At 48.5% G+C, this 71,215-nt stretch overlaps 2 protein-coding genes across 2 annotated transcripts in view; both read right to left on the reverse strand.

Moving 5' to 3' along the window:
• Window positions 1-47,429: 47,429 nt before the first annotated feature.
• On the reverse strand, window positions 47,430-57,690 carry RHOD (ras homolog family member D). Its single transcript, XM_006860863.1, has 5 exons — window positions 57,556-57,690; window positions 53,359-53,446; window positions 51,928-52,037; window positions 48,399-48,533; window positions 47,430-47,597 (listed from the first exon to the last, which is right to left on the reverse strand). The coding sequence occupies exons 1-5, from the start codon at window positions 57,685-57,687 to the stop codon at window positions 47,430-47,432; spliced, it is 633 nt and encodes a 210-aa protein (XP_006860925.1). The 5' UTR covers window positions 57,688-57,690.
• Window positions 57,691-64,287: 6,597 nt separating this feature from the next.
• Window positions 64,288-71,215, reverse strand: part of SYT12 (synaptotagmin XII) — a 22,719-nt gene continuing 15,791 nt past the window's right edge. The window contains exons 4-7 of the mRNA XM_006860864.1: window positions 68,393-68,608; window positions 67,586-67,706; window positions 66,477-66,610; window positions 64,288-64,679 (exon numbers count right to left, since the gene is read on the reverse strand). Coding sequence (XP_006860926.1) covers window positions 64,506-64,679; window positions 66,477-66,610; window positions 67,586-67,706; window positions 68,393-68,608 — 645 coding nt within the window. The 3' untranslated portion in view covers window positions 64,288-64,505. The remainder of the gene's footprint in view (window positions 64,680-66,476; window positions 66,611-67,585; window positions 67,707-68,392; window positions 68,609-71,215) is intronic.

Consider the following 71,215-nt stretch of genomic DNA (forward strand, 5'->3'; position numbering starts at 1 on the left):
AAGAAGCGCCACTAAAATCTGTCCACTGTGGGTGACCCTGTTGGCATTTGAAATATCAATGGCGTAGCCTATAGTAATACAGCAATACACAAGCCACTATAGTATGACAAACTGAAGGACTGTTGGTGATTGGTCCATAATACTAAAAAACAAGCCAAACTCATAGCGAGCCTATAGCACAAAGTAGAACTACCCCCCGCAGAGTTTCCGAAGCTTTACGGAAGCAGACTGCCTCATCTTTCTCCATTGGAGCAACTGGTGGGTTCAAACCACCGACCTTTGAGTTAGCAGTCGAGTGCTTGACCCGCTGCACCACCCGGACTCTTCCTGGCACATGACAGCCAGTATTTATTTACTGGAGTCCTGGTGCGGCTCTGTAAGTTAATGTGCTGGACTGCAGTCAGTTTGAAGCACAAGGTTGGTGGTTCGAGCTCACTAGCCGCTCCTTGGAAACCCTATACAGGGTCACTTATAGATCGGAACCAACTTGGCAGCACTTAACAACAACTACAAATTTATTTACTACATTTCTGACTTCAAGCTCTAAGGAAAGCTTTGAGTAAAATGCGTCAGTATTTAAGCAAATTGGCATTCTCATATATATAAGGTTTGCAAGAGTTTGTGTCACACTTAAGTTGTGTTTATTGCTGGCTTCTCCTGTTTCCTTCTCTGGGTCCTCACGTCTCTTTCTACCTCAGCCCCAGGATCTCTGCCCTCTAGTTTTCTCTCCTCCCAGCCTCAGTCAGTCTGCCCCTCAGCATCACCTTCTCATGACATGACACTAGGTCTCTGTTTTCCTACCTTCCCCGCAGCACTCTGTTCTCTCCCACTTTGTCTTCATTCATAGAGCTGGTCCACTTCCCTCCCTTTACCATTCATTCGGTGCACTTAATCACGTGCTCTTTGGTTAGATACTGAATCGTCTCCTCTCCCATACCCTGCTAGACTATAAATTCCTTGAAGACAGGGGCCAGACCACGTTTGTATACCTCAAAGGACCTTCCAAAGTCAGTATCACATCCTTGCTGTGTTAACCTTCACGGAGAGAAAAACTACATCCTATTAGGGTGTTGGGTGGAATGACTACAAGTCTTAAAGACTAGAAAGTCTTCAGAAGTGTGGTGGTTTGTATTTGAATCTGGAAGTCAAATGCTGAATTGATGGGGGGTGGGAGGAGGAGAAAGGAAGCCATGAATGCCCTGTCAGTTTTTGGATGGCACATGGATGGCACATGAGATTCTGGGTCATGAGGCTGGCTGACTCTTTTCCTGGGACCATGGGACCACAGCCTGCCCTGGCCCCAATGCCTCCTTGCTGCCGTCTTTTCCAGGTCCACAGTCTTCCTTCTTGCAGACTCTCCCCTCCTGAGTTGTGAGGTTGACTTCTGCTGGGGAGGGAGCAGCCGCAGCATCTGGAATCCACCTGCTCTGTTAGCAGCCTGCGTTAGTCTCAGGCCAGGCCGCCCTCCCTTCCCACTTCTAAAAGGGTGGGACTTCCTGTCTGGCCCCAGAGTGGGGCTCACACAGAACTTCGTTCCTCTGCTACACCTGTGCTTGACAGGGGGAAGTTTCCAGGCCCCCTGGGGGTTTTAGGGTCTGTTTATAATCTTGTCCTGGTTTGTTGGTGACAACTGTGCACTGCTCCAGCCTTATCCTCAAAGGACCAGTTACCTGAACACTGTGCCCTTCCCGGAGATGGGGCTGAGCTCTGTTCATCTTCCTCAGCTAACACTGCTCTTGGGCTGCTTTATGAGGGGATCTCACCAGCTCCCCACAGGTAGTCCAGTCCCTTAACCTTTCAGAAACTCAGTTCTCAAATAAAACAGATCATAATGCCTGCTCTGTTTCTTCCTACGATGGTTGTGGAAACAGATGAACTATCATGTACAGAACATGCACGTTATTTCTTTTTATCTCGGTTTCTTCTGACTTGAAAGATTTGGGTACTTACTGAGTGCTCTTGCATCCAACACTAAATCAAGAGCTTGGAGAATGGAGATTTAAAGGTGAGAAGACTTGGCCATCATGAATACACAGTACCACACACTTAGAGAACAAAAGGAAGCAAGCCAATTTCCGTTGAGTTGATTCTAACTCATGAAGACCCCGCGTGTTTCAGAAAACTATGTGGTAGCGTAGTGGTTATGACTCGGGCTGCTAACCTTAAGGTCAGCGGTTCGAAACTACCAGCCGCTCCGCGGGAGAAACATGAGGCTTTCTACTCCCGTAAAGATTTACACCCTCGGAAACCCTGTACAGGGTCTCTATGGGTCGGAACCGACTCGGCGGCACTTAACAACAACAACATGCTCTATAGAGATAGCCAGGAGTTTCTTCCAGGGCACTTCTGGGTAGATCCAAACGGCCAACTCTTTGATTAGTAGCAAGAACTTAACTAGTTGCACCACCCAAGGAATAATGCTTCAAGAACAATCATCATTAAAATGAGCTACTGAAAGATAAGGCAGACAACCCATTGCAATAGAATTGATTCTGACTCATAGCAAGTAAGTAACTAAGAATGCCACTTAGACACACGCCCCAGGGGAGCCGGGTTTTTGGTCTTTTCATGCACTTCTGCATCCCCAGTGCCCAGAACAGTGTGCCTTGCAGAGTTGGCACCCATTCGTTATTAAATTCATGAAGAAAGAAGTAAGATGATGCTTTGGGGAAAGGAGGCATGTGATGGTTGGAAAGGCTTTGAACCCGAGCAGAGGAGTTTGGCTTTGACAGAATAAGACAACACCTATCTTTTTGAGCGGCGAATTGATACAATAGCAGATATTCCAGGTAAACGGTTTCTGACGCTAGTGTTTCAGCTGGAATGTAGGTGGTAGGTAGAACCCTAAACCCCCACAACTGCAAGCCAAGCTGGGAATCAAGTTCTTCACTCTTACTCTTTATTGCAGCATCTCTCGGAATCTGGCTTTCCCCGCTCTGCTTACCTCTGCTATCTCGGATTTCTGTGTCGTCCTTCGCATCTGAATGGACCACAGCTTTTGATGCAATACCATAAACTTTATGTCCAGTCATTTATTTATTTGTGTTTCAAAATGCCTTTTTAATTCTACTCATTATCTTTGAAGTGCATCATTTAAAACAAACAAGTTTCTTACAAAAAATGCCGGCTAAAAATTTAAACTCTGAAATGCATTCAGTCCTTTTGTTTTCTTTTCTTTTGGGCTAAATTTATTTTCACGCTTCCTGGGAGACTTCAAGAAACTACGGACTGCATTTAAGGTGAGATGATCGTGTTGTATTTTTTGCAGTCATACTTGATTTGCCCCCAGCTTGGAGTGTGTGTTTTGAATTGATCATAATTTCTAGATCTGTTTCTGCTTTTGATCTCATTATCTTCTAATTGGTGAACTGCTTTTCCTTTAGTCACCTTTCGGTTCCTGCACACATTTATTGGTATAAGAGATGTGGGAGTCCCCTACAGCTACCCCTTAAATCCCAAACCAAGCCCACTGCTCTGAAGTCAATCCTGACTCACAGCAGCCCTGTATACAGTTTCCAAGGCTATAAATCTTTACTGGAGCAAAAAACCTCTTCTTTCTCCTGAGGAGCGACTGGTGAGTGCACTTCTCACCTTGCAGTTAACAGTCCAGTTGTTAATTGTTGTTAAGTGTCTTCAAGTCTGTTCTGACTCATGGCAACCCTGTATATGAGTGGGTTTGAACCGCCAACCTTTTGGTTACCAATCTAATACTTACCCTACAACACCACACCAGAACTCCAGTAGTTGAGTGGTGGTGGTGGTTCTTGATTATATGGCGTGGAGTCAGTTCTGACTCATAATAACCCAGTATAGATTTTCCGAGGCTGTAAATCTTTACGGAAGCAGGAAATCTCATCTTTTCTTGGCTAGGTTCGAACTACTGACCTTGTGGTTAGTAGCTCAGTTTGTAATCCACTAGGCTACCAGAGCTTCTAGTAGTTGAATGTTGTTGTTGTTGTTAAGTGCCATCGAGACGGTTCTGACCCATAGCGACCCTGAACAGGGTTTCCGAGGCTATAAATCTTTACGGGAGCAGAAAGCCTCATCTTTCTCCTACGGAGCAGCTGGCAGTTTCGAACTGTTGACCTTGTGGTTCGCAGCCCGATTCGTAACCACTATGCTACCAGAATAGCCCTGTATTATTGAAATTGATTATAAGGTGTATCCAACTGTGTACGTAATGCGTATGTTTATATTGGTGAAGGTTTATGTCTTACATAAAGGTTAAGTCTTTTCCATGAGATATTTGAGCATTTTCTGTTTCCCATAACATATTTCATGCATTTTGATAGCTAGCAAGTACAGAAAAGTAATCAAATTGAATTCTCAATTCCATTATGCTGGACAACACATAATAGAATCTACTGTGGCTTTCTTCTTCTGAAGAATACATTGCGCCTCTTCTTGTTGTGGTTAAGTGTTGTCGAGTTGGTTCCAACTCATGGCAACCCTATTAAGAATTTCCAAAGCTGTAAATCTTTGCAGGAGCAGAAAATCTCATCTTTCTCCTGCAGGGCATCTGATCAACTTAAACCCCCAACCTTGTGATTCACAGCCCAGGGTTTATTCTATAGAGTAGCCGGAGCACAGTTCTTCCTATACACATTTAGATAGTTTCTTAGCACCAAGAAGCCAAAACCAAACCCACTGTCATCGTGTAAATTTCAACTCATAACAAGCCTACAGGACAGAGTCGAACTGCTCCATAGGGTTTCCAAGACTGTATTTTTACAGGAGCAGACAGCAGCTTCTTCTTTCGACCTCAAAGTGGCGAGGGGTTTGAACTGCCCATCTAGAGGTTAGCAGTCCAATGCTTAATTCACTGTGTCAACAGGACTCCTGTTCCTTAGTATTGTTGTTAAGTGTTGTGGAGTCGGTTCTGACTCATAGCAACCCTGTCTGTATAAGGTTTCCAAGGAGCAGCTGGTGGGTTTGAACCTCTGACTTTGTGGTTAGCAGTCTAGTGCTTATCCTACAGTACCATACCAGAATGCCTTAGTTCATTGTGATAGTGGACCAGTGCCCCTAATTTCCACTGCTTTCTCTCCTCTCTCTGGTGGACTTCTGATGAAATCTGTCCCCTCTGTCTCACACTCAGATTTCCATATGACCACGGAATACAGGACACTTACCTGCTCGGTTGAGATTTATATAACAGACTAGAACTTTGTTCTCAAGAAGCCTACAATTTCGTGGTGAGAAAAACCAAAAACTGACTACCAACTTCAAAATGTCAACCTGCATCAGAGCCAAAGGGACACATAAGGACGTGATGGAATGGAGAGGTTCAGACAGTCCGTCAACTAACTGTCTGTCAGTGGCCACAGCAACACTTGTACTTCTCTGTCCTCCAGAAGGCTCAGACAAGTTTACCTGGTTCTGTACTACTGAGTCCATATAGTATCTGCTCGGTCTTGCTCTTTTAAGGAACTGTTGTTAGGTGCCCTTGAGTTGATTTGGACTCATCCGACAGCAATGTAGGGCTTTGTTTGGCTGATATCTTACGATCGCTAGATCTTTCTCCCTCAGAACCTCTGGGTAGGTTCAAACACTTTGGGTTAGTGGGGGACAAAAGGTGGGATGCAGTCGAGCTCTTGACCCACTCTGGCACCCGGGCTGCTTTATGAAGGGGATATTAGTTCTGAATCGGCCTCTTAGAGGCAGAGTGGAGCTCAGAGGTCATTTAATCCAACCAGTTCATTTTAGAAACTGGCAACTGGAGGCTCAAAGATGTAGAACAGCTTGGCCAAGGTCATGCAGCTAGTTAGTAATGAAATTGGAAGCATAAACCATGTCTCCTGATAGCTGCTCCAGTGCCCTTTCTGCTGCTCTTCAAATTGATGGCATTTTTTAACCATCACAGTGTATGTTCATTCATTTGTTCCTTCCTTCCCCAGAAATCGCACCCATCTGTGGGAAGCACTTGGAAATGGGGTTCCGGCATGAATGCACATGAAGCCAAGTTGGGGTGGGGTTGGGGGACACAAATCAAGTTGACCATATTCAGTGGCCTCCGAACTGAGACCCTTTTGAAAATGAAAGGCTGTGATACTATGTGTGCAGCAGGTGTAAGCAGGTGTGTGCCACAAGGGATGTGACACAGGATGCTGTGGGGCCCAGGCTGCTGTGGGGGAGGGGTCTCCAGTCAGAGAAGGCTTCAAGGAGGAGGTGATGTCAGAACTGACTCTTGGAGGTTTCTGGGTTTCTGGTGTTCACCAGGAAGGTGGTAAGGCATGCTCTGGATGTTCCCAGACAGAAGACAAAAGCTGACTTAGAGGCAGGGCTGGTAGGGTCCTAGAGGCCTGTGTCAACATAGCAACTTTGTTTTTCGTAGGGGATTCAGGTAACACTTATTTATTGAACGTCGCGTAAGAACCCACTCAAAGGCACTTAACAATAATAAACTATGGTGGCAAAGGCGCCCTGGTGGCACAATAGTTAGGAACTTGGCTGCAAACCAAAAGGCTGGGGTAGTTCAGACTCACGCAGTCACTCCACAGGAGAAAGACCTGGGGCTCTGCTTCTGTAGATTGGAGCCAAGAAAACCCTGTAGGTTCTAGTTTCCTGGGGTTACTATGAGTCAGAACTAACTCAGCATCTCACAACAACACTAGCAGGCACTGCTGTAGACACCAGGAACATGGCAGGCGACAACAGCCAGATCCCAGCTCTGAGGAGCAGGCACTCTGGGGATATACTGTGTTCCCAGTCTTACTGCACCACATAGTGACCACAGGACCTTGAACAAACCACAGAGCTTTCTGAATTTCAGCTTCCTCACTTATAAAAAGAGTCTCTCCTTCGGAGGATATTGTTAGGAACAAATTGAGTTAATATTTGTTAACTGGAATGCAGTAAGTGTTCTACCAGCAGATTTGACAAAGAAAACTAAACTGAGCCTATACTTTTGTTTGCGGAACCACAGTAAACTATGAGACCAATTCCACGAGGGCACCAGAGAAGGCTTCTCTGAGGAGATGTCATTGGAGTTGACATGTGTGACAAGGAGGAACATTTCAGATAGGACAGCTTGAGCAAAGGCCCTCAGTGGGAGCCAGGCATCGGCATACTCCAGCAGCAGTACATTGGTCCAGAACAAAGTGGCCAAGGTGTGAGATGAAGTCACAGGGTGACCAGGCCGGATCACACCGGGCCTCACAGCAAGCAGAGTATGTATCTCAGGATAGGAAGAGCCAGTGGTGGGTGTGGAAACAGTTTATGTTTCAGAAAGAACTGGTACAAAACCAGAATGTGATGAGAAAACTATGGTTCCTATTGAGAGAAGAGGATGAGGTGGCCTAAGGCAGTGAAATAAAAGGCAAGGGAGAAGGGAGACAAGAAGTTAAGGAGGACTGCACAGGATTTGGTCACAGTTTGAACCTGTAAAAAGTGGTCAGAGGAAAGGACATGGATGATTCCATGTTCTACCTGGATGCCTCTGCTGTGCCCTGAAACAGGTCATGCAGGAGGGTGAGGTCTACTTGTCTGCACACGTTGAGTCTCGGCATTCAGATCTCTCTGCCTTCGGAACTGAATGGGATTGCAATGGAAGGGTGCATTCTACTTGGGAGTCAGAGGTCTGAGACTCAACAACACTGGATGAAGACCATGGGAGGAGCAAGATGACGCCTGCAAAGTGTGTAGAAGGAAGAGGCCTGAATCTTAGCGAGAACGGCACTGAACGGTTGGTAGCCGCTCAGTAACTGAAGAACGAATGGGTAGATGAAGTGGTAAGGAGAGGAGGAGGCTACAAACACAACTGAGAAGGGATGACCAGAGGAAGGAAAGATGAAGAGGTAGAAATGTCAGGGGAAGTGGGGGACAAAAAGTGGGATGCAGCTGGAAGACCTCCCTGGACTAGACCATTGTGACATCACTGGCGGGTGGCCTTTGACTGAAGTCAAAGGGGCTAGGGCGGAAGTTAGAATGCAGTGTGTCAAGCATGAGAGGGAAGTAGGAAAAGACGACAGGGACTTGGCTGTGAAAAGAAAAGTAGATTTGAAGCAAGAACAGAGGGGAGACAGGGTAAGGGTTTGTACTGGCACAGAAGTGAGCTTGTGTGGAGTCTGTAGGGAAATGTAAGCAGAAAGAGAGGCCTGGAACATAGAATATGGAATGTGGAACAAGGGACAAAGCTGGCATCTTGGTGCAGGACTGTCCCTGAGGTCAACTTTCAGCTGAGTGAAGTCTTGTCTTCCTCTCAACCTAGAGAGAGGGGGGACTGTGGGGGCAGTGCACAGAGAGGTAATTTTGAGGTTGTGGGGGCAGGAGGCTGAGGGAGTTTATACTTGCTAATCCCTGGAATATTTTCAAGGAGGGAGAAGGCAAAGCAGTTGAAGTAGATTTTGAACTCCCACCTTTTTCTGATAAAAGCCCACTCCAGCCATGTTCAGTCCTTTTTTCCACTTCCTAATTTCTGGTTATCCCGCAGAGATGGAGGGAAGGTGGGTGGGAAGCGGTGTGTGACTGCAGGAAGCCGACATCCTGTGTGCCCACTGATGCCAGCAGAGGTCAGTGAGGACACCAGGCAGGCCCAGGCACTGCGCACAGCTGCCTTTCACAGGAAAGAGAGCTGGGAGCCCACAACAGCCCTCTGTGGCCCAAGCAGACAGACTCTGTAACTGGAGTCTCTGCCTTCCCTCAGATCAGCCGCTGTCTCTCTCCCCTCAGGCCTTTCTGGAAGGCCTGCTCCTCAGACCTCAGCCCTTCTCATTTACTATCAGAACTTCAAATATCGTCTTGGGGGAAGGACTCCCACAACCCCAGCCCTGACCTCCCCTTACCCTGTGACCAGCATCTTCACTGGGGGGACATTTCCCCCGACTCCTGACGAAAGAGATTCTATGTGCTGCACTAACTGCCCCCATAGGCTTTCACCAACCCTTTCCAAGGAGGCCCCATGAGTCTCTCCCAACATGATAGCAAAGGCTGGCCAGTGTTTTACAACCTGCTGGGAGAATGTCTCCTTCTTCCTCCAGTGGAGTAAGCTTCCTGTAGACTGGGGTCTGGCCACGTACTTGCTTCATAGTTTCCTCTGCAGAGTCTTGAATAAAGCCTTGACAATAGCATATTTCCTCACTCATGGGTGCCCCTGAAGGACTTTTCTACAAGGGAGATGTGGGAGTCATGCAGGCAAACCCGCTTGGCTTGTCTGTCCCTGTGCCTCGGGGCCAGGAAGGAGATGGAATTTGTGAAAGTAACAAATTGAAGACCGGGTCTTGGCACAGGAGATTTTTAGAGCCCTGGTCCCCAGCAAAGAAGAGATGGAGTGAAATGATGACGGAATGGGGTGTGGAATTGTCACTTGGTCAGGAAGGCTCAGTCAGTGGGTGGAGGATTGGAGAAGGAAGAAGAAGCAGGAGGGCTTGAGGAGAAGGTGGTGGGTGTAGAGCACAGGATGGGAAGAGATCGGTCATAGGCAGCTCCCAAAGGCTCTCAAAAGGGCATGTGCTCAAAGCTGGAGATGAAAAGGGCGGCTCTGGCACCAAGCACCTGGCAGGCAGTGAGTGGAGACTGGGTGGCTGGAGGAGAAGGAGGTTAGAGGTTAGAGTGACTGAAGTGATGGGAAGCACAGTCCCAATGGGAAGAGTAAAAACCATGATTGTCAGACAGCATGGCATGAGGAACCAACACCAACTCTACTGCCTATGGGTCGATTCCGACTCCCAACCCCTAGAGGACAGAGTAGAACTGCTCCACAGGGTTTCCAAGGCAGTGAGTCTTAACAGATGCAGAATGCCTCATTTTTCTCCTGTGGAGCTGCTTCAAAACACTGTATCATCAGAGTATGGCATGAGGAAGGAGGTGGTAACTCAAGTAACCTTAGCTTTACCCTGTGATTGGTGGAAGGATATGTGCACGTCCCTCAAGGAGCTGCATCTAACACCTACTCCAACTGGTACACCAGTCTCTCAAAGACACCCTGGGTGGTCATGGGCGGAAGTGGTACCGTTATCCCCCTATGGAAGCAAAAGGACATGCTCCTCTTCTCATCCGATGCTGTGATTGAGGGTAAGGGATGACAGACTTGGCCCTGAAGACCCTCTCTTGCAGGACATTGACTTGCAAGCAGGTGGTCTTAGGATGTGGGAAAAGCAGAAGCCGTTCCTGCCCGGCAAACTTTGCCTATTGCTACCAAGCCACAAAGCAGCAGGACGGCCGAGCTTCCTGGCTTTCCATCTGGATGAGTTTCCTATCGCTGCTGTAACAAATGACCACAGACAGTGGTTCCAGATAACACAACCTGATCCTCTGACATTACTGAAGGTCTCATGTTTAAGATGGCTCCACAGGGCTACTATGTTCCCTCTGGAAGCTCTAGGGGAGAATTTATTTTCTTATCTTTTCTAAATTTTGAAGATGCCTGCATTCCTTACCTCAAGGTTCCTTCATCTTCAAAACCAGCAGTGTAGCATCTTCCCTTCTTTCTGAATTGTTACGTCTCATAAGAAATCCTGTAGTTACACTGGACCCACCTAGATAACCCAGGATAATCTATTGAAAACAGCCTTCACTTAATCATACTGCAAAGTAAGATAACATGTTCATGGGTTTTGGGGGTTAGGACACAGGCATCTTTGTGGGGGACCACACTACCTATCCCAAACTTGGTCCTCCCTCTACAAACCATACCGTCACTCCTGGGAGCCTCTCAGCTCACGCACACAGACACACATGTGCACACACACTTGCTTCTATTAGCTTCCTCTCAGCTTTGTTTAGCCAGAGTCACTTTCGATTGTTTACAAGCAAGAGCTCTGAAATCAGAGTTCATTCCTGTTGATTAAAAATTGAGAATGCCATCAGATGTGGATTCCTTGGAAGAATCCTTGGAAGAACCACCACAGACAGCTTGGTTCTTCTAATTAGAGTCTCCTGTTTTGTCCGAGAAAAAGAGGAAGCCCCTCAATGAGACGGACTGACCCAATGGATTGTCAGCAATGGGCTCAAGCATAAATAACAATTGTGAGAATGGTGCAGGACCAGGCAGGGTTTGGTTCCGTTGTGCATAAGACCATTATGAGTGGAAACAGACTCGCCAGCACTTAGCAACATCAACAACATGTGCCAAATAGGAGCGTCCTGGTAATGCAGTGGGTTAGTTCCATAGGAAAAATAATGGACTGTGAACCATAAGGTTGGTAGTTCAAACCCACCAGTTGCTCCACAGAAGAAAGATGAGACTTTCTCCTCCCGCAAAAGATTTTAAAAGCTTTGGAAACTGTATACTGGGTCCCTATGAGTTGAAACCAATTCAACAGCACTTCACAACAACAATTAACTGCAAGGTTGATGGTTCAAATCCACCATCTACTCCTCAGAAAGATGAAGCGGTCTGCTTCTGTAAAGATTTATAGCCTTGCAAACCCTACGGGACAATTCTACTCTGTCCACCAGGAATGCTATGAGTCAAAATTGACTCCGTGTCAACTGTTGTATGGGGGATATAAGCACAAATATGACAGACCCCTACTTTTACTCAAGCGAGTGTGTTTTTGATTGAGTTCACCTAGAAGCTAACTCTGCGAGGCGGATTCAGTGTGATAGTAGGGAAGAGACAAGGAAGGGAAGGAAAGCCACACGGGTTACGTTACCCAGCAAGCTCTTACAGTAGCTAGTGGGAGCTCAGCCTGACTGGACACCTCCTGAAGACAGTATTGAACAGGTCTCAGCCTTCCCATTTATCCATCAACTTGCACCTGTCATTGGTTGGCAGCTGCTTCTAGGGACAGTCAACTCCTTGAAAATGTCACCTCCACACACAGGTGCAGAGTGGGCTCTCGTGGTCTGAGCAGCCCTGAGACCAAGGCTTAGTAGGGGATGCTGAAAGGCTGGGGCAGGACAGCAGCAGATTCAGTGCTCTGGAGGGCCCTATGGGTACTGCAAGAAGACACGCAGAAAAAGTGGTCAGGTCCAGGAAAAAATTACGCTGTCAGACTTAAGTGACTTTGAAGGGTGATGGGCCTTGAGCTTGAACTTTCAGATATGATAAAGCAGACCATTTGGCAAGAGACCAAAGGGGCAGAGGTTCCCCTCCCAGAGTGAACCTGCCTTGGGGCAAACAGGTCTGCTGAGTTCTAGTGGGAGAGGCAAGGAGGAAGCAGACCAGAGGTCCCTTGGAACCATCACTTTTATTGAGGGCCCAACCCTAACCCAGCCCTTCATATTGATTTCTAGAATCTTTTGTGAGGACCCTCTGTAAAGGTGTAATTACTGCCCCTCTCCTCACCCTGAGACTGAAGTGAAAGTACCATGAGGTTAAGGGGAGTTGCCTCTAGGGTCATGGGCTTGGACAGGACAGAACTAGGCTTGAATGCTTTGTAGCATGGATTCTGGGAGTCCCTGCGTGGTGCGAATGGCCAACACCTGACTATTAACTAAAAGGTCGGAGGTTTGAATTCATCTTGGACAAAAAGCCCAGTGATCTACTTTTGATAAATCAGTCATTGAGAACCCTGTGGCGCACAGTTCTCCTCTGACACACTTGGGATTGACATGAATTAGAATTGTCTTGGTGGTAACTAACTGGGTAGCATAGTTCTTGGTTATGATCTCAACCTCCCCAGAAGGATTCTTTAAAGTAGGTCTTGTCCCGGCTCTGCTCAGAAGTGTCATTGGCTTAGTCCCTTACTGAGGTGCCACCTGGTCTGGCCTTGGCCCCCTGTTCCCACTTCCGTTTCCCCAAGTCATACTGTCCTTCTGCTCTTCCACTCTGTCTTTAGTTTCTAGTATAGAGGTGAAAGAAAGAACACACGTGGATGGCTTTAATAAACACAAATTTATTCTCTAATAATTTGTTGTTGTCAGGTGCCATCGAGTTGGTTCTGACTCATAGTGACCTTATGCACAACAGAACAAAACACTGCCCAATCCTGCACCATTGTCACAGTCATTGTTGCTGCCACTGTGCCAATCCATCTCATTGGAGGTCTTCCTCTTTTTCCCTGACTCTCCACTTTGCCAAGAATGATGTCCTTCTCCAGGGATTGGCCCCTCTTGATAATATCTCTGAAATATGAGAGATGAGGTCTCACCATTATGGCTTCTAAGGAGCATTCTGGCTGTACTTCTTCCAACACAGATTTGTTCTTCTGGAAGTCCATGATACTTTCAATCATTCTCCAACAGCATAAGTCAAATGCATCAATTCTTCTACAGACTTCCTTATTCACTATCCAGCTTTCACATGCATATGAGGTTATTGAAAATACCATGGCTTGACTCAGGCGCACCTTAGTCCTCAAACTGACATCTTTGCTCTTGAGCACTTTAAAGGGTCTTGTGCAGCAGATTTGCCTAAAGCAATACTTCTTTTGATTTCTTGACTGCTGTTTCAATGAGTGTTGATAGTGGATCCAACCAAAGGGAAGTCTTGGACAACTTCAATCTTCTCTTCATTTATCATGATGTTATTTATTGATCCATTGGTGAGGATTTTTGTTTCTTTACATTGAGCTGCAATCCATACTGAATGCTATGGAGACTAAAAGTCTAATTTCAAGATGCTAGTTCTAAGGGAAGCCTCCACCAGCTCTGGGGAAAGGTTCTTGTCTCAACATCTGTGGGCCCTCTGTTTCTTGAAGATCTCCATGTGTCTTGTCATCAATCTTCCCCTGGATCTATGAGGTTATCAGTGTGGGGACCCCAGATCCAAAGCTGCTCCTGGCTCTTCTCCTTTGGTGCTCCCTCCCTCTCTGCTGACGTCTCTTTTAATTTCTCGTTAAGGTGAGCAATTCAAACCCACCAGCCACTCTTGGAAACCCTACATAGTGTCACTATGAGTAGGAACCGACTGGACAACACACAACACTAACTACAACAAGATGCAGACCACACCTTAGGGTAACTCCCTTTTCAGGGGATTAGGGCTGTAACTTAAGGTGACCTTAATCCTTAACATAATAAACACAACAGAATTCTCATTACCATAACCGATTCCTATCCCTTTAACACATGTTGTTTTGGGTTATTGTTAGGTCCATAGAGTTAGTTTGCACTTATAGTGACCCTGTGTGAAGAGAATCAAACAGTGCCTGATCCTGCTTCATCCTTACAACTGTTGCTGTGTTTGAACTCATTCTTGCAGCCATTGGTGTCAATGCATCTTGTTGAGGGTCTTCCTCTTTTTCCCCCCGGAGCATGGCTGGGACTGGTCCCTCCTGATAACATGCCCAAAGTGAGTCCTTGTCTCTAAGGAGCGTTCTGAATGTACTTCCCCCACACTAGATTAGTTCTTTGTTCTGCCAATCCATGCTGTAGTCAACAGTCTGCGCCAATACCACAATTCAAAGGCATAGATTCTTCTTAGATATTTCTTATTCATTGTCCAGCTTTGGCATGCTTTATGAGGCTTGGATCAGGCATATCTTAGTCCTCAAAGTGACATCTTTGCTTTTTAGCATTTTTTTTTTAAATTGTGAATTATGTGATAGTTTACATGGGAGAACCAGCTTTACATTCATCCTATCGTATTTCGTTTCATTGCAATGATTACAATCCCCTCCATGCGTCATCAAACAACCAAAGGGTACACTCCACAAGCCTGCCCCCTGGCCGTTAGCACACAGTCCCTCTCCCTTCCTGAGTCCAGAGTCCCTGGCTGCTCCATCTCTCCACATCATCATCTCTGCCTCCATTTCTGACGTCTCTGCTTCTTTGGGTAGGGTCCCCAACTCTGCTCTTCTCCCTTGATGGTCCCATGAACCTCCACTCCTGGACTGCAAAATTAACCACTTTCCTCTTTTGGTTACAAACATCTACCTTTACATTTTTGACCCTCACAGTCAGTCCTGATAGCAATTATTCACTGTATATCACAAGAGTTCTATCCCCATCTCCTTTTATCAGCCCCATCCCAAGTATCGTCAAGTCTGTTCTGACTCATAGTGACCCTATATTGGGTTTCCGAGGCTGTAAATCTTTGTGGGAGAAGAAAGCCTCATTTTTCTCCAGTGGAGGGGGTGCTGAGCTTGACCACCAATCTTGTGGTTCTCAGTTGAGTGCTTATCCTATAGAGCCATCACACTCGCTAAATGGATACATTACAAATAGAGGTTAATTACAGCATATCACATCCTGGGGACTGATTACATCATTGTATAACTGCCGAACAACATCATTTGATAATTGCAAACCACTTAGAATCATGGTGTGGTCAAGTTGACGCATATTTTTGAGGTCCTGGTGTGGCGCTGAGGGTTAATGTGCTGAACTGCAAGGTCTGTTTGAACCACAAGGTCAGTGGTTCAAGCTCACCAGTAGCTCCTCAGAAACCCTATACAGGGTCGCTGTGAGTCAGAACCTACTCAATGGCACTTATCAACACCAACTACAATTCAATCCTTGACATTCCCGCTGGCCAAGCAATCTCCCATTCCAGGGATTTGAATGTATTGCATTGTAACAGACGAACCACGGTGGCGCAGTGGTTAAAGGGTTTGCCTGTGTACCAGAAGGTTGGTGGTTTGAACCCATCAGCCACTCTTCAGGAGAAAGATGTGGCAGTGTGCTTGTATAAAAGTTGACAGCCTGGGAAACTCTATGGAGCAGTTTTGCTATGTCCCATAGATCTCTATGAGTCAGAATCGATTCAACAGCAGTGGGGTGGTTGTTTGAGAGGTATTATATCATTCAGTCAGGAGCTCTGGTAGCGTAGTGGTTACGAATCAGGCTGCTAACCTGAGGGTCAGCAGTTGGACACTACCAGCTGTTCCACAGGAGAAAGATGAGGCTTTCTGCTCCTGTAAAGATTTATAGCCTCGGAAACCCTGTACAGGGTCACTATGAGTCTGACCCGACTCCATGACACATAACAACAACAACAACAATATATCATTCAGTAGATGATCTATACATTTGGGAAGTGCAAACTGGCATAGGAAGCAGTCCATGCCTTCTAAGAGGTGAGGTGGTGGTGTTAAGTGACTCATAGCAACCCTGTTTGATACAGTAGTTTGATACAGCACCCTATAGGGTTTCCAAGACTTTAATCTTATGGGAGAAGACTGTCACATCTTTCTCACAAGGTGCAGTTGGCAAATTTGAAGTGTGGACCTTGCAGTCTAACACCTAACCACTGCAATACTAGGGTTATCTCTTAGGTACATACCTGAGTGAAATGAAAACATATCTCCACACAAAAACCTGTGCAAAAATATTCATAGTAGCATGCTTCATAATTGCCAAAAAGGTGAGACAACCCAAATGTCCAACTGATATGTGGATGAACAAAATGTGCTGCAAATTACATAATGGAATATTATTCAGTCATATAAAGGAAGGAGGTACTGATTCACGCTACAACACAGATGAATATTGAAAACGTTATGCTAAGTGAAAGAGCTCACAGAAAAGTCATATATTGGATGATTTCATTTGTATGAAATGCCCAGAATAAGCAAAGCCACAGAAAGTAGATTAGTGGTTGCCTAGAGGAGCTCTGGCTCTGGTAGCGTAGTGGTTACGAATTGGGCTGCGAACTACAAGGTCAGCAGTTCGAAACTACCAGCCGCTCCGCGGGAAAAAGATGAGGCTTTCTGTTCCTGTAAAGATTTACAGCCTTGGAAACCCTGTACAGGGTCACTATGAGTCAGTGCCGACTCGACAGTATACAACCACCAACCACCAAAGGAGCTCTGGCAGAGAAGTGGTTACAAGACAGGCTGCTAACCTCAAATTTAGCAGTTCAAAACCACCAGCTGTTCTGTGGGCGAAAGATGAGGCTTTCTGCTCCTGTAAAGATTTACATTCTTGGAAACCCTATGCAGGGTCACTATGAGTAGAGCCGACTCCACGGCCCACCACCACACATCAATAGGTAAGTCTCAGAAACTCAAGCCGAATTCAGAAGAGGATATGGAACTAGAGATAACATTACTGACGTCAGGTGGATCTTAGTTGAAAGCAGAGAATACCAGAAAGATGTTTACGTGTGCTTTATTGACTATGCAAGGGCCTTTGACTGTGTGGATCTTTACAAGGTATGGATAATTTGGGGAAGAACAGGTATTCCAGAACATTTGATTATGCTAATGAGGAACATGCACTTAGACCACAAGAGGTAGTCATTCAAACAAAACAAGTGGATACTGAATGGTTTAAAATCAGGAAAGGTGTGAGCCACAGTTGTATTATTCTACCATACTTATTCAACCTGGATGCTGAGCAAATACGAGAAGCTGGATTATATAAAGAAGAATTGGAGGAAGACTCCTTAACAACTTACAATATGCAGATGTTACAACCTTGCTTGCTGAAAGCAGAGTACTTAAAATACTTACTGATGAAGATAAAAGATTACAGCCTTTGGTATAGATTGCAACTCAATATAAAGAAGACAAAAATCATTATCACTGTACCAATAAACAACTTCATGATAAATGGAGAGAAGATTGAAGTTGTCAAAGACTTCACTTTGGTTAGATCCACTATTAACACTCATGGAAGCAGCAGTCAAGAAATCATAGGAAGTATTGCATTAGGTAAATCTGTTGTACAAGACCTCTTTAAAGTGTTGAAGAACAAAGACGTCAGTTTGAGGACTAAGGTGCACCTGACCCAAATGATGGTATTTTCAACAGCCTCATATGCATGTGAAAGTTGGACAAAGAATAAGGAAGACTGTAGATGAATTGATGCATTTGAATCATGGTATTAAAGAATGATTGAAAGGATCATGGACTGCCAGGAGAACAAACAAATCTGTGTTGGAAGAAGTACAGCCTGAATGCTCCTTGGAAGTCAGGATGACAAGACACATTATCAGGAGGGACCAGCCCCTGGAGAAGACCATCATGTTTGGCAACATAGAGTCAGGGAAAAAGAGGAAGACCCCCAATGAAATAGACTGGCACAGTGGTAGCAGGAATGGGTCAAGTGTAACAAAAATCGTGAGGATGGTACAGAACTGGACAGTGTTTCGTTCTCTTGTGCATTGGGTTGCTGTGAGTCAGAACCGACTCAACTGCACCTAACAACAATAATGGATCGGGTATTGGGGGATGGTGAGTGACTGCTAATAGGTATGGAATTTCTTTGGGGGATGTTGAGAATGTTTTAAATTAAATAGCGATGGTTGCACAACTGAATATAATAGAAATCACTAAACCGTGTACATTTTTTGTTGTTGTTGTGAAGTGCCGTTGAGTCAGTTCTGACCCATAATGACCCTGTATAGGATTTCCAAGGAGCAGCTTGGTGAGCTTGAACTGCCAATCTTGCAGTTCAAACTGTTTTGCAGTCTGGTGCATTAACCCATAGCGCCACACGAGGACTCCATTTAATGGGTGAGTTTTATGGTGTGGAAAATACTTCATAAAGCTGCAACAACAACAAAAAAGGAAATGTAGTGAATCCAAGAGTGAAAGAATCTTTAGAACTTCTGTCCTACTTCCTAGTTCACTGCATAGTGAACTAGTCTTAAAAACTTGCAAGTAGCTAGTTACTCAAGGCACATTTGGTCTTCATTCACCTGGAGCAAAAGAGGAAGGAGAATCGGAAGTAGGAGGAGGAAATGGAATGCGTGGCTAATTGTCTTCAAGTACTCCAGCCTCCTTTGCTCTGAGAGAAGAACTCGTTGGTGCTGGCTAGCATGACTGAACATTTTGATCAAAGATTCTACAGAAAAATCCTGATCCAAAGGAGGAAAATGGAGAACAGGATTCAAATTATCATGGAATCCAGATTTCCTGGAGCGTTGGAGGCTGGATGAACCCCCAAAGCCATGGACCTGCGATCATCTTTAAATCTTGAACCAAAAATAATCCCAATTTTTAAAACCCAACCATAGTTTGATGAGTAGAAAATGTCTCCCTTGAGTATTGTGTTCTCTTAAGAACTAACTTCTTCTTGTTAAGTGACAAGTTAGTTGACTCCGACTCATAGTGAACCTGTATAGGGTTTCCGAGGGGCAGCTGAGGGGTTTGAACTGCCGACCTGGTGGCAGTGCTGATCCTACAGTGCCACTCCAGGAATTTTGTATGGGATCACATTGACAGCAGCAACTTGCAAGATTAGATAGGAACCTTGTTGTTGTTATGAAGTGCCATCGAGTTGATTCTGACCCATAGCAACCCTGTATAGGGTTTCCGAGGAGCAGCTGGTGAGCTTGACCACCAACCTTGCAGTTCAAATGGTTTTGCAGTCTGGCGCTTTAGCTCACAGCGCCACACCAGAAACCTTGTTGTTGTTGTTATGTGCCATGGAGGTGGTTCCAACTCACAGTGATCCTGTACAGGGTTTCTGAGGCTGTAAATCTTTATGGGCGGGAGCAGAAAGCCTCATCTTTCTACTGCGGAACAGTTTCAAACTGCTGACCATGAGATTAGCAGCCCAATTCGTATCCACAACACTACCAGAGACAGTTAATTTGTGTTAATGAGGGAGGAACAGTTAGAGAAGGAGGGTGAGAATGGGTGTACAACTGGAAGAATGTAATCAGTTTCACTGAAATGTACATTTAAGGGTGAAAACATCATATCAACACTTTTGAGCCCAGAATGGAGAGGTTTGGATCCAAGCTCTGGGAAAGAGTGAGGGTCTTGGGTTAATCATCCATTAGTGGAATAGGGATAATAAAACTGCCTGTCTTGAAGGGTTGTTGGAAGGGTCATTGCTCCAACCTGCAGATGAAGAAACTGAGACTCAGAGTCTACAGGAGGCTGGTCATCAACCCCAGGCCATCAGAGTTTCCCCATGAGAACTCCAGGAGGGCAGCTTGGAATCCCTGTGGGGCAGTTCAACTTGGTTCTAAAGGGTCTCTATGAGTTAGAAATGACTTGTCAATGGATTTTTTTTTTTTTTTTTAATCCGGTGGCTGGTGTTCTTATAAGAAGAAGAGAAGACATAGAGAGGCATAAGGGATGACAGTGACCATCTGAGATTGTAGTGATGCAGCCATAGCCAAGGAACATCTGGAGACAGGTCAGAATCCTCCCCTGGAGTCTCTGCTGACACCTTCATTTTGACAGCGCTGACAGCTTCCTGGTGTAGCGCTGCAGTATAATGCACTGGACCCTAAAGTCCAATTGAATTGTGGTTCAAACCCACCAGTAGCTCCTTGAAAACACAATACGGGGTTCCTATGAGTCAGAACCAACTCGAGACAGCACGTAACAATAACATCAACATTCGTATCAGTTCTGCCGATTGTATGATTCAAACCGACAGTGTAAACTCAAGGTGTGTGTTATATTAGGTTTTATGTGCTATTTGATATGATCTGGTAAGTTATTTTGGGGGGTCTGAGAGCGCTAAAACATTCCCCCCCCCCATAGAAGTGAATGACGACCCCTTCTTCGCTTTACATCATTTCGGTTTATGAAAGATTTCATGGAAGGAGAAACTACCCTTTGATCCAGTAGCACTTGGAAACTCACACGATGTATGCTTCATCCGTGTTGATGTTTAAATCTGAATGAAGCTAAGACGCTTTCAAAGTCTCCCGGCATCCCCAGCTGCTTCTACTTGGGGTGGGTACATTCCGACGTTCCTACAGAAGCAAGCTGACTCTCCACAGAAGGCTGTGTGTGTTAAATGACAGGAGACCAAAAAAATAGAGACTAGCAGAGTCCCTGGAGGGCTGCTCACTGCCCACCGATGTCTGAGAGGGCCTCCCTCAGGGGGTGCACTTGAGGGTACGTAGTAGGGAGCGCAGGATGTGGGGAGGAGCCCGAGGGATCTACCGGGAAGGTGGGGCTGAGATGCAGTCATGTGGCCACTTGAAACACCCTCCAGGCTCCTAAGAGGGAACCCCTGCGGTCCGGCGCTCTGGAACCCTAAGTATGGTTTGAGGGAGGGAGCTGGGGAGCCGGAGAGGTGGGTCCTTTTCTCTCTAACAGGACTGCAGTCTAAGGAGATCAAAAAGAGCGCGGCAGAAGGAAATGACAGCTGCGTGCAGAACGTGCCGGCAGCCTGGGAGTCCAAAGAGACTGGGAAGCTGGGAACGGAGGCTCCACCTCCACCTCCTTCTGCCTAGGAGCGCTGGTGGTGCTTTTGGGTTAGCACTGGACTGCTAACAGCAGGGTCGGAAATTCCTCTACCAGTCCCTGTGAGGGAGAAACATAAGGCTGTCTGCTCCCATGAAGATTTACAGTCTCTGAAATGCTATATAGTGTCACACTGTGAGTTAGAATCAAGTCAGTGATAGTGACTCTGGGTGGGTCCCCTCCTTCCACATTCTCACCCTCCCACACCCAGACAGAAACTCACACAGACTCCTGTCTTCTGTCCACTGACTCCCACCTGTCTGTGCTCAGGCCTCGCTCAGAGCCTGTCTGCTGGCCCCTCACTGAAGGCAGCTCCACCCGTCTCCACCCCTCACACCCTCCCTCTAGGCAAGGATCTGAGATGTCAAAGTTAAACAGTGGGTGGTATGCTCCCTGTATCTCCTCATCAGCTGAAAAATGCATCCACTCACCCACACCCCACCCACCTCACCTCAGCCCACCTCACCAGGTGTAGTGTTCATTTGTTCTGATGCTTTGCAGACTAGGCAGTCTAGCTGCAGACCCTCCCAGGCCAAACAACACACCCACTGCTATAGAAACTCACAGGGACCCTATAGGACAGACAGTACTACCCTCTGGGGTTTCCGAGACTGTAAATCTTGACAGGAGGCAGCAGACAGCTTCATTTTTCTCCTGAGACATTTGGTGAGTTTGAATCACCCACCTTGTAGTTAGTAGCTCCATGCTTAATCCATGGTGCCACCAGGGCACCTACTCTTCCAGGCCAGCCCTGAGAAAGTCTGGTGACCAGGAACACTCCTCCCTACCTCAGCATGGAGCCCTTGGGCCCCTCCCAGTGTTAGTTGTGCCTATGGTGATACCTTTTTTAAAAATGTTTTATTGTGAATTATGTGATAGTTTACATGGAAGAACATTAGCTTTACAGTCATCCTATTGTATATTGTTTCATTGCCATGGTTATAATCTCCTCCATGCATCATTAACCAACCAAAGGGTATACCCTGAAAGCCTGCCCCTCAGTCATAAGCACACAGCTCCTCTCCCTCTCTGGGTCTAGAGTCCCCAGCCACTCGTCTCTCCACATTGTTGTCTCTGCCTCCATCTCTGGTGTCACTGTGTCTCTGGGTAGAGTCCTGCACTCTGCTCTTCTCCCTTGATGGTCCCAGGGACCTCTGCTCCTGGACTGTAAAGTCAGCCACTCCCCTCCTTTTGTTACAAAATGTCCACCTTTACATTTCCTACCCTCACAGTCAGTCCTGATAGCAGTTATTCACTATTGTATCACAAGAGTCCTATCCCTATCTCCTTTCATCAGCCCCACCCAGACAGATTGGATACTACTCAGTGGAGATTCTACCTTCCTCTGAGCCCTCTGGATCTAGTCTCTTGTAAGCCAGTCACTTCTTGCCTTTGAAACCCACCCACCCCACCCCCCCATTTTGGGTAGCCAATGTCCAAGTTGCCCATCCTTGTCTACCCTGTGTACATCGAGGGGATGGGAATGATCCTCGCTGTAAAGATTTGTTCCATCTTTTGAGCTACTTCATCCATAGGTGTAGGTCAAGTTCATCAAATTGTATCAGATTATTCTTTTTTTCCTCTTCTATCTTCTTCTGATTAAGTTCTGATCATCCAGCCATTTAAGCCAGGTCAAGTGGGTATTATCTGCAAGTGTGCATATGCCCTCTCTTCTTATAAGCTGGACGCTTCACTCTCCACTCTAGTCCTCTGTGGCTATGTCACTGACTCTGGGTCCAGGAATCCCCAAGTCTTGCCACACTGCTGGCCAACCAGGTCTCCACCCAGGTTCACAGAAGTCTATTGAATGTGGTAGGTCTTAGCTTGCAGCTTCATTGCTGTTTTTCCCTCACTTCCCCTTACCTGTGACCAATATGGTCACCAGTCAGACTGCATGTCTGTTTGTGTATTCCCATTGAGTCTTAGTCTTGGAAGGAAGTTTGCCCTGAGGGGACCCTTGATGTCTCCTGGGCGAGCAACTTGCTTGTTCTTATAGTAGTAAGTCTGATTGCCATTATTGTTTTGTATTTTTCCTGTCAGTCTTTCTTTCAAGAAGTATCTTCTGTTCTTCTAGCTGCTCCAGACTGGTCTGCTTGCCCTTTTAAGTGGAAATTTCCCACCTCAGAAGATTCTGGATGGGAGACATGTTGTTGTTGTTGTTATGTGCCGTGGAGTCAGTTCCGACTCACAGTGACCCTGGACAGGGTTTCTGAGGCTGTAAATCCTTACGGGAGCAGAAAACCTCATCGTTCAGGATTCCACCTATGGTCTTATGTAATGCAGAGGCTCCGCAGGAAACCTCCTTCACTGGGCACATTGTAGCCCCATTTTAGGTATTCCAATCAGTTATAGGCAGAAGATGGACTTACAAGCTTTCCATGGTGATATTTCTGGCTCTTCCTTTCTCTCCCCCTCAGGCGTCTACTTTATAATGGTATGCTAGAGAAACCAAGATTCAAAAGACAGCCAAGCATCTTAACATTGTTCCCCCCTTTTTGCCCATTCCAACAATGCCTCAATCCCTGTATCCCAGAACCCTGTTGTTCCAAGGTTGTACATACATCATTATTTACCTCTGTCCCACTTAGCCCTTGCAAACCTGCCTAATTGTTCTCCCACCCACCTTGTTCTTCCATTCCCCTCCCCCTTCTTGTGTATTGCTGTGGTGATACTCTGACACAGAATAAAGGTGCAGCACTGTAGGATAAGCACTGGACTGGTAGCCCACAGGTTGGTGGCTCAAACCCATCAGTCGCTCCTTGGGAAAACCCTATACAGGATTGCTATGAGTCAGAACCGACTTCATGGCACTTAACCATTGCACAGGGAAGTTGGTCTAGAGTGACTTTGGAACACTGATCCACAAACCTTGCTTCTGCTTCTCATTCTTCACAGTGGGCTTGTGAGGCCAGTTCAAGTAGAGTGCTGATCTCATCAGAGAGAGTCCCAGTGGGCTAAAGGCCTGCTTTTCATTCCTTTGGAGTTCACATCTGGTTGGTCTGGGATTTGCAGACTTGCAGGCAAGAGTGGGCAGACACAGGGTGGCATTGCTATGGGATGCAACTCTCCTCCAAGCTCTAGGACCCCGGCACCCCCAGCTGCTCAGGAAGGAGGATCCCAGCAGCCTACCCTGCAGCCTCCTCCTGGGAAGAGAGAAGGGAGCCAGGCAGGGGAGGTGGGCAATGGGAGCCCCGGGCACAGGGCAGCTCATGTGTCTGGAACTGAGCCCTCTTCTAGACTGCTGCTTAGACGTCTTCACTCTGAGGTGCTGTTCTCAGGCTGAGCAGACATTGAGCATGACCCACCCAGAAAGGTCTGCAGGTGGGTCATCCCTCAGTTGAGCTGCAGAAATTCTCTAGCGTCCTGCAGCCTAGCTCAGCCAGCACTCTCTCCCTCTTCTTCACTGCTACTTTCCTCCATCCCATCTGGGACCCCACCCCATGGTGAGCTCAGAGCATGGCCCTGTGCCCTGTATAGTGAGGCTGAATGAGAGCACCAGGGCTGGAGGATCTTGGAGGCCATGTGAGTGTCAGACTCTGGGCTCCTCTGGCTGCTAGGTTAGCTGTGCCTTATGTCTCCGCTCTGGTAGCGTAGTGGTTATGAATCGGGCTGCGAACTGCAAGGTCAGCAGTTCCGCGGGAGAAAAGTGAGGCTTTCTGCTCCCGTAAAGATTTACAGCCTCAGAAACCCTGTACAGGGTCGCTGTGAATCGGAACCGACTCCATGGCACATAACAACAACAATATGTCTCCGCAGGTACCTAGACTTTCCCCTAGGCGTTGCCACTCCAACTGTTGTGAAGTCCAGTCAGTTCCAATCCATAGTGACCCCATATAAGGTTTCCGAGGAGTAGCTAGTGAGCTTGAACTGCCAACCTTGAAGTTCAAATGGCTTTGCAGTCTGGCTCATTAACCCACAGCACCACACCAGGACTCCCTGACAAGGCAGGATTTAATATAGTTGGCCCAGAACTGGACAGTGTTTCATTCTACCGTGCATAGGGTCGCTATGAGTCAGTACCGACTCAATGGCACCTAGTAACAACAATCTGCTGCCCGATTTAAGAGTGGGAGGAGAGTCCTGGGAGCAGCTAACACTGAGAAGGGGTCTTGGGGTCTCAAAACCAGGGACACTCAATCGGACTGTTGGCCAGAACTTTGAATGGAGCTCCTTGCAGTAAAATGCTGCTTAAGCCTAATTTGAGACTGTTTTTGTTTAGTTGAAGGTTCTCTGGTGGCATAGTAGGTTAAGCATCGGGCTGCTAACCGCGAAGTGGGTGTTTCTTCCATGGAAGAAAGATGAGGCTTTCTGCTCCCGTAAAGATTCACTGTCCCGGAGTTCCTGATAAGCAGTTCTACTCTCTCTGAGTCACAATCAAGTGCATGGAAGTGGCTTTGGTTTTCACTAATGTGTACCAGGAAGGAAAAAGTGTGAACAAACCCATCGTGGGTTGTTTACATTTCTATTGTCAGACGCCAGCATCTGTTTGCTTAAACTTTGGGAGGTCTTCCCTGGTTCACATCAGTCTGGAGCAGGCTGACATACCGTGTTGTACTTGAATTTCACAAGTAGGTCTGAATTGCGGCCCTGTGGGTTCATGTGCTGGACTGCAAGCTCGGTTTGAATCACAAGGTCAGCAGTTTGAACTCACCAGCTCCTCTTTGGAAACTCTACACAGGGTTGCTATGGGTCAGAACCGACTCGATGGACGGCACTTAACAACAAAAACAAAACACTTGAAATTAGGGGAGTGTGTAGGTGGAATCCTGGTGTGGTTTAATGTGCCAGACTGCAAAGCCATTTGAACTGCAAGGTCAGTGGTTCAAACTCACCAGCTGCTCCTTGGAAACCCTATACAGGGTCGCTATGGGTCGGAATCAACTCCACGGCACTCAACAACAACAAGGTCCTCAGAAGCTCGAGTGTGTTAGTTGAATGCTGTTTGGAGCTGTGCCTAGGGTCACGTATCTGGGACCTGCCCTCTGGTGGCCTGCCCCGGGGGTAGGGGGTAGGAGGTGAGGTGGGGCAGGGTGGGGGTGGGGTAAGGAGAGGAGCTCAAACCTGTGGCTCTAGTGCTTAGAGCTGTCAGTGCTAAAGAGAAGCCCCACCCCTAAACAGTTAAGCCCTCACTGCTAAACCAAGAATGTTGGTGGTTTGAATTCACCCTGAGGCTCTCTCTACAAATTGAAGATCTGAGATCTGCTCAGTAAAGATTACTGTTGCTAAAAGCCTGCCAGCTGGTTCTGACTCACAATGACCCAGCATAGGATTTCCGAGGCTGTAAATCTTTTCCGGAGCAGAAAGCCTCATCTTTCTCTCTCGCAGAGGCTTGTGGGCTCAAACCACAGCCATTATTGTTCACAGTCCAGAGCGTATCCTACAGAGCCAGTAAGTCCTATGGGGCAGTTTTTCTCTGTCACCTGGAGTCTCCATGAGTTCGGAATCAACTCCATGGGAAGGAGCAACCACCACCCAGGCCAGATAGCACAACAGGAAAACAGAACTATATAAAAGTGCTGAGACGTCTAGCCAACTCCAAACTTCTTACGGTGTTGATTTGAATTGCCTTTTTAAAAATAACCTTTTATTTTAGAACATTTTGAGATTTAAAGGAGCTCTGGTAGAGTAGTGGTTACTAGTCGGGCTGCTAATCTTAAGGGCAGCAGTTCCAACTACCAGCCCTTCCACGGGAGAAAGATGAGGCTTTCTGCTCCTCCTAAAGATTTATAGTCTTGGAAACCCTATACAGGGTTGTTCTGAGTCAGAACCGATTCCACAGCACACAACCACCGTAGTTGACAGCTTACATTGATGGTGGTAGTGGTGGTTATGTGCCGTGGAGTTGGTTCTGACTCATAGAGACCCTGCATAGGATTTCCGAGGCTACAAGTATTTACGGGAGCAGAAAGCCTCATCTCTCTCCCGCGGAACAGCTGGTAGTTTTGAACTGCTGACCTTGCGGTTCGCAGCCCGATTCATAACCACTACGCTACCAGAGCTCCTTATTTTACAATAATAGGTAGGGGAAATCAATATCCACAAGACAATCAATCTTATCATTATTTCCCCTCGTTTACCTAACTAACTGTGTCTCGATCCCTGTATCCCAGAGCCCTGTTGTTCCAAGGTTGAGTATGCATCACTATTTACCTCTATCCCATTACTCCATGCAAACATGCCTAAATCCTCCCCTATCTTCCTTGTTCCTCCATCCTGTCTCAAGGACTTTTTCAGTGTTATCGGGAAGGACCAGTCCTTGGAGAAGGACATCATTTTGGTATAAAGTAGAGGTTAAAGAAAAAGCGGAAGACCCTTAACAAGATGATTTGGCACAGTGGCCGCAACAATGGATTTAAATAGAGGGACCATTGTGAGGATGGTGTAGGGCTGGATAGTGTTTCATTCTGTTGTGCATAGGGTCGCTCAGAACCAGCAACAAGGAGTCCCTGGGTGGGCAAACTGTTAATGCACTCCACTGCTAATTTAAAAAGTTAGAGGCTTGAGTTCACCCACAGGCTACATTTAGAGAAAGGTCTGGTGATCTATTTCTTAAAAAACAGTCTCTGAAAACTGTACGGAGCACAGTTCTACTTTGACACACATGGAATTACCATGAATCTGAGTTGGCACTATAACTGGCTTATTATTATCTAAAGAGGATTTTTAACTCAGATTCCTGTAGTTTTCTCGAATGTCCTTTTCCTGTCCGGGAACAGCACATTACATTTGATCACGTCTCCTTAGGCTCCTCTGGGCTGCGATACATTTTCAGACTTTCCTTGTTTATGGTGATCGAGACAGTGTTAAGGAGTGATTTTGTAGAATGTCTCTCTGTTGGGATTTGTCTGAGGTTATGGAGTTTTGGGAGGAAGACCACAAGGCAAATTTTTATTGTTTAACTTTTTATTGTAAATTGAGTGAAAGTTTACAGATAAGATCATCAGTTTTACATTCAACAAATAGCCTGCTGGCTTCATCTGAATGATTGTAATCCTCTCCTTGGAAAAAGTCATACTGCTTCCGTCTCGAGGTTCCTACCTCCATTCCGCCTACCTTCCCATCCTTTCTCAACTTTATCCCTAGATACCTGTTGCCCCTGGTTAGCTTTTAATCAAAACAAAACAAACTGTCCAGGTTCTTCTGCCTCAAGCTGCTACTCTCATAGCTTCTTCATTCTAGTTAGGGGCAGCTCCAACCTTCCAGTAGCCAGGATCAGAAACATCTGAATGCCAGTGGCTTTTCTTTCTTTCATCACACCACACGCCATCCACCAGTTAACCTTACCGCTCACCTTTACAATGCATCTCAAATTTGACTACTTCCCTGTACCTCAGGACCACAGCCCTGAGCTAAGCTACCATCCTCATTAATCTGGACCATCCCACGGCCTCCTCACTGATGGCCCAAGTGGTTCACTGTTGCTCTCTCTCCTCTTTTTTCCTTCCACTGTGGTCTAGTGGTTAAGTTCAGGAATACACTGCCTGCCTTCAAATCCTAGGGAGACTTGCAGCCTGTCTGTGCTACACTTTCTGCACCTCTGATAAGAGTGTCCACTGTGAGGGTTGCTGGGAGCATTAAGTGAGCTGATAGAGTGAGCTCTGCCAGAAGGGGTGCTTGAGCCTAGTCCTAAACAGTCCTGTGTAACTGAGGTGGCAGGAGACCGGGATGGCTCCCATCTGTACAAGAAAGCTGAAATCTGAGTAATTCTTAGCTAATAATAATGTATCGGTATTGATTCATCCACTGAAACCATTGTATCACAGTAGTGTAACATGTCAACTATGGCGGTGGTGTGCCATGGAGTCGGTTCCAACCCAAAGAGCCCCTGTATAGGGTTTCTGAGGCTGTAAATCTTTATGGGAGCAGAAAGCCTCATCTTTTCCCCTCAGAACCATTGGTACTTTCGAAGTACTGACCTTGAGGTTCGCAGCCTGACTCATAAACTCTGCACTAGAGCTCCTTCACTAACATTAAATTAGTGTATTTAAAACCAAGAGTGTTAAAGAAAAGTTTTTCTTTCCATTGCAAAAGACCTCTTTAAAGTGTTAAAAAGCAAAGATGTCACTTTGAGGACTAAGGTGTGCTTGATTCAAGTTGTGGTATTTTCAGTTGCCTCATATGCATGTGAAAGCTGGACAAAGAAGGAAGATCAGAGAAGAATTGATGCCTTTGAATTTTGATGTTGCCAAGAATATCAAATATACTATGGACTGTCAGAAGAACAAAAAAATCTATCTCAGGAGAAATACAGCTAGAATGTTCCTTAGAAGCCAGGGTGGTACAACTTTGTCTCATATACTTTGGACATGTTATCAGTAGGGACCAGTCCTTGAAGAAGTATATCATGCTTGGTAAAGTAGAGGGACTTCTGGTGTGGCGGTGTGGATCAGTACTGGACTGTGAACCACAGGGTCGGCAGGTCAAACCCATCAGCTGCTCCTTGGAAACCCTATATAGGGTTGCTATGAGTCGGCACCGACCCATTGGCATTTAACAACAACACAGCAAAGCAGAGGGTCAGCAGAAAAGAGGAAGACCCTCAGTGAGATGAACCGGTACAGTGGCTGCAACAATGAGGGTAAAACAGCAATGATTATAAAGAAGTACAGGACTGGGAAATGGCAGTGTTTTGTTCTATTGTACATGGGATTACGATGAATCAGAACTGACTCGAGGCACCTATTGTGGATTTTTGAACTTTAACTATTCTGAATAAAAATGGCAGGAGGTCTGGTGACTCTAACATCAGCACTGGCCTGCTAACTGCAAGGTCAGCTGTGTAAAGCCACCAGCCGCTCTGTGAGAGAAAGAGGAAGCTTTCTGCTCCCATTAAGATTTACAGCCTCAGAAACCCTAGGCAGAGTTACTGTGAGAATTGAGTCAATAACAGTGCATTTGGGTTTTCTGGGGAGAATGAACGTGGCAAGAGGACTTTGATGGGACGGAGTTTTATTGAAAGGGCAGCTGGGTCCTCTGAACTCTCCATGTAACCTTGGGCTGGCCTCCTAGCTTCTGTTTCCTTATCTCTGTGTGTGTAAGGAGGGGACGTATGATGATAAGCAGCCTGAAAGACTATTGAATAGTTGATGGATAGTACTGAGGGACAGAGTCCAGGCATGGCGCTGTGGGTTAGTGTGTTGGACTGCAGAGTCGGTTTGAACCACGAGGTTGGCGGCTCAAGTTCCTTGGAAACCCTATACTGAATCACTATGGGTCAGAATCAACTCAACGGCACATAACAATTACTGAAGGACAGGACTATGCTTTAAATAACAGTAATAGTTACAGCGTAGCTTTCTTAATGCACAACTGGAAACAAAATAAACAAATGTACCAGAGCCAAAATATTTTTTTAGAACTAGGATATTTACTAGGTGGAGTAATATACCACCATTATGAATGATCCCCAAGGAGATGACCTGGCATTCTGGCAGCAACAATGGACTCAAATGTAACAATTTTGAGGATGTTGCAGGACTAGGCAGTGTTTCATTCTGTTGTGTGTAGGGTCACTGTGAATTGGAAATGACTTGACAGCACCTAACAAGGAGCTCTGGTAGCGTAGTGGCTACGAATCGGGCTGTGAACCTTAAGGTCAGCAGTTCGAAACTACCAGCCGCTCCACGGGAGAAAGATGAGGCTTTCTACTCCCGGAAAGATTTACACCCTCGGAAACCCTGTACAGGGTCGCTATGGGTCAGAACCGACTCGACGGCACTTAACAACAACAACAGTAACAACATTGGACTCCTGGTGTGGTGCTGCGGATCCGCACCGGACTGCGAACCACCAGGTCGACAGTTCAAACCCAGCAGCTGCTCCTCGGAACCTTATACATGGTCCCTATGAGTAGGAACTGACTCAATTGCGCTTAACAACAATAACAGTGACATTAGGAGTTATAGGCTAGGAATCCCCAAAAGCAACAAGGAAACTAACACCCCTTGTGCAAAGGGTCATTTAGAGAATTAGATAGGAGAACATCATCAATGTCATTAAATTTGTTCATGCAGAAACTGTTACATTGGTGTGTTTTCTGTTATGTATATTCTCAACAGCAGCAACAAAACAACAAAAAAAGGAATTATAGGAGTCTCTGGTGGTGCAAATTGTAAAGTGCTCATCTATTAGCTGAACCCAGCCAGTTTGAATCCACTCAGGAGTACCTAGGAAGAAAGGCATGGCAATCTGATTCTGAAAGATAAGTCATGAAAACCTTATGGAGCACAGTTATACCATGATGCACATGGGGTCACCATGAATTGAAATTGACTAGATAGCATTTTTTAAAAACTTAAAAATGATACATAAATGCAATCTGGAATTGACTCTAAGTCAACTGCTTGTTTTTATAATTAAGAATAATATTCACCTAAATGGAATCTGGGAGTCTTGGTGTGGCACTGTAGGATAAGCATGGGACTGCTAACTGAAGGGTCAGTGGTTTAAACTCACCAGACACTCCTTGGAAACTCTATACAGGGTGGCCATGAGTCGAAAAAACTCGACACCCTGAGCAACAACAGCAGCAAATGCAATCTGGAGTCTGGTGTGATGCTGTAGTATAAGCACTGAACTACTAACTTTAAGGTTGGAGATTCAAATCCACCAGCCCTTCCTTGGAAACCGTATATAGGATCACTGAGTCTGAACTTACTTGATGGCACCTAAGGAGCTCTGGTAGCGTAGTGGTTATGAATCGGGCTGTGAACCACAAGGTCAGCAGTTTGAAACTACCAGTTGTTCCGCGGGAGAAAGATGAGGCGTTCTGCTCCCATAAAGATTTACAGCCTCGGAAACCCTGTACAAGGTCGCTGAGTCCGAACCGACTCCATGGCACATAACAACAACAACAACAGCAATAACTAATGCAATCTGGTATCCTGGGTTGGGTCATGAAATAGAAGGACATCAATGAAAAAAATTAGTAAAGTCTGAATAACTCTTGGAGTTAAAGTAATGATATTAATGTCAATTTCCTTATTTTGATAAGTCGATGCCAACGTGAGGGGAAGCTGGATGAAAGGTATTTGGAGAGTCTGTTTACTATTTCCTGTTTACTATTGTCTAAATCTGAAATTATTCCAAAATCATGTTTATAAAAATAATAACCACAAATTCTACAGAATATGGGAATATTTAGGCTAACATATTAAGGGAATAAAGCTGATTCAAAATTGCATGACAGTGTGATTATAATTATGCAAAAAATATTTTTCATAAGAAAATATGCAAATTCTCAACAGTTGTTGCCTGGGGCCATGAAACGGAAAGTAATTTAAATCCTATTTTTTTAATGTTTTCCAATTTTTTCTTTAATATGGGATCTGAACCAGTCAGAGCTCTTAAGAGGCTGTGAACATCAGAAGAGGCTAGTTAACTTCAAGAGAGAAGAATTTTAGGGAAACGTCCTGAAGGTTAAGGAATTAGGCCCCCCCAAAATGAGCCAGACAAAGGGAGACATACAGCAAGTCTGTCACCTCCATCTACTACTACGTGGATGATGACTGGGGTTAGCCAGCCCACAGTAAAATCTTAGATCTGTTGCTCGCTAGCTAGTGACCTGGATCAAGTTTCTTAAGCTCTCTGTGCCCTCAGTTTCTTCATCTGTACAATGGGGCTGTTATAATTGAACCTGCCTTATAGGGTGGCATAAGGATTGTTGTTGATTTTGTTTTTGATTTGCAGCTTAGGAGATCATGTATGCTACAGAGTACAATGTCTCCACAGCGTTTTCTTAATTCTATGGGGCAGTTCTATGCTGTCACATAGAGCTGCTTTGAGTTGAAATTGACTCCAAGGCACCTAACAACATCAGTAACAATCTTTATGGAAGCGGATTGCCAAGCTGCTGCTTCTGTGCTGCTTTCTGGGTAGGTTCAAACCTCCAACCTTTTGGTTCCCAGTCCAGCTCAAACCATCTGCACCACTGAGTGAATACTAAATTGTTGACACGCCCTGTAAATCCATTCTGTTGAGTCAATTATGACTCATAGTAATTCTGTAGATCAAGGGCAGAACTGCCCACTAGGGTTTCAAAGGCTATAATCTTGATGGAAACAGACTGCCATGTTTTTCTCCCATGGAGCAGCTGGTGGGTTTGAACCATCTACCTTTCATTTACTAGCCAAGACCTCTGCCACTGTGCCATCAAGGCTCCTGTATGACAAATGTTGTTAAGTTCTGTAGAGTTGGTTCCCACTCACAGAGACCCTATATAGGGTTTCCAAGGAGTGGCTGGTGGGTTTGAACTGCTACCTTTAAGTTCACTGATCATATAGAACCATACCAGGACTTAAGTCAGCTCTACATACGTATCTTAAGAAAAATGCTGCCGCCATCATTAGAATGAATTTAAACATCAATTTGGCACTCTCAAAGTCCTCACTGGGAGTGGGGTAGGGTTGACACTGGTGACCTAGTAATGTAGCGGCCAGGTTAGAAGAGGAGGGCCAGACTCTTTACTGAGGACCAGGGAAGGCCAGGTGCCAGGAGGTGGGGCTCTTGTAGTAAGTGTTCCATGAACGAGTGGCAACCCAAACACAGCAACAGCTATGACAAACAGCCTGGATTATTTGGGATTGGAAGCAAAACCAGGAAGAGGAGAATTGAGGTAAAGGTCGCCACAGCTGCCTGCAGAACGGTGCTGGCTGTCTGCAAAGGCTGGGCTGTTGTGAGGGGTAGACAACCTTGTACTCCCAGGCTGTGTACCTGGAGGCTGTAGGTGGCCCCCCCAGGGATGTGATGAGCAGCAACAATGTAAAATGCTCGTCACAGGAGGGTAGGGGGTAGATTGTTGTTGTTAAGTGCTGTCGAGTAGGTTCAGACCCATAGAGACCCGATATCGATATCGGAGCAGCTGGTGAGCTTGAACCAAGTTCAAAAGACTTTGCAGTCTGACACATTAGCCCACAGTGCCACACCAGGACTCCAAGGGTGGGCGGAGCTGTCGAGGAGAGTTAGAGGGTGTGCCCAGTTTAAAGTGGCTGGGCTGGACCAGACATGCCCCCAGGAGGTAGCTTGGGGGAAGAGGGAGCGTGGGAGAGGAGAGTTCACAGCTCATTCCTCCCCTGGCTCCCCCATCACAGGGCCAGGGAGCAGTAGGAAGGAGTTACCAACAGGCTACCCTTGCTCCTGGGCTGTGGTGGTCCCCACCGGGCCACACAGGGGTGCACAGATCCAGCAAGCAGAGCAGCCTGCCCCTAAACGTCCTCCCTTAGTCAGCTCCCCTAAATGTCTCTTGGCGTCCATCCACACGGATTCATTTTCTAACAGTACTCTTTTGGGGTCCCCCAGTGCTCAAGTATTTTGATCATCTCTCAGAATTGTGACAGAAATTTTGGGGTGGGGTCAGTGCTCATTGTACACCTGGACAGGGTGGGGGTGAGCCATTTCTCCTATGATCTCACCAATGCCCCAACTTGTATCACTTGGTTATAATCACGAGAGTCGGTAGTGATTCAAACCCGGCTCTCTCTGACCCTAGAAGCAAAATGGACTCCTAAAACCACTGGCTGTAGAGTCAATTCCAATTTATGGAGATCCCGTATGTGTGTCAGAGGAGATGCTTCGTGGAGTTTTCAATGACTGATTTTTTTTTCAGACATACATCGCCAGGTCTTTATTCTGAGGCACTCTGGGTGGACTCAAACCTTCAAGCTTCTGGTAACAGTCAAGAATGTAAATTGCTTGTACCATCCAAGGACTCTGAAACAGATTCAGGACAGCGTGATTCTCTTGTTGGGTCTGCTCACACCGGCCACTCGCAGCCTCAGTTTGTCTTCAGTAAAATGTTCGTGTAGACTTGGTTCAGTAGGTGGAGGCTGGTGAGAGGTGTAACACAAAAAAATTGTCCCAGGCAGGAAGATGAGACCCAAGTCAGCCCAGTGGGATCTAGGGAAAGGATGTGCTCCTTGCGCCCTGCTGCCCTCTGCTGGTCAAGGCCTGCCACTTGGCTAGCGCCCAGAGGAGTTACAAGATGGGCTTGTTGTATCCAAGTGAGCATCAGCTCGGTCACTCACCTTTGATCCAGGTCTTTATCTTTCCGAGCCTCAGTTTCTTCTGTAAAATGAAGGCATTGGAAGGACTGAATGAGGCTGGGTGTACACATGTCTCTTTGGCAGAACCACTGCCATGTTTGAGGTTTACCATGCTTGAGGGTGGGTGGGCAACCTCCTGCATCATCCGGAGGCCCTCCTCCCGCATCCCGGCTCCCAGATGGTGGACACTCCCATGTGGAGCTGACATGCGAATGTTACCGCCCCCTCCCCTGCTGGAATTGTCTGTTAGAACTCCAGGGAGGATGAAGGCCTTTTGGGCACGAACCACACATTCCTCGCTTCTGCACTCCTACCTAACCATCCCTAGCTTGGTGTTCAGATGAATCAGAGCCTAGAACAGGGTTGGCATATGGTAGTGGTTGTTGGCCCAACTCGTGGTGACCCCATGCGCGGCAGAATAAAACACTGCCCAGTCTTCAGACATCTCCATGATGGGTTGCAGATTGGACTATTAGGATCCATAGGATTTTCATTGGCTGATTTTCCGTAGAATGCCAGGCTTTTCTTCCTAGTTAGTCTCTTCAGCATCATAGCCTCCACTGAACATGAAGCACATTGACCTGGAATCAAACCCAGCTCTTCCTCATGTTGTTGGTGCTATTAAATGAAATGCTGTCAAGTTGGTTCCTACTCATAGCAAACCTGGATAGGATTTCTGAGGCTCTAACTCTTTGTGGGAGCAGAAAGCCTCATTTTTCTCCCACAGATTTGCTGGTGGGCTCAAATCACTGACCCTGTGGTTGGCAGTCCAGTGCTTATCCTACAGAGCCACAGAGCTCCTACTCTTCCAAATGGAAGATGGGAATTGTACCACTGCCTTCCTGTCTGCAGTTGTTGGTTTCCATGGAGTCCATTCGAATTCATGACGACCCCATGTGTGCAGAGCAGAACTGCTCCACAGGGTTTTCTAGACTGTGATCTTTGCCTGACTTGTTTTCTGAGGAGCTTCCGTGTGGGCTCGAACCGCCAACCTTTCAGCTAGGAGTTGAGCGCTTTACCATTTGTGCCATTCAGGGACTCTTCTTGCATTTGATTGTTGTTGTTAAATACCATCATTGTTGTTGTTGTGTGCCGTGGAGTCGGTTCCGACTCATAGCGACCCTGAACAGGGTTTCCGAGGCTGTAAATCTTTATGGGAGCAGAAAGCCTCATCTTTCTCCTGTGGAACAGCTGGTAGTTTCGAACTGCTGACCCTGAGGTTCACAGCCTAATTCGTAACCACTATGCTACCAGAGCCCCTTATAGCAACCCTGTATAGAGTTTCTGAGGAGCGACTGATGAGACCTTGCAGTTCAAACCAACTTTGCAGCCGGTCCAGTGCTTACCCCATATAGCACCACACCAGGATTCCTTACATATGATAAGCAACCAATGAAATCTGACCTGATCAAATGTACTGAAGGCCACTCTGGGCTTAGGATACAAGGGCTGAGCTCCAGCTCTTTTCCACCCAGTGCTCGATGCCCTACATTCAGGGAAGGGAGCCAGCTCTGGCTGACACATGCTTGCTGTGATTTCACAGTCTTAGCAATAAGCTCGAAGCTATTATCTTATTGGTGTCGCTCATAACTCTCAGAGTTAACATTTATGGTGTGAGTCATACTGGCTGTACGAACTCATGCCATCCTCCCAACTATTTCAGGAAGCAGGTCCTAATCTGACCCTCATTTTACAGATGAGAAAATGGATAGAGACAGAGAGAGTGTTAGTGACTTGTCAAGGTCACAGGGCTGGGAAATTGCACAGCCAGGATCTGAGTCCAGAAGATCTGTTTCCACCCCCAACGTGACATTGTCAATCCAATGTCACTCTTAGCTCACTCCTGGTGACCGTATACACAATAGAATGAAACCTTTCCTGGTCCTTTGTCATCCTCATGACCACAGCATGGACTTTCTTATGCCAGCCTAGCTCACTGAGGGTCTCCCTTATCCTTGCTGGCCCTCAACGTCACCCAACACGATGGCCTCTTTCAGTGACCGATGACATGCTCATAGCAAGCGAGTTAGAGGAGGTTCTGTTGTGATTCCTAAGGTTGTACTAAACCCACTGCCAGCGAGTTGATTCTGACTCATAGAAAGACCTTTTAGGGTGTAGGAAAACAGGCTCACAGTTTTTCCAGAGGTGTCATCTTTACTGAAGCACCCTGTCACATCTTTCTCCCATGGAGAAGCTAGGGGGTTCAAACCGCTGATCTTTTGGTTAGCAACCCATCACTTAACTCCTGCACAATCAAGGTTCCCCTCTAAGGCTATGTTGTTGTTGTTAAGTGCAGTTGAGTCAGTTTCGACCATAGCAATCCTGTATTGTGGTTCAGAAGAGCGGCTGGTGGGTTTGAACCGCCAACCTTGCAGTTAGCATTCCAGCGCTTATCCTACAGCGCTCCATAAGGTTATTCGTTGTTTTTGTTAAGTGCTGTCGAGTCAGTGCCAACTCATAGCAACCCTGTAAAGGGTTCCTGAGGAGCAGCTGGTGGGTTTGAATTGCTGACCTTGCCGTTCCCAGTCTAATTCTGATTCTACAGTTCCACAGAGCCCTCAAATGAAGGGGCAGGAAGTTGGCCTGTCTTCTGGCCAGCTCTGCCCTTCATCAGGGGGCTTTGCTGATTGCCTGGGGTCTGCAAGTTCTCATCTTCTGAAGGAAGGTCTCCAGGTGCCAACGGAGGCTGGAGGGAGAAGGGTGATCTGCTAGACACCACCCCTCTCCCACGCTGGGGCCCAGGGTGCTGCCCGGGTGGAGGGAGAGGGAAGCTTCATGAGTCACAGACAGTTCACACCCCACCCTCTCTGCTCCCAGGATGCCAGGGTGGAGCTTGACCTCTAGGGTAAGACATGAGCCTTTTCAGCAGACAACCCCAGGCCTGGACAGAGACAGTGTAGGACAAGGAAGACGTGGTTTGTGGCTCTTGGCCCCAGCTGCCCCCTGGCCTGCACTTGTTCCCAGAAACTGCCCAGTGGGGCTGGGGATGTAGAAAGGGGAGCGGGGAAAAGAAGGAAACTTCTTAGGACCCTCGCTCCTGGGCCAGTCCACTCCAAGGCTGCCACGCACTGAGCCCTCTGCCACCTGGAATAGCAGGCAGGGAGGATCGGGCCTGGGATGGGACAGTCTGGACAAGGGAGGAGAGGGGCTGAGAGGACCCCTCCCTGACTCCAGTGCCTGCCTGTCCCAGGCCAGGCAGCTCTGGGCAGGGGCTCGCCCTCCCAGGGTTCCCACACAGGGGGTGGGGCCGCATTCCTGTCCTGCCCTCCCACAGTCCACCCTTGGCTTGTGGTAGCTTGTTGCTTATGTCTGGATGGCTGCTGCGGTCCAACTGGTCTCCCTGCCACCTGCCTGGTCCTGTTCCCAGGCCTGTCATTGCTGAGGTCCACCCTGGCCTTTCCCACAGTGCCAAGAGAAGCCCAGATCCTCAGCCAGAAGGTTGTGCAAAGAGAACGGGTTTTTTGGTGTGCATGTCAGTTTGATGATTAGATGGCAGTTTTTTGGGGGGCGTATATGCCAGGTATTGGTTTAGATACCAGACCCACAGCCATCGAGTGGATTCTGACTCATCACAATCCTGCAGGACACAGTAGAACTGCCCCATAGGGTTTCCTAGGTTGTAAACTTTTACCAAAGCGCACTGACTCATCGCTCTTCATGGAGCAGTTGGTGGGTTTGAACTGTCAACCTTTCAGTTAGCAAGGAAGCACTTAACCACTGCATCAACAGAGCTCCTGGTTTAGGCACAGGGGTCTTCAAACACACCCAAGTCCTTGTTGTCAAGGAGCTGACATCCCAGGGGAGACAGACGACCCAACCCAACTCACTCGAGTGGAGTCCCATGCACAATGACACTATAGGACAGCGAAGAGCTGCTCCTTAGGGTCATAGCAACCCTATGCGCTACAAAACCAAATCTTGCCAAGACCGATGCCATCTTCACAATTGTTGCTATTGCTAAAGGGCCACCCCCCAGGTTGGGGGTCTTCCTCATTATCGCTAACCCTCCACTTTACCAAGCATGATGTCTTTCTCCAGGGACTAGTCCCTCCTGATATTATGTCCAAATACAAGAGATGACCACCACTCATCTGTCAGTTTTTTTATTGCTATGTGCTTTATTGACTATGAAAAGGCTTTCAACTGTGTGGATCATGACAAGCTCTGGACAACATTAAAGAGAATGAGTGTTCTGGAACACTTTATTGTGTTCATGAGGGACCTGTACGTAGACCAAGAGGCAGTTGTTCAAACAGAACAAAGGGACACTGAATGGTTTAAAGTCAGAAAGGTGAGCGTCAAGATTGTATTCTTTCACCATACTTATTTAATGTGTATTCTGAGAAAATAATCCAACAAACTGGATTATATGAAGAATATGGCATCAGGATTGGAGGATGATTCATTAACAATCTGCAATATGCAAATGATACAACCTTGCTTGCTGAAAGCAGAGAGAGCTTAAAATTCTTACTGATAAAGCTCAAAGACCACAGCCTTTGCACTTCAACGTAAAGAAAACAAAAACCGTCACCACTGGACCAGTAAACAACATCCATATAAATGGAGAAAAGATTAAAGTTATCAAAGACTTCATTTTGCTTGGATCCACAACCAACACTCACGGAAGCTGCTGCTAAGAAATCAAATGACATAGTGCACTAGGTACATCTGCTGCACAAGACCTCTTTAAAGTGTTCAAGAGCAGAGATGTCAGCTTGAGGAATAAAGTGAGCCTGACTCAAGCCATGGTATTTTCAACAGCCTCACATACTTGTGAAAGTTGAGCAATGAATAAGGAAGACTGCAGAAGAATTGATGCAGTTGAGTTACGGTGTTAGAGGAGAATATTAAAGTCACCATGGATGACCAGAAGAACAAACAAACCTGTGCTGGAAGAAGTACAAACAGAATGCTCCTTAGAAGCCAAGATGGCCAAACGTTGTCTCTCATACTTTGGGGTCTGGGATCTGCAAGTTCTGGAAAACTTGCTGTCCCTGGAGGGGACATCATGCTTGGTAAAGTGGAGTATCAGTGAAAAACAAGGAGACCCCCAGCAATGTGGATTGGCACCGTGGCAGCAGCAATGAGCTCAAGCATAGCAACAATTGTGAGGCTGGCACAAGACCCATCCGTGTTTTATTCTGTTGTACACAGGGTCATTATGGGTCAGATCTCACTCAACAGCACCTAACAAAAACAACATGAGAGATGTAGTCTTGCCTTCCTGGTTTCTAAGGAGCATTCTGGCTGTAATTCTTCCAACACAGATTGGTTTATTTTTCTGGCAATCCTTGGTACTCACAATAGTCTTCTCTAACACCAAACTCAAATGCATCAATTCCTCTATTAAGGTCTCCCTTAATCATTGTCCAATTTTCACATGTATGAAGCTATTGAAAACACCATGACTTGGGTCAGGCACACCTTAGTCCTCAAACTTTGCTCTTGAACACTTTAAAGAGGTTTTATGCAACGGATTTACCTAATTGCAATACGTCGTTTGATTTCTTAACTGCTGCTTCGATGAGGGTTGATTGTGTAGCCAAGCAAGATGAAGTCTTTGATAACACCAATCTTTTGTCCATTTATCTTGATGTTATGTATTGATCCAGTGGTGAGGATTTTTGTTTTCTTTACACTGAGGTGCAACCTATATTGAAGGCTGTGGCCTTGGATCTTTATCAGTATATTAAGTCTTCACTTCCATCAAGTCAGGTGGTATCATCTGCATGTCACAGGTTGTTAATGAGTCTTCCCCCAATTTGATGTCACATTCTTTTTCATGGTCTATGTACAGCTTCATCAAGAGCACAATACCCATTCTTTGCAATGTTACCCATAGTTTTTCATGATCCATCCAGTTGAAAGCCTTTGCATAGTCAATAAAACACAAGTAAACATCTTTTAGCTCTTCTCTGCTTTCAGCCATATCGATCTGATGTCAGCAATAATACCCCTTGTTTCATGTCCTTGTCTGAATTTGTCTTAAGTTTCTGGCAATTCCCTGCCAATGCACTGTTGAAGCTGTATTTTAAATTATCTTTAGCAAAAATTTACTTGCATGTTATAGCAATGATATTATTGGATGATTTCCACATTCCATTGGGTTACCTCTCTTTCGAGTGGGCACAAATATGGTTCTCTTCCAATCAGTTGGCCAGGTAGATGTCTTCCAAATTTCTTGGTATAGATGTGTGAGTAGCTCCAGTGCTGCATCAGGTTATTTAAGATTTAAATTTGTGTCTGTCAATTCCTGGAGCCGATGCCTTCAACTTGGATTTCTTTCTTTAGTACCATTGATAATTGATCTTATGTTTGTAATCTCTTGAAATGGTATGGTGGCATTTCTTTTTGGTACAGTGACGCTGCATATCCCTTCCATCTTATTTTGAAACTTTCTGCAATATTTTGCCCATGGAATCCTTCAATATTTCAAGTCAAGGCTTGAGTTTTATTCTTCAGTTCTTTCAGTTTAAGAAATGCTGAGCATGTTCTTCCCTTTTGGTTTTCTAACTCCAGGTTGCACATTTCATTATAACACTTGACTTTGAGTTCTTGAGATGCCCTTTGAAATTCTCTGTTCAGCTCTGTGTCTTCATTTTTTCCCCCATTTGCTTTAGCATCTCTATGCTGATAGAGCAAGTTTCTGAGTCTCTTCTGACATCCATTTTGGTCTTTTCTTTCTTTCCTGTGTTTTTAATGACCTATTGCTTTCTTCCTATATGCTGTTCTTGATGTCATCCCACAACTTTTCTGGTCTAGTGTCTAAAGCGTCAAATCTGTTCTTAAGATGATAACTAAATTCAGGTGGGATATATTCAGAGTCATATTTTGGCTCTTGTGGACTTGTTTTAATTTTCTTCAGCTTCAGCCTGAATTTACATATGAGCAGTTGATGGTCTATTTCACAGTCTGTCCCTGGCCTTGTTTTGGCTGATGATATTGAGCTTTTCCACCGTCTCTTTCCACAGATGTAGTCAATTTAATTTCTGTGTATTCCATCTGGTGAGCTCCATGTGTACAGTCTCCGTTTATGTTGTTTAAAAAAGTTATTTGCAACGAGTAAGTCATTGGTCTTGCAAAATTCTATCATGCAATCCCCAGCATCGTTTCTATCACCAAGGATGTGTTTTCCAACTACTGATCTTTCCTCTTTGTTTCCAACCTTTGCATTCCAATCATCAGTAATTATCTTGACTGCATGTCTGATCAATTTCAGACTGAAGAAGTTGGTAGAATTGTTCAATTTCATCACTGGCTTTAGTGGTTGGTGCATAAGTTTGTGGTATTAACTAGTCTTCATTGTGTTGTTGTTAAGTGCCATCGAGTCAATTCTGACTCAGAGACCCTGTAGAGGGTTTCAGAGCAGCAGCTGGTTGGTTTGAACTGCCAATCTTGTGGTTTGAAGTCCAGTACCATATGGCTACAGATCTTGAAATATTCTTTTTGATGATGAATGTTATGCCATTCCTCTTGAATTTGTTGTTTCTGGCATAGTAAACCATGTGATTGTCAGATTCAAAATGACCAACACCTGTCCATTTCAGTAATACCTAAGATATTGATCTTTATGTGTTCTATTTCATTTTTGACAACTTCCAATTTTCCTAAATTCATACTTCGTACATGCCATTTTCCAACTATTAATGAATGTTTGTAGCTGTTTCTCCTCATTTTGAGTTGTGCCCCATCAGCAAATGAAGGTCTCGAAGGCTTTACTCCATTCGTGTCATCACAAGGAGGCAGCTCTTCCCCAGTTGTATTTTGAGTGCATTCCAACCTGAGAGACTCATCTTCTGGCACTGTTATCTGTCACTCTTCTGGTGATATTCATAATGTTTTCATCTTTCAGCACTATATCTGACAATGCAGCTATTTATAAGGTGGCTAAACATTCAGAAGTGAAGAGGACTTGAAACATTTACTTATGAAGATCAAAGAGCACAGCCTTCGATATGGATTACATCTCAATGTCAAGAAAACAAAAATCCTCACCACTGGACCAATAAACAACATTCTTATCAATGGAGAAAAGATTGAAGTTGTCAAGGACTTCATTCTTCTTGGATCAACTATCAACACTCGCAGAAGCAGCAGTCAAGAGATCAGACGACGTATTGCATTGGGCAAATCTGCTGCACAGGAACTTTTTAAAGTATTGAAGAGCAGAGATGTCAGCTTGAGGACTAAGGTGAGCCTGACTCAGGCCATGGTGTTTTCAATAGCCTCATATGGATGCGAAAGCTGGACAGTGAATAAGGAAGATCGTAGAAGAATTGATGCCTTTGAGTTGTGGTGTTGGAGGAGAATACGGAAAGTGCCATGGACTGCCAAAAGAACCAATAGATCTGTTTTGGAAGAAGTGCAGCCAGAGTGCTCCTTGGAGGCCAGGATGGCCAAATGTCGTCTCTCATACTTTGGACACATTGTCCGGAGGAAACAATCGTTGGAGAAGGATGTCATGCTGGGTAGGGTGGAGGGTCAGAGAAAAAGAGGAAGATCCCCAACGAGATGGATCAGCCAGGTGGCATCATTGATGGACTCAAGTGTGGCAGCGGTAGTGAGGTTGGCCCAGGATCGGACATTGTTTCGTTCTGCTGTGCATGGGGTCGCTATGAGTCGGTTCCGACTCGATAGCACCTGACAACAACAACAACAACAAACATTCAGAGGTAATTCGCCTTTTCTTCTAGATCTTAGTCTGGAAGGTCCACTGAAACTTGTCCACTGTGGGTGAGCCTGCTGGTTTATTTACAATACCAGTGGCATAGCTTCCAGCATCACAACTGACAAGCCAGCATAGTACCACAAGCTGACAGATGAGTGGTGGTCTAGAAGAAAGCAAAGAAGGAGAGTGGACTTGGCAGGGCAAGGTGGCTGGAGGAAGTGGCGTGTGTATGTCTTGATGTTCACTGCTCCCCAGAAAGACCTGCTCCCCAGCCAGGCACGTGCCCATCTCCTCCTATTGCCTCAGCCCCAGAAGCCCCTTTCCCACACCTCTGTACCCTCCACCTTCTTGACCCCCATTCTGTCTCTCCTCCACTCCAAAACCCTCCTCAGAATCCTGCCCACGGAAACCCCAACCTTCTACCTATGGGTCTTCTGTGAAGGGCAGGGCAGTGAGAGAGCCCCGGTGGAAGCTCCCTCCTTCTTCTGGCCATGTGACCTTCTGCAGGTCACTTTATTATTCTGGTCCTTGTTTGCTTCTGAGAAATGGGCCCGACAATGCCACCTCATTGGTCCAGGCCTGACAGGAACCTAGTGACGCCAGCTCCCATCCGTTCTGCTGAGCTCCTGGAACACGCAGTCAGCTGCCTCTCCTGTGAGCTGCAAGTCTATGGTCACTGGTTAGTGTCTGGTCAAATCGCCGCTGGGTTCCCACAGCCTCTCCCCACCTCCTCCATGGCTGTGATGGCTGTGGTGATTGGCAAGAGTGAGTGAGGCGGGGCTTGTCCAACTGCTGAAAGAACAGTAGCTAACTTTCTGGTCTCTGTAAATTGTGATCTCCATGGAGCCGGGGCTGCGAACCTTAAGGTCAGCGGTTCGAAACTACCAGCAGCTCCGCGGGAGAAAGATGAGGCTTTCTACTCCCGTAAAGAATTACACCCTCGGAAACCCTGTACAGGGTCGCTATGGGTCGGAACCGACTCGACGGCACTTAACAGCAACAACAACAATGGAGCTGGGTCTAGGGTCAGGATCCCAGACTGGAATTGACAGCCTGGATCCTGGGCTAGAATCTTGGTCCTGTCACTTCTTGAGATTTCCAGCAAGTTGCAGAGCCCTCATCTGTGAAGTGGGTGCAGTAATAGAACTCAGCTCTCTGGGGGCTATGTTAACTGAGTTTACTATGTGGAGAATTCCTGAGCACAGAGCTGGCACTCCGGGAGTGCTGGGTGGGTTAGAGCATAGAGTGATTTGAGAGAAAATCCACCCGGGTTCCTGCTCTTTCTTACAGCACTGAGGGTCCTGCAGGGCTTTAAACCGGAGCCACTTCCTGAAGGTAACCTCCGGGCTGTCCCTGAGGGGTGTGGCCTGAACACTACCCACAGCTTGCTATCTGCCCGGAAAAACTTATGTTCTGGGGCTTGAGCTGAGCCTGACCATGAAGCGGCAGCCAGAGTCCTCCAAATCTCCTGCACACCCCAGAGCGCTGAACTCAAACTTGAACATTTCTAAAGTGTAATGCTAACTTCTGACTCTAACCACACATAGAGTGTCTTAACGTTGCTGAGCTGGAACATGAAATTCTTCCTCGAATTGGGCTATTTCTTTCCGGCTGATATAAAAGTTATCTAATGAAAGTCAGCGTTACCCTACTGTGTGATAGTTTCATCAGAAACTGCTCAGGTGAGGGGCCACCTGGACTAGGTGCGGGATTACTTAGATGACAGATTATTTAGGTGAGGTGAAGCTGATAAATCAGTTAGGCCTGGTGAGGAATCAGTTAGACCCGATGAAGACTCAGGACTTCAGCTATTTAGGAGCTTTCTAGAACTATTACATGGGGAATCCACAGTGTGGGCCCGAAAAGCCTAGTGGGTCCAATATGCAAGTCCACAGGTGGTACAGAGGAGGGGCCCTAGCCAGCCAGAGGAGGCGGGTGCAGCTGAGGAAGGTAACTTCCCTGAAGGTGTTACGTTCCATCAGGACGAGTCCAGAGGCAGATGGGACGCTGTGTGGGGCTGTGCAAAGGTAGGTGGGATAGAAGGATGCACAAGGTGGATGACGGGATAGGCTTATGGTGGTGGGGGTCAGTCTTCTCATCTGATAAAGGGGAAAGTTGAATTCTGCCCTCTTGCCTCTTCTCTCTCCAGCAGTATTACTGATCGGAAGTATGAGATGATTAAACAGAGAAGCTCGGAGAGACTGAGGGTTCGGTTCCAGACCATCACAATATGGTGAATATTGCAATAAAGTGAGCCACACGAATTTTTTGCTTTCCCAACCCACCTTAAAAACCCAAACCCTTCTGCCATTAAGCCGATCTGGACGCATAGAGACCCTATAGGACAGAGCAGAACTGCTCCATAGGATTCTTTCTCCTGGGGAGCAGCTGGTACGTTTGAACCACCAACCTTGTGGTTAGCAGTCCAATGCTTAAATTGCTGCAACACCATGACTCCTTTTTTTGGCTTCCCAGTGCATATAACCCACCAACCGCTCCTTGGAAATTCTATACAAGGTCGCGATGAGTCGGAACCAACTCGATGGCACTGAACAAGAAGTACATATAAAAGTCATATTTATACTATACTGTTGTTGTTGTTATGAAGTGCTGTCGAATCAGTTCCGACCCATAGTGACCCTGTATAGGGTTTCCTAGGAGCAGCTGGTGAGCTTGAACTGCTGACTTTGCAGTTCAAACGGCTTTGCAGTCTGGCGCATTAACCAACAGCAGCACACCAGGACTCCATACTATACTGCAGTATGATGAAAATGTCTGAAATCTTGAAACGTTTGTAACACCTGTAAAGAACAACTAAAGCAAGGTCTGCCTGTAGGTAAATAAAAGCTGTGCTTGTGAACCTTTTGTGACTCTTGGCACGTGCTGGTCCTCATAACCCTCTAGCAGTGTGTAGTCTATGTTTTTGTGGTTAAGTATCGCCGAGCCGGTTTTGACTCATAGTGACCCTATATAGCGTTTCCAACGTAGGTTTGAACTGCTGACCTTGTGGTTCACAGTCCAATGCTCATCCTATAGTGCCACACCAGAAGTCTATGTTGTTGTTGAGTTGATTTCTGACCCACAGCGACCCTCTATAGGGTTCCCACGGAGCAGCTGCTAAGCTTGAACCACCAACCTTGCAGTTCAAACAACTTTGCAGTCTGACGCATCAGCCCACAGCGCCACCCTAGGACTCCCTGAAGTCTATAGTTGATCCATTTCACAGATGAGAACACTGATGCCTAGAGGGTTCAAGTCATTTGCCAAATGTTCTGGAAGTGATAAAGTTTGGATACACGAGGCAGATTCTTATTCTTTTTGAAACAAAAGGCACGGGACAGCCTGAAAAGTGATGCTTTTTTAATTGTACAATCTAATTGTATGGGGTGGGGAAGGGAGAGGGGCAGGGTGAGGATTTTGGCAGGGATGGTGAGAAGACCCCAGAAACAGCCACCAGGTGGCGTATGGCTGCTCTGGGTCAGACCTGGGAGTCTGGTAGAGATTCTAGGAGCTGCAGGACTAGACTCCATATGTCTGATGGGCTGAGAGCCTCTCGCTCTGAGATTTAGCTGTAGTCCAGGGATTCCAGCCCAGTCTTAGTGGTGCCTATTTCTCTGAGGCACGGTTTTGGCAGTCACCAACCACATGTGGCTGGGTCCAGCCCAGTCAAGGTGGCAGAAGGTCAGTGTCCAGCACCTTCCCTCACTGTTTGTGGTGTAGTTCAGCAGAGGCAGGTCAGGTCAGCACACAAAGGCTCCGGGTAATCCGACGCCAAAAGTTTTGACTGTGGCTGCTGAGGGCCACCTTAGCTGCTTCCTGGAAGACGGCCTGGACATTGTCTTGGAGCCTGGCAGAGCACTCTAGGTAGGCTACCGCACCCACGGACCTCGCCATCTCCTGGCCCTATTGGGGAGAGTGAACGGGCCTGCTGTGAGGTGGAGGCCACTGGGTGGACTTCATGTCCAGCCTCCCTCAGCCCTGACCCAGGAAGTCCCAGGGCAAAATGGTAGGGTGGATGTTTTCCAGGGCAGCCCACCCCTTGGCTTAACCTACACCCTCATGGGTTCCTACCTCAGCTCCGGGCTGGGTCTCTGTGCCTTTTGAGGCACCAACTAGTTAACTTTCTGTACCAACCCAGGGGAGTGCAGTGGCTCCATACGATAAATACTGGGCTGTGAACCACAAGGTCCGAGGTTCAAGCTCGCCAACCGCTCCATGGGAAAGCAGATGAGGCTTTCTGCTCCAGTGAAGATTTAAAGCCTCAGAAACCCTATGCAGAGTCTCTATGAATCAGAACTGATTCAACGGTACCTAACACCACCACCATCAACCTAGCCCCTGCAGAAATAACTGGTGACCCCTCTGAGCCTCAGGCTCCCCATCTGTGAAGCGGGTTTGTTGTTGTTAAGTGTCCTAGTTTGGATAGGGTTTCTGAGGCTCTAAAATCTTCAGGGTAGCGCTGGGTAGGACTAACTCCTCCCTCCCTCCCTCCTCTAGCTGGAAACTGCTGCAATACTCTAGTAGCCTCACCCCGTGCTCTCTGGCCGCCCGGAGCTGAGAGGCTGGGCTAGACCACAGTGCACATCTCAGAGGTTCCCTTCCCTATCCCCGCCCAGGCTTCCTACCCGGTGGTAGGTGAGGCTGGGCTAGACCACAGTGCACATCTCAGAGGTTCCCTTCCCCATCCCCGCCCAGGCTTCCTACCCGGTGGTAGGTCACTGGTTCCAGTTTGTTTTTCCGAAGCTTCTTCACCAGTGTCTTGTCCTTGCGCAGGTCCGTCTTACAACCCACAACCAAGATGGGGGTCTTCTTACAGAAATGACTCACCTCCGGGTACCACTGTGGGGGTGAGAGCTGTCAGGAATGCTGCCCTTCCATCGGAGATGATACAAGGTGGCACTGTGGTCCCATACCACCCTCCTGCTCTCAGCAATGACGGTTAGCACACCCAACAGTGAGGGTACAGCTATTTTGCACAGGGCTCTGGGGGCAGATTTTCCACAAGCCCCTGTGAAGCAACTGAAATCAAACCCATTGTATAGATGTGGTAACTGAGGTTCAGACAGGCCATACCTTGACCCCACATCTGGAATGGTGGGATGTGAGGCCACTCCATGATGCCCCCCAACACCTACTCCAGGGTCCTGCCTCTTGGCCACCAAGTAAGGGTTCTTGTCTCCCAAACTGGACAAAATATGTAAGAGAGTAAGTGCAGGGGGGGTGGTGGCGCAGCAGGGCAGGGGTCGGGGTGAGCATTTCTCTCCAGGAGCAGAGGCCGGCTCAGCTTGTCTGTTCAGCAAAACCCAGCATCGTACTGCTGGACTCAAGTGGGACCCGGGGATAGATTCCAGGAGACTCCAGGACTGACGTTCTACTGAGTCACCATGCTCAACCTTGGAGGGTTTTGATACAGTGCAGGAATCCTAGGTTGACCTCGGTGGTGTCTCCCCAGAGCCTTTTACTGTGTATGTGAATTGAATGAGGGTTTACAGAGCAGATTGGGGGTCTATTCAACAATTCATCCCCACTTTGTTTCATGACCTAGGCTGCAATCCCTACAATGTGACATCACTTATCCTACTTCCTCCTTGTGTTTGTTTCCATTCTGCCTTAAATCGTAACCCTTCAGAAGCTTTACCTTTTTAAAAAAAATCTCAAATAGTGGATTATTCTGAGGAATGCATGCCTCCCTAGTATTATCAATGTTCACCTCATATTGCTAAGTGCTGCTGAATCGGTTCCAATTCATAGCACCCCTATATAAGGTTTCCAAGGCTGCAAGTCTTCTCGGGAGCAGAAACTTTCATCTTCTCCCGAGCGGCTGGTGGGTTTGACCTGCGGACGTTGTGTTTTGCAGTCCAGTGCTTATCCTACAGAGCCACCATATTCCCAACGTTCCCCTTAGAGACCTGTCTTCTGACCAGCTGAGAACTGAGCCACGGGGGGTGAGTTCAGTTCCAGACCCTCAGGGTGACTTAAGGGCCAAAGTCCTGTGGGTCCCACCAGTCTCTATTTGACCAGTGAGGCTAGTCTTTTTTAGGATTTTGTGTTTTGTTTTCCATTTTTCTCCCACTCTATTGCAAAGAATCATACGATTCTCCCACAATTGAGGCCTCTCTATTGCGATCCCTTTAAGAGTGGTCAGCAGCAGTAGCTGGGCACCATCGATGGTGCCCATTTGGGTGCATTTCAGTGGTCATTGACCACATGTGGCCAAGGTGGCAAGTCAGTCACCAAAACTGCCCTTAAGAGAGCTCCTCTGGAGCCTCCACCTTGCTAAATCCAACAGTGAATTCTGGCCCTTGGCCCTCATCTGACCTGGCCCCGCCAGCCCTGACTCCAGGGAGCAGCCCCGCTCTGGGACCCCACTCTCCTCCTCTCTCCCTACAATTGCTCTTCTTCCCCCGGGTGCTCCCCAATCTTGTTCACTGCCCGTGATGGCTCCAAACGTCTGCCTCTCACCAGCCACCCTGCAGAAGGTGTTAGCTTCTAACCCACCCATCTGGACGTCAGTCTGTCTCCTGCACCCCCAGCTTGCCCTTCTCGTACGGGATATGGCAGTTCTACCTCCCACCCACCTCCAATCCTTTAGCAAATCTTGACGATCTGCCTTCAAAACAGATTGAGAACCTACCCACCTCTCACCCCTCCACTGCTAGTACCCCTGTCCCCACCTCCCCCAGCATCTCTTCCAGTCTCCAATACCCAGAACAGAGTCTGGCACATGGTTTGTTGTTGTGAGCCATTGAGTTGGTTCTGACTCATAGTGACCCTGTATACGTTTTCCAGGGCTTTAAAGCTTTCCAAGAGCAGATTATCCATCCTTTCTTCTGCAGAGGGGCTAGTGGGCTTGAACTATGGACCGTGTGGTTCTAAATACACTGCGGTCGGACGGATTCCAACTAATGATGACTCCACGATACAGAGCAGAGTTGCTCCACTGAGTTTTCTTGTGCTGGTGGCGATGCAGTTAGTGCTTAGCTGCAAACTGCAAGGTTGGCTGTTTGAACCCACCTGAGGACTAAGGTGCACCTGACCCAAACCATGGTATTTTCAATAATCTCATATGCATGAAAAAGCTGGACAGTGAATAAGGAAGACCGTAGAAGAATTGATGCATTTGAGTTATGGTGTTGGAGGAGAATATTGAAAGTGCCATGGGCTACCAAAAGAACCAACAGATGCGTTTTGGAAGAAGTGCAGCCAGAGTGCTCCTTGGAGGCCAGGATGGCCAAACTTCATCTCTCATACTGGGGACATATTGTCAGGAGGGACCAGTCTCTGGAGAAGGATCTCATGTTTGGTAGGGTGGAGGGTCAGAGAAAAAGAGGAAGACCCCCAATGAGATGGATTGGCCAAGTGGCAGCATCGATGGACTCAAGCATGGCAAAAGTAGTGAGGTTGGCCCAGGACCGGGCAGTGTTTCGTTCTGCTGTGTATAAGGTCACTATGAGTCAGTACCGACTCGATGGCACCTAACAACAACAACAACAAGTGGCTCTTTGATAGAAAAGAGCTGACGATCTGTGCCCTTAAAGCCTAGGCCACCGTATGGGGCAGCTCTGCTCTGTCCTACAGGGTTGCTAGGAGTTGCAGTTGACTTGACCGCATACAACAGGAATTTTTATTGCAGCAGTTCTCCAGGCCTTTCTTCTGCGACATCTCTGGGTGGGTTCAAACTTTCAACCTTGTGGTTCGCAGCCAACAGCCAGCCATTTTGCCACCCACCCAGGCTCCTGAAATCGGGAAAATTCTCACTAAAATGCTGTCATTGTGGTCGCCTGCTCTGCCCTGAGGAACCCTGGAGCAGACAGTTGGCACAAAGCAGCGACAAGATGGGGCTCAAGGGACCGCATCTCTGGTACTCGAGAGACTGCTGAGACCCTGTGGTCATACAGATGGGGCCTGCGAGCTGCCGGCATCAGATGTGAAGGTTCATGTGGCCTTGATGTCGAGGGCTGGACAGGCTGGGGACATGTAAGGACCTGTGGGTCACCTGGCACCCAGAGTTCTGAGCATGGCCTGGGATGGTGGAAGGGGCCTGCACGGGTGGGGGTAGGCAGATCTCTGTGTACCCCTCTGAGTTGTGTCTCCCTGGACCTCAGTTTCCTTATACATATGCCAAAGGCATTGGCTTCTGTGTCATCTAGAGCTGGTCCAGCCATGACATTAGCCTGGGACAGGGCAGGGATGGGGCAGGTGGAGGCTGTGCCTTCCCACCCACAGGACCTACCCGGTCAAAGACGTTGTTGAAGCTGTGGGGGCTGGTGACATCGAAGCAGAGCAGCAGGACGCTGGCCTCAGGGTAGAACAGGGGCCTCAGGCGGTCATAGTCATCTTGTCCTGGGCAGATTGAGCCAGTCACTCCCTCCTGCCCACTGTCAGCACTGCCCCAATACCAGGCCGTGTCACACCAACAGATGGTGGGGAGGAGGAACTTCTGAAGGGGAAGGCTAGGTCCTGGAACCCAGGGTCCTACACAAAGGAGGCTACCCTGGGTGACTGCCCTCCCTGATTGTAACCCTGGTCTGGGTGAGACCACCTGCTGAGAGAGGCCTGTTTTTGAAGGGGTAGGCGAGGCCAAGTCCAGGCCTGGAGGGTTGGAGGCCACTCACTCAGGAGCCTGCTCTGCTCTGGGCTTTCGGAGTGAGGAGTAAGGGACCCAGGCAGGGACTCTGGTCAAGGCATGTGAATCTATCCAGGGCCAGGGGCATGATGGAATGCCCTCTGCTTAACTCTGAATTCCAGTAAAGAAAACAAAATCCTTACCATTGGACCAATAAACAACATCATGATAAATGGAGAAAACAATGAAGTTGCCAAACATTTCACTTTGCTTAGATTCACCATCAACACTCATGGAAGCAGCAAGAAATCAAACGACGTATTGCATTAGACAAATCTGCTGCCCAAGACCTCTTTAAAGCATTCAAGAGCAAAGATGTCAGCTTGAGCACTAAGGTGTGCCTGACCCAAGCCATGTTACTTTCAATAACCTCATATGCATGTGAAAGCTGGACAGTGAATAAGGAAGATCGTAGAAGAATTGATGCATTTGAGTTATGAAAGAAAGTACCACAGACTGCCAAAAGAGCAAACCAATCTGTGTTGGAAGAAATACAGCCAGAATGCTCCTTAGAAGCCAAGATGGCCAGACTTCATCTCTCATACATCAGATATATCACCAGGAGGGACCAGTCCCTGGAGAAGGACATCATGCTCAGTAAAGTGGAGGGTCAGTGAAGAAAAGGAAGATGGATTTGCACAACGCAGCAGCAATGACATGGTAATGCTTTGTCCTGTTGCACATAAGGTTGCTATAAGTTGGAATCTACCTGACAGTACCTAACAACATAGACTTGGCTCTGAATGCTTGTATGGACAAGGTTAGGAGGCTAGAGGGCAGAGGTGAAAGTCAAAATTAGGTGCATCTTATATAAGCTAAAGCCAGGGTGGAATGCTGGGGGACCAGACACAGCCCACCCCCGAGAGCAAAGGGCTCCAGACTTCCCCTTTATCTCCAGGACATGGTGGCTGTCCTGGATGGGAGAGGCAGGCAGACAGAGGTACAGAAGTAAGGTGAGGACAGGCTCCAGGGAATCTCCCACCCTTGACCTTGACACTCAGCCCTGGGAGTCTGCTAGATCTCCTCTGGCCTACTCACCTGCTGTGTCCCAGATCTGGAGACGCACAGGTTTGCCCTTTATTTGCAGATTGATGGCATATCGCTCAAACACCGTGGGGGTGTAGTTCTGGGAAGAAGACAGCAAAAGATGAGCGTAGCTGCTGAGAGGGGAGGGATCTGAGCACCCAGCATCGCTTCCACTTTGGAGGCAGTAGAGGAGAGTAGCAGGCTCTGAAAGGTTCCTAGTAGAGCTGCCTGGGCTGGAGGCCTACAGTTTATTTCCTAGCTGTGTGCTTTGGAGAAATGACTAAACCTTCCTGGTCCACACTCTTCTCATCTGCGAAATGGAAATAACAAAGGTATCCACAGTAGTGTGTTACAGTACAGGGTTCAATGAGACACTCCGCATAGAGCCCTTAGCATGGAGCCTGATACAGAAAAAACAATCCATGCTCTATGCTAGCTTCTGTTACTTCGATCTTTGTCTCCCAGGGCAGGGGGCTCGACCATTTCTGAGCCTTTGTTCCAACTCTTTCCTCCTCCTGGAATGACATTAACCCACATCCTTTTGTTTGTTCATTTAGTCACTCAATAAACATCAGTGCCATCTCCGGACCTGGTTCTGGACACTGGGGATCAAGCAGTGAATAACAACCATCCCCACTCTGAGATTTAACAGCTTTGTGGGATGCCTCCTTGATCTCTCAGCTTCTCACGGTGCTGCCAACATCCTGCCAAATGCCACTTTCCCCCAACAATCCCCTCCTGTCCCCTAGCCCGGGACAAGTTTCTGCCTCAGGGTTACGGTTCTGTTGTAGACTCAGGAGTGCATTTCCACTCCTTGCAAGCTTTTTTGTTGTTTAGTGTATGTTGTTGAGTCACTTCTGACTCATGGTGAGCCAGTACAGGGTTTCTGAGGAGCAGTTGGTGGATCTGAACTGCTGACCTTGTGGTTCACAGTTCAGTGCTAATCCTACGGCACCACACCAGGAGTCTCCCCTGGAAGCTAAAGGCTTGGAAAAAACACAGATGAAGACTTGGAAATGAACCGGGGGCACTTGGCAATACGGAGTCAAAGCAAATGGGTGAAGAGACTTTCAAAATGCTCCATCCTTTGCCCTGAAGGGTCTCCAGGTCTTACTTTTGCTCAGCATCAGTGAGCCATGACCTAGGGGGACCAGCCCTCTCTTCCTTCCCAGATAAGGTGGAGCCCCACCTGCTGGTGAGTCAGAAGGACTTGGAACATGCCTGCCAGTAACTGGGCCCTGGTCAGTTGGAAGGAGCAGCTCCTTTGAGGAGGCTGCTGGGGATGAGACAGAGTGGGGAGAAAGGCAGCAGGGAGGGGTAGTGAATAGTGAGGTCACCCAGTAACTCCCTCCACGGGTAGTAACAGGCAAGGACCCCACCCACCAACCCATCCCTCCAACCTGCTCCAGGGCCCCTCCCCTCAGGCCCTCTGTCTGGTGGGAAAAGCAAGTGTGATGTGGTAGCTGGGTGTCCGTGGCACTCACCATCAGTGTGACAGTGGGCCAGTCATCCAGGCCCTCTGGACCCTCACTGGCTAAAGGGTGTGATATGGTGGGGAGACCCACGCTCCAGCATGGCTGTCCCTTTCCATGGGGCTGCTAACAATCTTCCCTGAGTAGGGGCCTGCCATTGGAAGGGGACAGATAGCAGGGAGCTCCCAGCTCTACCACCTCCTCACTAGCGGGATTCCTGAGACAGGACTCCCTGATCCCAGCTGGAGGGCGGGCTGCCACAAACTTCTCCAGTCAGTACTCTGCAAATAACTTGGAGATGACATCCGCCAGCCCAGTCTAAGGACCTCGGACTGGCACCATCTCTCATCTTTGCAACCTGGGGAAGTTGGTAAACCCGACTCGTTGTCAAGTCTATGACGACTCACGACAACCCATGTGCTACAGACTAGAACTGCCTTATCAGGGTTTCTTAGCTAGACTCTTCATAGAAGCGAATCTCCAGGACTTTCTTCTGTGGTGCAGCTGGGTGGATTCAAATAGCCAACCTTAGGGTTAATGAACCCCACCCAATCCAACTCAGTTGTTGTCGAGTCAATTCCCGCTCGTAGGGACCCTAAAGGCTAGTAGAACTGCCCCATGCGATTTATAAGGCTATAATTCTTTAAAGAAGCCGACTGACACATCTTTTCCCCAGGGAGTGGCTGGTGGGTTCAAACAACTCACCTTTCAGTTAGCAGCAGAGTGCTTTAACCACGGCACCACCAGGGATCCTCTAGGTTTGTACCACCCACAGACTGGGAAGTCAGCAGAACCCCTATTATCCTGATGAGAACACTGAAGCCCAGAGAGGGAAGTGTCCTGCTCAAGGTGACAAAACTAGACAGCTGGTTAGTGACTGAACCAGGTCTCTCTGGCTCCAGAGGCTAGGCTCTGTTCCTTGTTACCTGCCTTCCTGAGGTCTTTGGTGCGAGGAGTGGGAGGAAACACCCCATTCCAGGGCTGGGGTCCTCTAGTTAGTAATCCCCACAAGTCTCCCCTCACCCTGGAACACCATCCTGGGGATGCAGCCACACCTTCTATAGTGGTCTTTCAAGCCCCTAGGCAGGTCACTCCTTGCCCATGCGTTCCATAAGCACCTAATCTTATCTGCAGCACTGTCTCCAGTCAGAAGGACAGAACTGACCTGTGTTGGACCAGTGCACAGGTGACCCAGCCTTGGATCTGCCCTGTGACGCTAGCAAGTGATCATTACCCATGGGGGATGCAGCTTAGGGGGAAGTGTAAGGGGTTTCCCTCCGCAGGGCACCCATGGGAATGTCCTAGTGCAGACCAGCTGGGCACTGCTGGGCTAGCAGGCAGGACTGGGCACTCCCTGTTCTCTTGACTCCCCACCCTAGGGTGGTCGGGTCTTGGGCTCTGTGGGGACAGGTGTGCCCCAAATTGCAGCCAGGGAAAGTCCTATCCCTTCACTGGGGGCTTCAGAGAGCATCCTGGGAATGCTGGGGACACCTTGGTCCTAGACCAACGCTGGGCTGTGTAACCCAAGGTAAGACTCTCTTTGGTCTCAGTTTCCCCATCTTTCTGGCTCTCCAACCCTGTGTCTTATTTACAGAAGAAGCCCATCTTGTGTTCGAAGTCAGATGGGCTCAGGAAACCCATGCACCCAGGCAGAGGGAGAGCCTATACAAAGTCAGCACACACACACACACCACCCCCGTGAAGAGCACACCTTCCTAGTGTGTGTGAAATGCTCGTCCTCCTCTCTGATTGGGACAGGCCTCCCAGCAAGGCCATCTCAGGAGGAGGACGCTGGTAATGAGACGTTTCCTCTGGGCCCACATCATAATTGCTGGGTTTCCAAATGGTCAACATCTGGGGCCTGGAAACAACTTTTAAAAAATGTGTGGCTAGGAAAGAATGTGAGTCTCCCCCCCACCCCCCTCACCCCCCAAGCTACCAAATGTGCTGCATACCATAGGAGCGCATGGAAAGGCCACAATGCCAGAGCCTGTTTCTCCTGGCGCCTGCAGAGGGCTCTCCGGAGCCTCACGACACCAAGGATTCCAAGGATGTTGGGGAGGGAGGGAGGGAGGAAGGGGAGGAAGGAGAGACTGGGAAACAGTGGATTTCAGGCAGACTGGTCTGAGATGGGTCACAGGAGTGGCCCTAGCCCCTGTCCAGTTCAAGTGGACAGTCAGTGGTTAATATGCCCAGAGTGCCAAGACATGACAAGCAAGTTACTGAGCCACACAGTTGGCTGAGAGTGAGTCAAGTTACCAACCCAGCTCTCTGTCTCCTGCCTTCAACTAGGGACCATAGCCCAGCGTAGGGGCAAGAGCTGGGGAAAATCACGCCAATGTTTCCCAAGATTGTCAGCCACCAATCTTCAGGAGGTCCTTACTCTGTGCTGGCCTGCACCTGAGGCTTGACCGCTGTTCACACCTACTTTGTAGTTAAGGAGCGGGCAGAGAAGGCAGGGCACTTGTTGAAGGGCACACAGCTCTAAGTGGCATGACTGGAAGCTAGACAGCTGGCTGCCGGTGGGCCCTCTCAACCATGGTATTGCCAAACACCCTCCAAGAGCCGGCTAGGTACCCAGGGTGCCTGTGGTCACCTCCTTGTGGGTAACACTCAGCCCACTTTACAGATAACCTCCTTGAGGCCAGATGGCAGGGCGAAAAGGGAACTCTACCCTTGGTCCAGTCTCCCCAGGGGACCTTCGGGGCACCTCCGCCCAGAAAGGAGTGACTCTCACCTCTGGGAAGGCCCCTTCTGCGAAGACCATCAGCAAGGACGTCTTCCCGCAGCCCCCGTCGCCCACCAGGACCACCTTGGCGGACCGCACTCCTGGCGGCACCTCCTCACTTGCAGCCTGGGCGGCCTTCATGCCGGGCCGCGATGGTCCGGTGGCGACGATCGTCGGCTGAAGAGGCGCGAGGACAGGCGCCGGTGGCCACAGGCAGGAATGTGGGCGGGGCGGAGGCGAAGGCGGGGAGGGGGCGGGACGGGAGTTCACGCTCCATTCAGCTACCGAGAGATGTTCCCTACGTGGGGTCAGGTTACCTCTTTCCACCCACCCAGTGGGAGAAGAGTGCAATTGCACCCGTAGAAAGCCCTTGCAAGTGAACCTCTGTTCAAATCTCTGACACCCATCTTAAAATTTAGTATCATCGTCCACCTTGGACAATTAATCCAACAATGAAAACTCTGCTTTAGGGGCCCAATAATTCTTTTTCATGGAAGAGACCATTTTAAAAACAACCCAGATCTCACGCGACCCCCTACCCGCACCACACGGCCTTGGTCCTTCTCAGACCTCAGGTCACTTTCCCATCCAGTTTGTGGAAGATTACATTAAGAGAAAATAGTCCCTAACAGCTGGAAAAGTTCCAGGGGCAAAGAGGGCAATTGCTATTGGTTGGGTGGAGGGGAGGCGTGGGCAGGGGCGGGAGCAACTAGGGGGCTGGCGGCGCGTTGGGATGCTGAGGCCCTCGGGGCGGGGGAAAGGAAAGAGGAGAGAAGGTGGCAGCAGGAGAGAAAATGCTTCTCAAATAGGAAAAGTATTCGTTTGAACTTGCTGAGTGATCTCTCAGGGTTATGATGGAAACTGATTACTAATAGAAACTGCTCTGTGGCGCCCCGCCTCCTTCAAGTGGGGCCCTGGGCATGTGCCAGATCTACTATACCTTAGATCCGCCTCTGGGGATCCGGGGAGATGGTTGTTGATTTTGACTCCTTGTAACCCCGTGTGAAGTCCTGGTATGGCGCTGTACGATCAGCATCGGACTGCTAACCACTAGGCTGCTGGTTCAAACCCACCAGCTGCTCCTTGGAAACCCTACACAGGGTCGCTATGAGTCACCACTAAAAAAACAACAGCGACCCCGTGTGACAGAGTGGAAATACCACGTAAGGTTTTCTTGCCAGTAATCTTTATGGGACCTGATCCTGTGGTTTTCTCCTCAGGAGCCACTGGTGTGTTCATATCACCAAACTTTAGGGTTAGCAGTCCAGCACTTAACAATTGCACCACCAAGGATCCTTTACAGGAAGGAGAGCAGGTGCCTGGTCACTTCCCTTAGGAATAGGGGGTGAGGGTAAGCCTATAAGCTGTGTGGAGACAAGGCTTGGGTCTCGGTGTCCATCATGGGCCAAGTATATAGAAAGAGTTGGTGACTCTGCCAACAGGAGTCTGACATTGCTAGGAAGTGTCGCTGCAGGTGGTTGACCATCTGTCTCACCTCTGGCAAGGGTGAGATGTAAAGAAAGTGATGACCCTTTCATTTAAAAAAGTGCTTCAGTTAGAACAGGGTCTGGGTGAGGTGGGCAGTTCTTATTTAACAAATATGAGGGTCCCTTAAATGTTCAAGAGGAGCAACAGCTAGACTGGAAGACAGGTGGGCGTGGGGGGGTACCCATCTAATAAGAGCTTTAGGGGTGGGTGTCAGGAAGTCTTTCAGAGAAGTGGGGCTCGTTGGCTTGAGTCTAGAGGGAAAAGTGATACCCAATTAGGTGGAAGAGGAAGTGTGCTCCAAGGCCAAGGAACAGCACGTGCAAAGGTATGGGGGCAAGAGCGAGAGGTGGCCAGGGGGTAGGCAGCCCTTCCCTGAGGTGGAGGGAGAGGTTTGGTTGGGGAGCTGAGGCTGAGGGTTCAGTAGGGTCTAGGTGGTGGAGCACTTTGGATGCCAGTGCTCCACAGAACTGGGAGCCCCCTAGTCCCACCCCCATTAGCAGCCCTGTTATCCAGGGTTGAAATCTTTTTAAATGGCTCTGAGGCTCTCTCTATGTCCTGGACTGAGTTTTTAATTGAAACGTGAAGGAACAGGAGCTAGAGCATTCTGGGTTTCACATCCCACCCTCGCCCTCCCTGTACTTTTCATGGTGTAATTCTCCATAGAGCCAAAATCAAGAGGTGAGAAAGCACCTTCAGCCTCCATTTAAACCTCACTCCAGTGGGGCAAGAGTCAAGACCTCCACTGTAGAGAGGCAGAGAGACTTGCCCACCGTCACATAGGTGGTGTCCTGATTAGTGGACCCCTATTCTAATGCTCCCCTACAAGGTCATGGTCGTCGGGCTGATAGAACTTCACCTGGATTAAGGGAGAGGCCATCACCACCCTTTGGGTTCCCCTTCCTCCCTGAAAGTGCTGTCGGGCTGGGCAGTAACTTGGCACTAGACTGGATGTGTAGCCGCTGAGTTAGGCTCCCCGCCCAAAGGAGTGGTGGGGAGGAATCCATCCCCCAGTCATCGGCTGTCAGCCTCACCAACCCCCCCATTGTCTGCACTGAAGCTGTCTCAGGTCTTGGGTGGCAAAGCTGGGAGGCAGGTGGAGCCCAAACTGGGGGCGGAGAGAAGGGCAGGAGTTTGGTCTTGGTTACCATAGGGATAATCACACTAATGAGGCCCTTGGTATGTGTCCTGCTTTCACAGTTTCACTCAACATGTCCTGATAGTAGCAATGTGCAGTCCTGTAGGATCAACACTGGACTGCTAACTTCAAGATCAGTGGTTCAAATCCACTAGCCGCTCCTCGAAAACCCTATAGAGAGTCAACTCTGAGTGAGAGCCACCTTAACAGCACTTAACAACAGCTGTGTGCAGGCTGGGATTATCCGAGGAACAAAGATGTGACGTTCTTTGTCTAAGATCCAAGGAGGCAGGACTGGGATTTGAACCCAGGTCTGTCTGACCCCCAAACCAGGGTCTTTCCTAACATCATGCCTCATATACATGATTTTATACAACTCTCAGAGTGTGAGGTGGGCAGGTGATGCACCTTCCCCCCCACCATGTTCCATATTTGGAAACTGAGGCAAAGAGGGGCAGTGACTTGCCCCAGGCTAGCAAGTATCAGAGCACAATTTGAACCCAGACCTGCTGACACCAAGTCCCAGCCTCACCCCAACCCTATGATAATGCTTCTGCAAGAGGGACACTTATCACAGGGCCATAGTTGGCAGGAAATGTTCAGGAATGCAAGACATCACTGGGTGCCCTGGACCACAGCTTTCCTGGAATTGATTTTCAGAGTAGGGAGGTGGCTGCAGTCTGCCCCACCAGCTTAGTGTGGCTATGGTTACTACCAGACTAGTGACTCAGCCCCCCTGGAGGCCCCGTCCAGGCTGAGTTCAGAGTCCTTCTAGAACCCAACCCAGCAGTCACTGCCCCAAGCCTTCAGCCCCCAAAGTAGCCCCTCCTTGGGCATGCAGGTGGACAGGCAGGGTCTCCCAGCACTGAATCAAGCCTGAGTCCCCCAAGGGCAGGAACCCAAACTGATCCATCTCTGCCCCTAAGAGGAGTGCTTGGCCCAGGTTAGAACCCTGCAATGGCTCAGGATGTTGTGACCCATGACTATGAGGCTGTACAAACAAAGGCATGGGGAAAAATGGGAGGGTGCAAGTGAAGGAAGGAATAAGGAAGGGAGGAAGGTTAGCTCAGGACAATAAACAAGTGAGGAAATGACTCAATGAACAAATAACTACCTGTATGAGTGAACACAGCACATGACCTGTGCGGGTTCTGGGTGCAGATGACCTCACCCCAGTCATCTGCCAGGCTTTAGGCCTACAGGGCTCCCTGACCTTGGCCCCTCTGCCCCATTTTCTGATTCCCACCCTCCCCTAAGGCCAAGACTCCATCCCTCCTGGGATGGTTCTCTGTTGCCCCCATGTGGCCACTCGGCTCCCTGCAACACCATCAATGCTGTCTGCTTCTCTGGGATTTCTGGTTTGAGGTGTGGAGTGATTATGGGTGATTGAATAAGGGGTAAAGTGAGTATCAGGAGGGTGGAACCTGAGGTCTGCTCCTTGGGATCTGGATGGGACACAGAATGGACTGTAATTCCCAAGGCCCTCTGCTTGTCATCTGACCCTCCTTCTACCCAGTCTCCCAAGAGCCTTTCGTCCTTGGCTCTTCCACAGATTTCAGCACTTGCTCTATTCCTGTACTTGACATGCATCATTTCATTTCATCCTCTGAAGTAGGGGTCCCTCTCCCTCCTGCCCTCCAAGGCCAGTTCTCACATTGCACCTCCTCCATGAAGCCTTCCTGGTCTTGCCTCCAGCCCTGGAACAGCTGGTGTCATTGGTTACAGGCTCTGGGGGTAGATGGAAGGTGAGGGATGCCTGGATACCAAACCAAAGCAAAAATCAAGCCCACTGCCACTGAGTCAACTCTGACTTTGTGACCCTATGTTGTTGTTAAGTGCCATAGAGTCGGTTCTAAACCATACTGACCCCTGTATAGGGTTTCTGAGGAGCAACTGGTGAGCTTGAACCACTGACCTTGAGGTTCAAACTGACTTTGCAGTCTAGTGCATCAGTCCACACCAGAACTCCCCATAGGGTCTCCAAGGCTGTAAATCTTTATGGGAGTAGGCAGACAGCCTCATCTTTCTCCTGAGGAGTGGCTGGTGGGTTTGAAATACGGAACTTGTGGTTAGCAGCCCAATGCTTAACCTACAATACCACCGGGGCTCTTAGTCTGGGTGCTAATATGCCATAAACTTCAAGACCCTTTTCCCTCTTCCCTGCCTCCCCTTATTTCTCCTCCCCTCCCCATCCTTGCTCTGTTGGCTAGAGTCTAGCCAGTGGATAAACGGGCAAGTTTTTGCCCACTCCTGTCCTTTAGTGTATGATGCTTTTCCTGCCATGTCCATCTGATACTCTCCTTCTTGACCTGAAGACTCAGCTTAGCATCACTAGCTACTACTGGGAAGCCCTTCTGGATGTCCCCTGGTCCCTATCTTCTTCCGCCCACCTCCATGCAGCTTAATGACCTTGATCTTCCTGACTCTCCAATAGAAGGAGAAGGAATGGGGGGGTGGGGGTGGTGCCCACACAGCAACTGAGAAGAGATGAAGGTGACTTGGGTGGAGGAGGAGGCCTCTGGACGCCCTCCCTCCCTGTCCCAACTTTATTTTGGTTCTAGAATCATTTCAGTCAACATACTCAGTCCCACCAAGCCCCTCCCTGATGCCCAGCACACTTTTCATGCAGGGAGGGGGGAGGGGCAAGGCTGGGTCTAGAGGGGGGCACCACCATCTTGCTTCCAGTCTGACTACTCCATTTCATCCAATTCTACAATTCTACCATCCCATGACACCGGGATAACTAACTAGGGGTGGGGGTGGGGGTGGGGGCTGGGCCATCACAGTTCTCCAGGGCCAAGGGGCCAGGGCTCTCATTTGTGGGTGGTCCCATAGAGTGGACATATGTCCTCCATCCCTTTGAGCAGCCAGGGATGAGTGCACCCCGCCATTTGCTTTTCTAGATCGCCCCTGCACGGAAGGGGCTGCGTCAGCTGTAACACCTGGAGGGTACTGGAATTACACACTCCCCTGCTGTTGGGGGTAGGTGGGAGCCACAGCCAGACAAGTGTGGAGGGTCACAGTCCAGCTGTGAGGGGCCATAAGGGTAGATCAGACTCTTTCTGAAGCCCCACCTATCTGCTTCCCTTTCTCCATTCCAGCTGTGCCTCTGAGAGTGTGACCTAGGGGTCACAGAGTCCCAGAGGTCTGAGCCGTATCCAGGAGCCCGGTCTGGTGTTCGAAGCCTCCAGGGTTGTCCCTCAATTCGCCCTTTGTACGTGCAAGCTCTCGGTTTCCCATGGTGTTGCAGACGGAGGGGCTGAGAGCGCCCCCTGGCTGCCTTTCGCTGCATCTGCTGAGGCTGGATCCTGCTCAGCCTCCTCCATCCAATGGCCCCAGATGTCTGCTGCGCACAAGCCCCCTCCTGCCTCGGGGCACCTGGAATCTTTGTTCTTTCCACCCTTTCAGCCCCTTCAGGTCACCTGCAGCCCACAGCGAGGGCTTGCTGAGCCAATGCCATTTACAGGAGCCCAACACAAAAGGCTCTTTGGACCTCTGGGTCTTCATCAGTTGAGGTTCAGGGAGTAAATTCCACAGAGAATAACTTGGAAATGGCTCTCCATGCCAACCTGTTTGGGGCTGGTATCTTCTGCCCAGAGAGAGGGCTGTGTCCACTGCAGGGATCCAAGAGCTGCATTTGGAACAGGAAGTTCATCCTCCTATCCCTGCACAGCACCAGCCAAGTTCATGTTCCTGCCATTGCTCGGGTGGGCCTCCTGCCTGTAACACCCTCACTTTTGTCCCTAGTCCTCAAAGCACAGTTCTCACCTGACCCGGGGGCTTCCTTGTGCACTCCCTGAGTCTGCATGGCTGGACCACCACTCAGCACTGAGCAGGCCTCCTGGAAGGGTTTATCCTGCCCACATCCCTCCGTGGCACGGTTGTCTGGTTCACATCACCGCTGCTAGTGTCTGGCACAGCACAAGATCCAGAACTCGCTCAGCTTCTGTGCACCACCAGCTCAGTGGCTAGACTCCCGGGAGGAGTGGGGTGGGGAGCTCACCTGTTTTGAGAGGCCAAGGGCCCTCCCATGTGGAGGGATAAACCCTTTGGGAATATTGGTAAAGGAGTACAGTTGGCTAGGGCCCAGCTCCTTGCTCAGCTGCCTTCCCTGGGGTCTGGCCCAGCCATAGTTGGTCATGTGTGGAGGAAAGTCCTGGGTCCCTGGACAGCCAGGTCAGTTCCTCCACTGCAGTCTGGACAGAGGACCACGCTGTCTCTTGAGGACCCTGGTGTTTGTAGCTCCAGCTGGACTCTGGAGAAGAGTGTTGGACAGAGTTGAGCTTACACCTGGCTCCAGGTGGTTCCAGTGTCCACCCTGGCCCTTCCCCAATCACTAGTTTCGCCGGACGGGGTGCCACATGGACACAGGTCTTCGTAGTGTGGCCAGCATCTGGTTCCAGTGTGTGGTGCCCATGCCACTGGCTGACGGCCCGATGATGACGTGACCCACGTTGTCTCCACGGCCATCGCTGCTGCTCTCAGCCACCGTCACACGGAGAGACAGGTCCTGGGGAGGGGGTGACATGGGCACTGGGGACCAGGAGCTGTGCCTGTGGCCCTCCTTGGTTCTCAGGTCCCAGTCTGCACATGCCAGGCCCCTGCATGGGGCCAGGTATGCTCCCAGAATCCTCAATCTCACCTGAGAGGTGAGGAGACTTCTCCAAAGTTGCTCAGTCATGGAATGGCGGAGCAAAGATTTGATCTAGCTCTGCCTCACCCTGCAGCCCACACCATGAGTACAAGCTAGACAAACAAGGCCCAAACTCCATTTCATCCCTTGCTGTGTGTATTTATTAAGTCCCCTTGTGCCCAACACTAAATCAAATGCTTGGAGAACAGAGATTTGAAAATGAGAAGACTTGATCACCATGAATGCATATTAGGGCCACACACTTGTTAACTGCTATTGAATCAGTTCTGACTTACAGCGATCCTGCATAGGGTTTCCAAGGAGCAACTAACTGGTGGGTTTGAACTGCTGACCTTTCAGTTCAAAATGACCTGGTGGTTCAGTGCTTATCCTACAGGACCACACACTTAGAAAACAACAAAAGAAAACCAAGTCTTGGGGGACACTATGGTCAACTGGCGTAACAGTCCACAATGACAACGTTCTACACGCTACTTTGATGAGTAGCAACTGGGATCTTAAAAGCGCATGAGCAGCCAGCTAAGGTGCAACTGTTGGTCTCTGCCTGTGAGGAGGAAAGAAGGGTGAAGAAAATGGAAAACTCTTAGAAATAGTAAGTCCAATGGACATTAGTCTCCATGGGCCTGAGATCAAATGAACTAGATGGTACGTGGTTACCACTATCAACTGCTCTAAAAGGGATCACATTAGAAGGTTCTGGATAGAGTGAGCTAAGTTGTGGAACAAGACTCAAAATCATAAAAAAAACCCCAAAAAACACCAAAAAAGAAAGACCAGGTTTACCGGTCAGAAAGAAACTGGTGAGATCCTGAGACGATGACCTTTGGTCACCCTTCAGGTCTGGAACTGAGGTCACCTCTGTGGCTCAATTTTCAGCCAAGCAATTGGCAGGTACACCATAGACTGGCCAACCATTTGAGATCAAAAGGGTAGTATTTACCTAAGGACACAATCCAGAAGAGCCGGGAAAGCAGGAATAGAACCAGTAACACAGGGCGGAAGTGTACTAAATGATGTTCCATTGAGGGGAATGTAGTCATTGAGATGAAATGAAGTCTATAATTTGTTGACTGTAACGTCGACGATCTGCTTTGCAAACTTTCACTCAATTCACAATAAAAAGTTTTTGTTGTTGTTGTTTTTTAAAAAAACAACCAACAATCTAAAAATAAAGTCTATATATAGATGATAAGAAAGATTGCCTAAGGATAGGAGGAGTCAATGGAGGTAGTAGTGAGCTCTCCATTCTCTGAGGCATGTAAGCAGGGCCACTCGTGTGGGGCTCCTTGGTTTCTGAGAGTCACAAAGAACACAGGGCCTCTGTGGGAGGAAGCTTGGGGGATTGAGGGCCAGAACTCTGGGCCCCTGGGCTATCTCTGGTTCTTCGCCAGGTCTTTGGAAATGCCCCCTGATCTTAGTTTAGCAGCCCCTCCTGGGTGGATTGGGATTGTCGTCGGGAGATTTTGCTATTTGTTCTTTGTGAACAACTGTGTCCTCAGAATCCAGGGGGCGCTGAGTAAATAAGTACTTCTTGGCCTGAAAGGTGATGGCTGGGGCAAATCCTCATCACCTGCAGGAGCCCCCAAAAGTGAGGCTGGAGGGGATGGAGTGGCTCCCCGCCGCAGGTGACCTGTCCAGCCCGGCCCCCCTCACCTGGAGCACGATGACTGGCACTGAGAAAATCATGGCCTCGTTGAACACGGGGTGGGGGTCATCCCTCTTCACGGCTGTCTTCTTTTTGCTCATCTTCCTCCCATCCTGCAGCAGGTACACCTTGACGAATGGGTCTGTGGGTGGGTGGAGGGAGGGAGCAGGCTGAGAACCAGCATCACACTCGTCTGTCCATTCGGCTTACCTACTGACTCCAATCCCCCGCTAACCCCTCAAAACCTCTGCAATTGCCATCTTCTCTGGTTCCCATTTTACAGATGAGGAGACAGAGGCTCACATGTACATCAGGAGAAAATCTGTGCTTTGTGCTCATGCAGCCTGCCTCAAGGCCTACACGCTTGCTCCTCTCACCAGGGGCTTTGGGGGCTCAGTAGTCCCAACTCTGTTCATTCTAAAAATGGCCCCAGAGCAGCAGTCTGCCTGAGTCACCCAGCACCCACTCAGCAGAGCCTGACTCACGACTCTGAAATAACAGTTGCTGTCTGCCAATCACCTGCCACCCACCCGGTGACCCTACTGCACCTGCCTGGGCATGGGTCTCCACAGGCTGGCACCTCCCTACTGGTGGGGTTCCCCAGCGCTTTGTCTTTGTGTACTTAGGACACAGCTTTGGAGAGGGGTGCTAGAGACTCCTGAAGACCTGGTATCCACCCCATCCTGGGGGTCCCTGGTCCCTGTTTGGGGTCTGCGGGTCTGCCCTGCCTCTGGCTATAGAGCCTCCATTGTGAACCCTAGTTCTGGGAAATGGTTGCTCACCTCCTCGATTCTCTATCCAGTGCCCACCCACCCATGACTGCCTTTAGCTCTCAGGCCCTCTGTTACTTGGTCCCACCCCCATCCCTTCACAAAGGCTTCCCCACCCCCTCCACAGATCCCTGTTTCCCCAGCAGGCCTCATTTACCTGCCATCATGCATGGCTCCTGAGCTCAGCAACAGCCGTGTGTGTGTGTGTGTGTGTGTGTGTGTGTGTGTGTGTGTGTGTGAAGGCTGGCACTGTGCCCCACACCGTTAGTGCTTCCGGGTGTCCAGGGCGCATCCCACCACATACAGGAGCCAGGCAGGCCTAGGGCAACCAGTGGGGTCTTCCTTACCTGCCGTGGTCTTGTTATTGCTCCAGATGAGGTTCTTGGCTTTCACCACAACCACGGTGAGGCGCTCGGCTGTGGGTAGGTAACTGAGGGATAGCAGGATCTCGCCCACAGCGTCTGCAGCCTGGGGGACAGGCAGGTAGCTCAGGTGGCTTTTCCTTTAGGACTCAAGGGGTCCATGGAAAGGCCTGGATTGCCAGGAAAGGGTAGAAGCCCCCTCCTCCATAGAAAAGGCACTGTTGTTGAAGCCCTTACATCAGGATCAGGGAAGGGACCCCGACTCTGACCCCACAGATCATGCACCACCCCTGCCTCCCACCAGTAGAGGCCCTGCCTTGGAAGGTGGACCAGAGGTTGCCTGTCAAAGCAGCAATCAGATGCAGTTTTGGTCCCAACTGCTTATTCCAGGCCAAGGCAAACATTCACAGTAGTGGTACATGGAAGTCCAAAGGGACAAGAAAGATTGAAATGAGATCATTTGCTTCAACAACGATGCTCTCCAAACATGGCTGTATCAAAAAGGTAAACTTCAGCTTGGCCTCTCTCTAAAATAACCCACTCCAGGGCCGGAGGAGTGCCTCCCTGTCAGAAGCACAGAGCCTCTGAAAGTTTGGTGTTAAGAGTAGTAGAAAAGCTGTAAGCAGTGGTTAGGGTGGCTTTCCTTTGCACACGGGCAAGTAGAGTTTCTTCCAATGTGGCTCAGGTCTCTTTCCCTACTCTCCTAAAGCTGCCAGGGGTCTGGTGGCAAAGGGCAGTGGAATTCCAAGGAAATGGGGTGAGGGTGGGTGGGCTGAGGCAGGTCACACTCACCTTGTTCTGGTCCTGTAAGTAGAGCCAGCCACTGAAGGGCTGGATAGGGAGGTCAAGCACAGAAAGCTTCAGCTCTACCACCCCTGTGCTGACATTCCGCTCATCCTCGTCAATGCCAAACACAGAAAACCGCAGGCTCTTCTCCTCCAGGGCTGCAGGGTCCAGAGGGATGGAGAACTTCTCATCAAAAAAGATAGAGTAGGCATTCCTCTGGATCTGCAAAAAGAAAGGGCAGTGGAGGCAGTTTGAGAGTGGGAGAAGAGGTGGCTGCCAGAGCCTGGGAGGCCGCAGTAGGGATAGAACACAGGACAGGGAGTCCAGAGACCTAGGCTGGAGTCCTGGCTCCGTTGTCTCCACAATCTGAGTGGTCATCCTTCCTTTGGGGGCTCGGTTTGGACCTTCCATGGTTTAAATGCCCTCTGTCCTCCCCTTAGTGATGGTCTGTCTAGTGGCCTGGCATTAGAAGCTTCCACAATCTGGTCCAACCCATGGTATTTTTAAATGACTCATATGCATACAAAAACTGGACAATGAGTAAGGAAGAGCAGAGAAGCATTGGTGTCTTTGAATTATGGTGTTGGAGAAGATTACTGACTATATCAGAAGAATGAATAAATTTGTGTTGGAAGAAGTATAGCCAGAATGCTCCTTAGAAGGAAGGATGGAGAGACTTTATCTTATGTACTCAGACATGTCATCAGGAGGCACCACTTCCTGGAGAATTATGCTTTGACAGCAACAATGCACTCACACAGCAATAGTTGTGAGGACGGCACAGGACTGAGCAGTGTTGGAGTCTGTGGTAAAGAGGGTTCACTTAGAACTGGAACCTACTCAGTGACACCTAACATCACCAACACCCACCATGAGACAACACGTGTTCAGTTCCTAGGCTGATGCCCGGTGCAGAGGGAGTGGCTGAATGAATGCCAGTCATGTGGCTCATGACCCGTCACCCAAGGGGTCTGGCACGTTCTTAGCCCTGCTTCATGGCTGCTATGAAACGACAAGGCCAGGTTGCACAAGATGCCTGGTGGTCCCCACGATGAAGTCAGGAGTGAATGTATGAGGAAACCCATGTCTTTGCCTTCCATGATTGAGCAGTGGCCCCATCCTCAGCCTGGCAACAAAGATGTCACAGCATTTGAGAGCTAGTCAAAAGAACAACACCCCAGTTTGTTCTCCTGGTGGTTATGACTTTCTGTGTCTGAAAACCTGGCTGCCTGTGGCTCTCTTGAAGTTTCAGTTTTTCCTGCGGAGCTGGAGTCCACTGGGTGGCCAGTGTGAAAGGTCCAGGGTCCCAGGGACAGCCACTAGCCAGCCAGAGCAGATTGGACCCCCTGCCTACAGCTTCCACAATGGTCTCCCAGGAGTCTGCTGGGGATGGGGCCTGGGAGGACCACCGGTTCAGTGCAGTCAAGAGCTCCCTGAGCAAGACTCCAACCAGTGGAAGGCCCCATTTTGGCCGTCTCTAGGGTGACCTTTTATATAAACATATATATGTCTGATCATGTGACTTGTCTACTTAAGATCCTTCAATGGCTTCCCATTGCCCTAGTATTAAATAATATCTAGCATGCCAGGCCTCTGTCCAAGGCATCCTCTCTGCTGCCAAGCTCCCCGCTCCTCTGAACTAGCGTCCACTTACCTTCTGAGACTTAGCTTGGTACCACTTCCTCCAGGAAGTCTCTTTGACCCTCAGGCGGGACCAGGCGCTGCACCCCAGGCCACCAGCCTCTGTAGGTAGCCTCTGTTCTCATGACTTTTTATACAACAGCCGTTGGACCAGCTCCCTCAACCCCGTACACTGCAGAGCCCCTGACCACTGTGGGCTGGGTGGGCGGGTGTCTGGATGGATGGAAGGATGAACGGAGTAAATAGGGAAAGCTGCACTGACCTCATTTCCAAGCTTGGTCCTATCTGGTGGGTGCCATTGGCCTCCTCCCAGGAAGCTGTGGGCAGGCCCCCCCCCGGGAGGAGCACCCACAGGCACTGCTCCCCTTTCTGTGGGGGCTGCCTGAGTCATAGGCTGACAGTATTTAATGAGAGGAGCTCTCATCCCTGGTACCTGGTCTGAATCTCTGTGGGATTGGCCAGGCTGTGAAGCCTGCCTTCCTGCCTCCAAGTGCCCTGAGCCACACTCTTATGTTCCCAAGTCACCCCCTGTTCCAGAACCTTCTACGGTTCCTCGCCCCACGGGATGAAGTTTCTCCCCAAAACCTCTCCTACTCCCTGACCTCAACATTCATGAGTGGATCCCGCTGCCCCAACTCTTTGCTTTGGACAAACTGACCCCTTTTCTGCTCCCTGCCTGTAAGGTCTTGGGCTCCCCACCCATCCATTCTCCTCTGGACGGAGGTTTCTGGTTCAAACCTGTGATCTGCTCACTCACTGGGGTTGTCTTGAGCAAAGCTTGATTCTGAGCCTCATTTTCCCCATCTGTGAGATGCCTTAACAGTTCACCCTATCAACTTCAGGAGATGAATGAGAGACTCTAAGATGTGGGGGGATCCACGAGCCGATTCTCAGAGTGCCTGAGCTGCCAACATCCAGAACCAACCATAGTCCTCCAGGAAGCCCAGGTCAGTGGGTGGGGCTTGGGGTGGATGGGACTGAAGACTTTATGAGTCCTAAGTCACTGCCTCCACAATCATTAAGACCTCCATTTGACAGATGGGGAAGCTGAGGCACAGAGAGTTTAAGTGACTTACCCAAGGGGAAAGGTACGAAATGGTGGAACTTGGATTTGAACCCAGGCAGTAGGGTTCCAGGGTCTATGCTCTGAACCTCCTGCTGCATTTCCTCTTGGAAGCTGGGCCACCC

This window comes from Chrysochloris asiatica, unplaced genomic scaffold (genome assembly GCF_000296735.1).
Source record: "Chrysochloris asiatica unplaced genomic scaffold, ChrAsi1.0 scaffold00040, whole genome shotgun sequence".
NCBI lineage: Eukaryota > Metazoa > Chordata > Mammalia > Afrosoricida > Chrysochloridae > Chrysochloris > Chrysochloris asiatica.

Bases quoted from the DNA above. Each gene is read 5' to 3' on its own strand.
- RHOD (XM_006860863.1), bottom strand. From the start codon at position 57,687: ATGAAGGCCGCCCAGGCTGCAAGTGAGGAGGTGCCGCCAGGAGTGCGG. The intron at 53,447-57,555 runs GTGAGAGTCACT...TCTTCTTCCCAG, and splicing joins CAGAAGGGGCCTTCCCAGAG to AACTACACCCCCACGGTGTT. The intron at 48,534-51,927 runs GTAGGTCCTGTG...TCACCCCCACAG, and splicing joins TCAACAACGTCTTTGACCGG to TGGTACCCGGAGGTGAGTCA.